Raw genomic sequence first — 72,089 nt, forward strand, 5'->3', positions numbered from 1 at the left:
AAGTTTCTGCACCATCCTTCCAGCTGTCTTCCTGATCAAACGCCTACCTTTCTGCAAGACACACATCATTCCTCACACATACTGTGAACACATAGGTGTTGCAAGGCTCGCTTGTGCTGATATCTCCATCAACATATGGTATGGCTTTTGTGTTCTTATCATGGCAGTTTTCTCAGATGTGGTTCTAATTGCTGTCTCTTATACTCTCATTCTCTGTGCTGTTTTTCGCCTCCCCTCCCGAGATGCCCGCCAAAAGGCCCTTGGCACCTGTGGTTCCCATGTTTGTGTGATCCTCATGTTTTACACACCTGCCTTTTTCTCCATCCTTGCCCATCGTTTTGGACACAATGTCTCACGCACTTTCCACATCATGTTTGCCAACCTTTACATTGTTATTCCTCCTGCACTCAACCCCATTGTCTATGGAGTGAAGACCAAGCAGATCAGAGATAAGGTCTTACTTTTGTTTTCTCTGAAGGGCAGAGAATAATACTGTTTGTTCATAAAAAAGCTAGAATTAATTCATAATGTTCATATATATGGCAGTAATTTTAAAAGTAAGAACTAGTTAAATTAATTTTTATATACATACTTGTGCATCAGATTATGTTAAAATCTACACAAATACAATTTTGTGTATGAAAAATTTATACACTTTAAAAAGATAACTTTTCCTGTGAATTGTATAGTCAGTGTCACTGTCACTGTCCTCCTTTCATTCACTGATTTTTCTCGAGCGGACCCAGTAACATTGTGAGACTTGTTACTGTGTTTGGCATATTGAATACGTCACGGGTAGCTTTCCAGGCTTTGCCGTGCAGGCGAGATACTCTCGGTAGCTGGCCAGGTTCTGCAAGAGGGATGGAGGAATCCAACCCAGCTCTGCCTGGCCAGCTGCATGCAAAACAAACACCCTACTAGCCGTGCTATCGCTCCAGCCCAATGTATAGTCATGATCAGAAAAAAGAAAGTGAAAACAGGGAACTATGTTAATTTAAGTAGAAAAAAATGATGCAAACTTGAGCACATAGTTGTATTTATAGAGGAATATATATATATATATGTATATATAGCTGAGCCAGAGAATGAGAAAGGGCTAAACATGAAAGTGTGCGTGGGAAATTTCTTAGAGGAATTAATAGATGAATTCAAGACATTCACAATAATTTCTTATTTTATAATTTGTCCAAGCTGTTATATTCCTATGAAATATACCTTCGTCTCCTAAAAAAGAGAATCACACAGCTTTTAGCACAATTCTGCTTTAGCATTACATTCTATCAGCAGTGCTATAATGGAAATAGAGAGTATTCATCAGTTCAAGGGGTGTCAGCAATGGTGCTGGGAAAGAAGAGTAACTTCTACTCTCGAAAACAAATTGAGAAAGTGAGTTGTAGAGATTGTTCCTAGAAGAATATAATAACTCCTGAAAGTGGTTGAAATTTTGAGAAAAGAGCATAACTTTCACAATATATAGATTAATATTCAAATAAATTCATTTAGATGCCAAATTAATAATTTGTACATTGCCTCAGGACTTACAGAGTCTCTTCCTTGATTGCATGACAGAATCAAGTCTCATTTCTGCTGGGAGGAGAGGTGCTGAAGAAGGCACAGCACCTGAAAAATAAACAAACACGTGATATGTATCCATATTCATTAGAATTGAGAAAATGGTGTACATTTTGATCATAGTGCTTTTACTAATTCCTAGAAATAAATGTTATCTATTGTTACAGAACTGAGTTGAGAACAGAATCCAGCTGTGGATGTAGTAGAGTAAAGAGGTTGGAGGATATGTGGGCCAGGTCATATGGGACTGAGTCATCAAAACTTCTTGGAAATGAAAACTGAAGCTCATTGACAAAATATGATTTTTCAAGGCACACAGAATGTAAATGTAAATGTAAATATGGCGCTATGGAAAAGAAATTCTCATCTCATGTTAGCGATGTAGTCTTTCAACAGTTTCTAATGGAAACAGAGTAGAGTTGATGAGTGAAGTAATCTGCATGATAAGTCTTTGAAAATGACTATTGTAACTTGATTTGATCTAAATTAGATGACATCTAAGTAAAAGGTAAAGGTAAAGGTAAAGGCCCTCCCGTTGATCGTTGATTTGCTCGAGCGGGCCCAGTACCGTCTCCATTGGAGCCTTTTTTGTTACTGTGTCTGGCATATCCAATACTCTCGGTAGCTTGCCGGGCTCTCCGAGAGGGGCGGAGGAATCGAACTCGGGTCAGCCATGTTGGCCGCTTGTAAGGCGAACGCCCTACCCGCTGTGCTATCGCTCCAGCAGACATCTAAGTAAGAATTCATTTTACATGACAGAGAAAATATGTTCATATATATCAAAACTATTTTATTTCTTTCAATTTTTTTGGGTTTAACTTTGTTGGGAACATACATTGACCAAAAACTATATATTTTTATATATATATGTTTTAATTGAATCACGGTGAGATATAGTTACAAGCTTTTATGTCAACCTTATATATCTATATATCTAACTTAGGAGGATGCGTTAAAAATGAATCAGGAATGACAAAATAATTACACAAAAGGAAGTAATTGAATTATGAATGTGAATAAATAATTTTACAGACATAATTAAAAAAATTTAGCTCTACTCAAATTATCAGTGAGAAAGAGCCACTAATTAATTTTTTTTAATTTAGTTCTTTTAAAATTTTAATTCTTTTAGTTTATAATGTTGTCAATATAATGGCATACCTAACCACTACCAAGTGTCAAAGATCTTCTACCAACTAATTGATTGTGTATTTTTAATATCCAAAAATCTGAGCTGGAGAGGTAGTAAAGCATGTAGGGTTCTTACCTTGCATGTAGCCAACCAGAGTTTGATTCCTAGCACTCCATATGGTTCACTAAGCCCTCCAGGAGTGATCCTGAGCATAGGATGAGGAGTAAGCAATGAGCACCACTGGGTGTGACCCCCCCAATATAATTATTAATGCTTTTGTAAAATCCAGCCATTAATTAGTAGGAAAATAAAACTTTAGCTAGAATATACAAATATTATTCTTTATTATATTAAAATGCATAAGACACAGTTCACAAAATATATAAGTAGAATGAACATGAAAATGAAAGTTTACAGTGCTTGTCAATGTTGTGAATTTATGAAGATAGGGGATTAACATAGAAACTTGAATTTATGACATTTTATCTTTCAGCAGTTACAATTTCAAAGTGCTATGAATGAGATTGTCAATAAATCCAGTAAAAAGCTAATATGTATTTTAAGGGTTTTATGTAATAATTAAAAATGTGAGCACCTCAGGTGAGTGCATTGTATTTATCTATATGTATCACACTCCACTGCTCACATACTTTTTAGCTTAAAGAGATATTTAATGGAATAAACACACGCCTTGAGAGCAGAAGGCCTGGGTTTAATTTCCAGCACTGGATGTTTCCCTGAGCACTGTTGGGAGTGATGAACTTTCACAGAGCCTGGAGTAGCCCTGGAGCACCTCAGGTTGTGACTACCAAAAAACACACAAAATACATTCTTTTATATCAAACTTATAAGCTACATTTTTGACATTGCTTTCTATGCCAGCAAACTGTTAAAAGAATGATTATTTCTTCACTGCAATAAAATATAATATATTAAATATAACCATACTAAATAACACAGCATAAAATTAATAATCATCATGCTAATATTATATGTGCATTCATAAAGTTGCCATGTAAAACACTTTGACAGTTAAAGCTCCTGAGAAGTAGTACTGCTGATATGGTGCTTGCCTTGTAGGCAGCCAACCTGAGTTCATGACCAGCAGCCCATATTGTCCCCTGAGTCCCATTGGGAATAATCTGTAGAGTGCAGAGCCAGAGTTAAATCCTGAGCACCTCCAGATGGGACCCCAAAACAAAAACAAAAAAACTGACAGTTTTATTTGCTCTGTAAGCTGAATTTTTATTTCACTAACTCCTTAGACAGGCAAAACTGTGTTGTTATTGTATATATGGAGTAAACTGAAGGTACATATTCCCAAAAGAAGGAGTGCAGCTTTACACCCTCATGCAAAACTCCCAAGAATAAATAATGTTTGCACAGAGATGCTGTTAATTATTTCAACTGCTTCCATACAGTCTACATTATTATGTCCAGGGACTAATCAATACACTCAAAATTCCAGAAGGAAAGATCCTGGTATGAGAGAGGATTATTAGACTATGCTAAAAAACAAAACATGACTAGAGTTGTTTTTTTTCTGATTAAATGGGATTTTTTCTGTTTCAATGTAAACATAAAAAGATTTTTAAACTAGGGACTGAAAACATATGAAATCCTGGAAATATATGTGAAATATCTTCATTATCATATTCTATTCTGTAATTCTAATAGGAAGAAATGTATTTTGCAGGAGGGGTAGTATTATGATACTAATAAAGTCAACTATAGGTCCAATAGCTACCTCCTGTGATTGCAGTGCATGTGATTCCATGAGCTTTACCTTATGTTGAATTATTCCAAGTCTTGCAACTGAGCTGTAGCAATTATCCTAAGAAATGTGTGCAACTTCTGTTTTGTGCATGTTAGTCAAAGCAGCATACTACTTTTTGGGGAAATACACAAAAATCATCATTATACAAATGAAAAAAATATACAATAAAAAAATTTGGATTTGCTCAAGACTATACTGTAGTACATCCTTAGTCTCATCCGGGGCTCTTTTCACTCAGATTTGTCTTTTCAAATGGATAAGAGACACCATTAATACACAATCACTTGATCACTTGACATCCCGTTACTCATCTATTTGCTTGAGTGGGAGCCAGTAATGTCTCCATTTGTCCCTGTCGAGTGCTAGTGTAGCCCAACCGTGTCTGCTCGCTCCAGGAAAACGAAGAGACTCAATCTGTTCATTCAGAATCTTGACAAAGAGGTCTAACCATCTCATAGGTGGGTGGCCACGTGATCTTTTGAAACTGACTATTTAATTAAAACAAAGCATAGCGAAGGTCCTTGGCGGGTGTTGATGCAATGTGATTTCTGAATGTCAAAGTGAAGAAACTCAAAGAAGTGGGTAAACGGCGGGAGTAACTATGACTCTCTTAAGGTAACCAAATGCCTTGCCATCTAATTAGTGACATGCATGAATGGATGAACGAGATTCCCACTGTCCCTACCTACTAATACACAATAGAAGTCTAAAAAAGTAATCTGACCTTATACATGAAGAAACAATGAAAAGATGGAATACACAGAACTAGTGTTAATCAGAAGGAAACAAATAAAAAAATTTAGAGTAGAAATAAATCAAATAGGATCAGAGCTAAGGAGCTTTCCTTGAATATGATTAACCCTGGTTTAAATCCCTTGTACAACATAAATTTGCTCAAGCACTGAGTACTGCTATGGTCCCTCTGGAACACAAAGCTAGTAGGATATCTGCTGAACTGGAGAGATAGTACAGTGGGTAGGGAATTTGCCTTGCATGTGGATAACTTGGATTTGATCCACAGCATATCATATGATCCGCTGAGCACTGTCCAGAGTAGTTTCTGAGTGCAGAGCCAGGAGTAATGCATGAGCATGACCAGTGTGGCCCAAAAGCCAAACAAAAAGAGCTAGGATGTCCCCTCAGCACTGCTGAATGTGGCACAGCCCTTCCCCCTAAGAAACATGATTTTAAAATATTGATAAAGTCAAGAACTTGGTCATTAAAAAATCAGTAATATTTATTTAAAAATAATTGAAGAACTATTCACAATAGCCAAATCTGCAAAGAACCTGAGTACTTGAAAACAGATGACTGGATAATGAAACAATGGTACATCTACACAATGGAATGCTACTAAGCCACCTAGCAAAGGTCACTTGATCACTTGATCACTTGACATTCCGTTACTCATCAATTTGCTCTAGCGGGCACCAGTAATGTCTCCATTCATCTCTATCGCGTGCTAGTGTAGCCCAATGGTGTCTGCTCACTCCAGGAACACAAAGAGCTTCAAGTCGATCATTCAGTGTCTTGACGAAGAAGTCTAACCATCTCGTAGGTGGGCTGCCAAGTGATCTTTTGACATCCTGTGGAATCTAGTTCGTAACAGCTCTAGTTCAGCAGTCGTCTCCAAATCGCATTACATGTCCAGTCCATCTGACTTTCGATGCCTTGGCAAACAAAACAGTGTCCCTGATTCTTGATCATTAACGGAGGTCAGAACTTCGGATTCTTTCTCTCACTTGAGTGAAGTGTGATACTGCAAGTAGAGCTCTTTTGATTCCACTTTGGGATACCCAAAGAGCGTTCTCATCCTGTTTTCATAGGGCGCAGGTCTCCGAGGCGTATGTTAATGCAGGAAGAACAGTGGAATCAAAGAGATGTGCCCGGAGCTGGAAGTTCTTTGTCCTCTTAGCTATTTCTTTGAGGCTGTTAAAGGTGTTCCAAGCCGCTCTCTTCCTCCTGTGCAACTCAGGTGCCAGGTCATTCGTCATGTTGACTTCTCGACCTAGCTATACATAACTATTGCATTCGGAGATGTTCATCGCATTGAGAGCAAATGGAACGTCAGGAATGAGATAATTTCTCATAAACATTGTCTAAAAAAATGGCTGGAGCGATAGCACAGCGGGTAGGGCGTCTGCCTTGCACGCAGCCAACATGGCCAACCCGAGTTCGATTCCTCCGCCCCTCTCGGAGAGCCCGGCAAGCTACCGAGAGTATTTGATATGCCAGACACAGTAACAACAAAGTCTCCAATGGAGACGTTACTGGGCCCGCTCGAGCAAATCGATGATCAACGGGAGGGCCTTTACTTTACTTACTTACTCCTCTGACAAATGGAGTATTAGAGGAAGATGTCCCCAGTTCACAAAAAATCCTGCTCTCCCAGCGGATACAGCCTTGCCTGCCTGCCTTTGCTTGTATCTGACGTTCCCTGGAGAGGATTGGAGCAGTAGGGCTTTTCCTCCCTCGGGCCTCTGCTGTGATGCCCTGTTACCTGGAAATTGTCTTTGTGAGATTCAGCTGGAGTCCGACCTTTCCACACTAATGGTTGAAGTCCGCCAGCATTTGTGCCTCTAGGCTAATGTTTGGTGTTATTAGAACGATGTCATTAGCAAAGCAGAGGTGCAGTAGTTGCCAATCATCTATCTTCACTTCATTCCTTCCCATTTCAGTCGTTGCATGATGTTCTTGAGGGTGGCACTGAAGAGTTTTGGAGAAATGGTATCACCCTGCCGAACCCCTCTCTTGATATCGATGATCACTTCCTTGTAGAATGGTAAGATCCTGGTAGTGAATCTGTTATACAGCTCATGGAGAATCCTGATATTTCAGTTTGAACTGCCTGTTTGGCTAGGGTTTCGATGACCACTTCCGTCTCAACAGAATCAAAGACCTTCTTTAAATCAATGCATGTTAGACAGAGCGGCATCTTGAACTCCCAAGAAACCTCAGTGAGCTTGGTTACAGTGTGGATATGGTCAATCGTGTTGAATCCTTTACAGAACCTGGCTAGTTCGCATATTTGTCCTTCATCTAGTGTTCTGCCAATCTTATTCAGGATGATTTGAGTGAACAGCTTGTAGACAACAGATAACAGGCAGATCAGGCAATAGTTGCCAAAGTCGTGGATGTCTCCCTTCTTGTACAGTAGTATAGTCCTGCTGGTTTTACATTGGTATGGAACCTTGCATTCAGATAGGTAGTATGTGAAGAGCCGAGCCAGTGAGTACTGACAGCAGGTTCTTTAGGTGTTCAGTTCTGACCTTGTCTGGGCCGGGTGCTGTTTGCTTCTTTACTGACGAAATGGCATTTCGGATTTCGAAAGTGAGATCGTTGGGAGCAACATATCCATCCTGCGGAATTTGGTATGTGGGCAGGTGGATGTGGCTATCAAAAAGATCCGAGTAGAAGTCATGGATAATTCTCTCCATTGTCCTTCTGGAAGATGTGAGATCCATCAGGACATCAGAGGGCAGTCATCTTGGTCTTGTAGTTGGCGAAGGACAGGTGGACATTGCTACTCTTCTCTCTTTGAGGTCTTCCTTTATCGTTTCTCTACACCGCTTTGAGAGTTCGGACATTCGCTTGCCATTGGATGAGGCTTGCGCCAAGCCACGTTGGTGAATGAGTTGGAGAATTTTCCAAAACAGGCATCTTTTTGTGGCTATCTCTCCCTTGGCGTGCATTTCACAATCATGGACATGCTGAACCAGTCGATCACATTCTTCGTCAATATTGTCAACAACGGCATCTTCCCATGTTGCCGCAATAGTGCCAAGAGTACCCAGTTGGGTTGGTGGTCGTTCTGGGAGTTCTCTTCTTAAACTTTGCAGCCCTTTCTCCCCAATTCATGAAGTAGAATTTTGCATGAAGGAGATAGTGGTCCTATTCCGTTTGGAATTTTGGAACAACAGCGGCATTGGTCAGGCAAAACCATTGATTGAATATGATGTGGTCAGTTCATTGTGGAATTTTCCACTGATAGACTCCCATTTCCAATGTTTAGATTCGGCCTTTTGGAACTGTGAGTTACCATGGATGGTCTTGGTTGACATGATGAACACAGATAATCTCTCACTCTATTTGTTCCATTCTAGGCCATGGGTCCTGATGTGGAGTTCTTCGGCTGATCTTCTAGATCCTATCTTGGCATTAAAATCACTGACAATGATCTTGTAGAAGGTGTGGTCTTCTTTATAGAACTTCTCCAGCTCCATGTAGAACTTCTCAATTTCTTCTTCATCATAATTGGATGTTGGTGTGTAAACAACAAAGATAGAAACTGCCGGCAGTGAGCCACATATATTCAAGTGTAATCGTCCAAATCTGATTGTTAGGTATTCAAATGAATCAATGTTCATGGCCAAGTTCATATTGACAAGGACACTGACACCACCGAAGTCTCTTTTGTCACATGTTCCAAGGAACAGTTCTCCAATGTCGAAAATGGCACGATGTGGTTGATGCCTTCTCATCTTGGTCAGACCAATGATGTCATACTTGATCTTCTGCACTGGTATCATCACGTCCTCGATGGATGCTTCTGATGCCAGCGTACATGCATTGAAAGTACAGACAATCATTTTAGATCTTCTTTGTTTTGGCAGCCTAGTTAGGGCCTGAGATTTTATCAGCCTCTCCTTGGTTGTCCTTCTTATCGCTGCCATATTGGGGACTCTTTCAGGGTCATAGGAATGAGGACCATTATTTTTGTATACCAAATACGTGATGGGTAGTTTTCCAGACTCTGCTGTGTGGACGGAATACTCTTGGTAGCTTGCCAGGCTCTCTGCGAGGGATGGAGGCTTTTAGGGCAGTCTCCAATCACCCTTATAGGTGCTCCTAGTCTACCGAATGCAAGCGTTTGGTTGACTGGCATGTTTTAACGATCTGCAGCTCCTGTTGGTTCACTCTTTGCCAGTTGGCACCCTTGCAACCCCCCTCCACGATGAGGTGGTGAATCATATGGTTTGCACCATATTTGAAACCCATCGAGTACGGTGTGGTTAAGAAATGTCTTATGATGTGTTGCGCAGCTGCACATAAGTGGCTGCACAGTCTAGAAAGCAGACTGGAGAGAGGCGGCTTGGGGTAGTGGAGGTCGACCAATCAGGAGATTATCTGGTGCTGGCAGGGAGTGTCTTAAGGGTGTGAGCCCTGGGTCGCTGGAGAATGGGGGAGGCAAGAAAGGATGGGTACTGGATCATTGTATAACTGAAACCCAAGCACAAAAATTTGTAAGTCTACAATTGTACCTTATGGTGTTTCACTAATAATAAATAAAAAAAAGAAAAGAAAGGATCTCTGGTCCTAGTCCAGTTGAGCCCAGAGTCCAAGATCATAAAGTTCCACATTACCTGGGCTCCCTGGTACTTCACTCATGCATGAGGCTTGGAGTGTTGGGAAAGCAGCCTAGAGTGAGGCGGCTATTGGGTAGTGGAGGTACGCTGATGAGGAGATTATCTTGCAGAACTTTGTGACCTTGGACTCTGGGCTCAATGGGACCTGGGATCAGGGATCCTTTGCCTGCCTCCCCCATTCTCCAGTGACCCAGGGCTCACACCTGTAAGACAGAAAGATAACTTTTGGAAATTGAGTTATTTGAAAACAGTGTCCAACCAGAATGAAAGATGCCTATTGATAAGATAAAGCCATACATATAAACAACTTTGAAGCCAAACATTTATGATTAATTGTTGAAATATTTGAATTTATATAGATGAAGACTGGATTTTTAAAAATCAGGAAACTTACCTATCTGTTAGAAGTAACATGTAAGAGCTTCTTAGTTTTTTTTTTTTTTTTTTGCTTTTTTGGGTCACACCCGGTGATGCACAGGGGTTACTCCTGGCTCTGCACTCAGGAATTACTCCTGGCGGTACTCAGGGGACCATATGGGATAATGGGAATCGAACCTGGGTCGGCCGCGTGCAAAGCAAACGCCTACCGCTGTGCTATCTCTCCAGCCCCAAAGCTTCTTAGTTTTAAGTTAAGGTTTATGTATCAAGAACTCTCGACATTTTTTAACAGACATGTAAAAGCTTTCCCACAGGTAGAGAAGGGGCAATTATGACAATGATGGTTGAAAGGGATAGCTCTGGAAGAGATATGTGTGCAGAAAGTGGATAAAGGACCAAACATGATAGCCTCTCAGTATCTGTATTACAAACCATAATGCCCACAAGTAGAGCAGGAGAGACAAAGAAAAGTGCCTGCCATAGAGGCAGGTGGGGGTGGGGGTTGAGGGTGGGGGGTGTACACAGGTAGAGGGATAGGTGTTGGAGCACTGTATAACTGAAATCCTATTGCAAAAACTTTGTAACTGTATCTCACAGTGATTCATTAAAAATTAAGGAAAAAAGTTTTCCCAACAAGATATGTTTTATTAAAATATATTTTATAGCAAAGTATATAAAATAATGTCTCATGTTACATTGATCCTAAATAATGAAAATGTGACAACTACATAAAGATGTAGATAAAGATTTAAAAATAAAAAAACTAGAGAAAATGGCATCTACCCAGACACTGAGATGAAACAAAATGAAATTGAAGCTAAAAAATGTTACAATCAGATTTTTCACATGTGCACTGTGAATCTACCACTGTACTAAATATGTTCACAAGAAGTTTCATAAGACATAGAGAGCAGTCCAGTTCAGTGTGGATGTGCACTGAGCAAAACACAAATGGAAAATATGATATGCTAAGATTCTACTTAAATAATTTTAGTATTTAGGAAAAGATGCTGGATATGAACAAGAGAAACAAAAGAGAACAGAAATGAAGTTTCTTTAATGGGGGAACAAAAATGCATTTGCTGAACTTAAGAACAATGAAGGGATTTTTAAGATTAATTCATGCACTTTAGTTCATAATACCTTAGAAGTTAACAGAGAATTTTTAGCTACTCCAAAGAGGCTATAATTAAGTGCCCAACTTGATTATCTCTTGTAGTCTTGAGGAAGGACTATTGCTCTGCTGACCCAAGAAAGGAAATTTTCTACCTTCTAGTTTTTTTTTTCCTTTGGCCACACTGGTAGTGTCCAGGGACAACTCCAAACTCTTCATTATTGGGCAATTCTGGGGTTCTCTGAGGGCCATGTGGAGCTGAGGATTGAGCCTGGGATTTAGGCATGCAAATCAAGCACACCAGCCCTTTGCACTATCTACTTGGCCTTATGATTTATAACTTTCTTTTTTTCTTTTTTTTTTGGTTGAGATCCAGTATGACTGGTGCTACAGTGGGAAAAAGAAATAGTAAATTGTCTACTCTGAAAGCTAATATTAGAATAGCTTGAAGTTGGCCATATAAGCATTTTCATATGTGCCCTATGAATCTACCACTGTATTAAACAAGTTCATAGGCAGTTTCATAAAACATCTGTTTGACTTGTTAATTTGTAGATAAAAGGAGAAGAAAGTACTATATTTTCAACTTTTACAGCTATTAAGTATCTAATAGGCTGAACACAGGAGCTGAAAAAACCAAATGATCAGATAGGCTTCCTCAGACAGTCCAAACTTACAGGACCATCAAATCTCATGCAACTGCAAATGAAACACACCTTTAGGGAGAGTTGACACAAACCTCCTGTTCACTTCCCTTGGGAATGAAACAATACTGTGTCTGGGTCCCTCAGGCCCTAACCAACTCTCTCTTTTATATACTAAACCTCTTCAGAAAAAAATAAATAAATGAGCAGGGAATCAGTCTATCAGTACTGACATCTCTCCCCTGACTATTTTTAAGAGGGTTTGGTATGTCTGTGTCTCACTGCAATCTTGCGGATTTTCTGTGTCTTTGTCAGCACAGTCTCTCTTCTGTTTGTTTGATGCTGCATCAAGATTAGGTGAGTGTGACTGTTTGAAGGGGATCATTTGGGACTAGGATTTGGAGACAAGAAAAAAAAGAGAAGGAAAACTTTTGAGCTCCATTTTTCTGAGCCAGGGTCTGGGTACAATAATTTTTTTTTGTTGAACAATTCTTATTTACAAGCTGACATCAGGGGTCTCAGTACTTGAACATAGCTTTCACAAATGGGTGTCAAAAGATTAAAATCGATAAATAATTGCAGAGTTGGGTTAAGATTAACCATAGAAATTATTCCTTACTCAATTTTTTATCATACACATAACAAAAACCCACAGGTCTTACTTAAGTCATGTTGAAGTAGGAGGATATATATTAATAGGTACTTTTTGTTAGCTTTTGTGCCTCTTCCATTTTCTTCACATTGTTACCAAATTGCCATTGCTGATCTAATTAACTTTATAGCATACTCATTTTTGCCAAATATATTTTAGGGGAAATTCTTACTTTGTCTTAAAAGAGCTATAAAATTATACTTAAAAATGCAAAACCAAGAATTAAAATTTGAGGCAGTTTCACAAAACAGGTAAATTTTGAAATAGGGCTGAATGTTCCTAGCTTTCTAGATCCAGAACATAAGCTCTAAGCCAATATCTGTACTTGTCAAGAAAGGAAGATAGCGGAGAAGCAGAACTTTATGTTTGGCTTGATTATTTATGGATATAAATATAATGGAAAAATGTGAAAGGAATATACGCCTGAGTAATAAGACAATGAGTAGGGTGTTTGCCTTGCACAAGGCCAACTTGGGTTCAATCCTTGGCATCCCCTAAGAGCCCCTGAGCACTGGCAAAAGTAATTCCTGATTGCAGAGGCAGGAGTAACCCCTGAGCATTGCTGGTTGTGACTAAAAATTTAAAAAAAAATGTGTAAGGAATGCAATGTAAGTCAATATAAATCAGAGAATGTTTAAGGTCGTATGATTTTAAAAAATGTTAAAATCCAACCACCAGGCTAGCTCAGTTGGTACTGCATGAGACTCTTAAAAAATGTTAAAATTCAAATGCTTATAAAATCAGTAAGCAAAGTCACAGGAGAAAACATGATTAAATAATGAGCAATTCATTTTAAGTAATCAAAAAACATATGAAAAGCTCAAAAACAAGTAGTAAAATATAATTGTCTGTGTCTTATCTGTGGGACTATGTGTCCCAGACTCTGTACCAACATAATAGAATGTGTTCACAGAGAAACAATCCTTCTTTTAGATAGAAATTGTTGCTATCAAAGTTTTAGAATATTGCATAGTTAGCAGTGTACATGATATTTCAAACTTTTTTTTCTTTTATAGAAAAATTAGCTATGGGAAAAATTCCATTCAAATTAAGTCACACATATTAACATAATTTAGAACTCAAATGCAGGAATTGAGCTAGTGTTTGTGGAGTTGAATCTGATTTTTTACTGATTTTTTAATTAGCAAAAAAAAGGTATTGAGCTCAAAAATGTAATTGCCATTGCCATGAGGTAACCTTGATAAGAGCAAATAATTGACCTGCATAGAGGATGATATTCAGCACAGCGGGTAGGGCGTCTGCCTTGCACGCAGCCAACATGGCCGACCCGAGTTCGATTCCTCCACCCCTCTCGGGGAGCCCGGCATGCTACCGAGAGTATTCGATATGCTAGACACAGTAACAACAAAGTCTCCGATGGAGACGTTACTGGGCCCGCTCAAGCAAATCGATTCCACAATGAAATATAGAAATATACAAAAAATAATGTATAAGCTATAAACCATAAAAACTATCAACTATGAACCATATGCAAACTATAAAACATATAGCTTATAAAAACTATATGTTTAGCTCATAGAAACTATAAACCAATCCATGGAAAATTATATCTAGTATTTTAGTAATCTACATAAGTGGTATAGTGTATAAAAATGAGTAATTATAAGCAATCTATAAAAGTACTAGAAAAGAATGTGTAAATGAAAAAATGTGCTTTGAAAGAAGATAATCTCTACAGACTGGCTATACATTCCAAATATTTGAGAAATTCTGATTTACACTAAAAACTTGCCAACATTATCATGCCAGAGTTCTTTCACTTCAAAAGTTTTTTACTTTGGAATATAAATGGCATGGAATTTTTGTCTTTAGGAGTCAATAATGATGTATGATTAGAAGTGAGAAAAAAGAAATGAAAGTGACTGAAATGGCTCCAAATTTTGTTTATCACCATTTGTCCTCAGGATCTCAGATTCGTGCAATTGTAATCTGCCATGGCCATTTTCAACCAGAGCAGTTACAACCCAGGAACCTTCATTTTGGTGGGGATCCCAGGTCTGGAGCAATTCCACGTGTGGATTGGGATTCCTTTCTTCATCATCTATATTGTGGCTGTGGTGGGAAACTGCATCCTTCTCTACCTCATTGCCATGGAGCGAAGTCTTCACCAACCCATGTTTTTCTTTCTCTCTATGCTAGCCATGACGGACCTCATCTTATCCACTGTTGGCGTCCCTAAAACACTTAGTATCTTTTGGCTTGAGGATCGAAAAATCTCGTTCGAAGGGTGCCTTACACAAGTATTCTGCCTGCATTTTGGCTTTGTCTTAGATTCAGCTATCCTCATGGCCATGGCCTTTGATCGCTATGTGGCCATCTGTTCTCCCTTGCGGTACACCACTATCTTGACCCCCAAGACCATCATCAAGATTGCTGTGGGTATCTCTTTTAGAAGTTTCTGCACCATCTTTCCAGTTGTCTTCTTGCTGAAACGCCTACCTTTCTGCAGGACACGCATTATTCCTCACACATACTGTGAACACATAGGTGTTGCACGGCTCGCTTGTGCTGATATCTCCATCAACATATGGTATGGTTTTTGTGTTCCTCTCATGGCAGTTTTCTCAGATGTGGTTCTAATTGCTGTCTCTTACACTCTCATTCTCTGTGCTGTTTTTCGCCTCCCCTCCCGAGATGCCCGCCAAAAGGCCCTTGGCACCTGTGGTTCCCATGTTTGTGTGATCCTCATGTTTTATACACCTGCCTTTTTCTCCATCCTTGCCCATCGTTTTGGACACAATGTCTCACGCACTTTCCACATCATGTTTGCCAACCTTTACATTGTTATTCCTCCTGCACTCAACCCCATTGTCTATGGAGTGAAGACCAAGCAGATCAGAGATAAGGTCTTACTTTTGTTTTCTCTGAAGGGCAGAGAATAATACTTGTTGTTCATAAAAAAGCTAGTATAAATTTATAGTGTGCATATATTGCAGTAATTTTAAAAGTAAGTGCAATTTAAATTAATTTTTATAGGTCCTTGTGCATCAGATTATGTTAAAATCTACATAGACACGTTTCTGTTTATTAAAATTTTGTACACTTTTTATTTTTTGCTTTTTGGGTCACACCTGGCGATGCACAAGGGTTACTACTCCTGGCTCTGCACTCAGGAGTTACTTCTGGCGTTGCTCAGGGGACCATATGGGATGCTGGGAATCAAACCTGGGTCAGCTGCGTGCAAGGCAAACACCCTACCTGCTGTGCTATCTCTCCAGCCCCCAGAAAAGTTTTTACACTTTTTATAAAGAAATTTTCCTGTGAAATATACAGTCATTATAAGAAAAAAGAAAGTGAAAACAGGGAAATATGTACATTTATGATAAATTGATGCAAACAAGCACAGAGTTGTAGTTACAGAGGAAAAATATGGTCAGCCGGAGAATGAGAAAGGGCTAAACATGAAAGTGTGCATGTGAAATTTCTTAGAGGAATTAATAGATGGATTCAAGGCATTGACAATAATTTTTTTTATAGTTTGTCCAAGCTGTTACCTTCTCCTCCTAAAAAAAGAGAATCACACAGCTTTAAGCACCTTTCAGCTTCAGGCATTGCTTTCTATAATGGAAATACAGAGAATTCATCAGTTCAAAGGGTGTCAGCAATGGTGCTGGCTAAGAAGAGTAGCTTCTACTCTCTAAAACAAATTGAGAAACAAGTTGTAGAGATTGTTCCTAGAAGAATATAAAAACTCCTAAGTGGTCAGAGCTTTGAGAAAAGAGCATAGCTTTCACAATATTTAGATTAATTTTCAAAGAAATTCATTTGGATGCCAAATGAATAATTTACACTTTGCCTCAGGACTTACGGAGCTCTGATCTAGAGAGTTTTTTCCTTGATTGCATGACAGAATCAAGTCTCATTTCTGCTGGGAGGAGAGGTGCTGAAGAAGGCACAGCACCTGAAAAATAAACAAACACGTGATATGTATCCATATTCATTAGAATTGAGAAAATGGTGTACATTTTGATCATAGTGCTTTTACTAATTCCTAGAAATAAATGTTATCTATTGTTACAGAACTGAGTTGAGGACAGAATCCAGCTGTGGATGTAGTAGAGTAAAGAGGTTGGAGGATATGTGGACCAGGTTCTATGGGACTAGAGTCATCAAAACTTTTTCCTGGAAATGAAAACTGAAGCTCATTGACAAAGTATGATTTTTCAAGGCAAGAGAATGTAAATGTAAATGTAAATATGGAGCTAGGGAAAAGAAATTCTCATCCCAGTTTAGCGATATAGTCTTTAAACAGTTTCTAATGGAAACAGAGTAGAGTTGATGCATGAAGTAATCTGAAAGATAAGGTTTTGAAAGTGTGTATTGTAACTTGATTTAAGTTAGACTACATCTAAGTAAGAATTCATTTTATATGACAGCTTAAATAAGTTCATATCTATCAAAACATATCTATCAAAACAATATGCACAAGTTATGCATATTGGACCGGAGCGATAGCACAGCAGGTAGGGCTTTTGCCTTGCTCACGTCCAACCTGGGTTCAATTCCTCCGTCCTTCTCGGAGAGCCCAGCAAGCTACCGAGAGTATTCCATCCATATGGCAGAGCCTGGCAAGCTCCCCGTGGCTTATAGAATATGCTAAAAACAGGAACAAGTCTCAAAATGGAGACGTTACTGGTGCTTGCTCAAGCAATTCGATGAACAATGGGAGATCAGTGCTATAGATAGGACACTGCTATTGAATCACCTTGAGATACAGTTAAAAGATTTCATGTCAACTTTATATATCTAACTTAGGAGGATGCATTCAAAACTGAATCAGGAATGACAAAAGAATCACAGAAAAGGAAATAATTGAATTATGAATGTGGATAAATAATTTTGCAGACATAAGTAAAGAAAATTTAGCTCTACTCAAACTATCAGTGAGAAAGAGCCACTAATTAAATTTTTAAATTTACTTCTTTTAAAATTTTAATTCTTAGAGATTAGCTTACTTGTTTATAAAAATGTCAATATTATGGCTTGATGAATGCAGTTACTATACCTAACCACGACCAAGTGTCGAAGACTAATTGATTGTGCATTTTTAACTATCAACTGATTGATTGTGCATTTTTAATATCCAAAAATCTGAGCTGGAGAGATAGTAAAGCATGTAGGGTGCTTACCCTGCATGTAGCCAACCAGAGTTTGATTCCTGGCACTCCATATGGTCCCCCATGCCCTTCAGAAGTGATCCTGAGTGGAGGGTGAGAAGTAAGACATGAGCACCACTGGGTGTGACCCCCAATATGATTTGTAAAGCTTTTGCAAAATCCAGCCATTAAGTAGTAGGAAAATAAAACTTAAGCTAGAATATACAAATATTATTCTTTATTATATTAAAATGCATAGGACACACTTTACAAATGAACATGAAAATGAAAGTTTACAGTGCTTGTCAATTTTGTGAATTTATGAAGCTAGGGGATTAACATAGAAACTTGAATTCCTGATATTTTAACTTTCAGAATTTACAATTTCAAAATGTTATGAATGGGATTGTTAATAAATCCAGTAAAAAGCCTATATGCATTTGAAGGGTTTATGTAAATATTAAAAATGTGAGCACCTCAGGTGAGTGCATTGTATTTTCTATATGTATCACTGTCCATTGGACACATACTTTTTAGATTAGAGAGATATTCAATGGAATAAATACATGCTTTGAGTGTAGAAGGCCTGGGTTTAATTTCCAGCACTGGATGTTTCCCTGAGCGCTACTGGAAATGACGAGCTTTTGGAGATCCTGGAGTAGCCCTGGAGCACCTCAGGTTGTGAATACCAAAAAAACACAAAATACATACTTTTATATCAACCTTAAAGCTAAACTACATTTTTGACAATGCTTTCTATATAATTTACTTTGCCAGCAAAACTGTTAAAAGAATAATTATTTCTTCATTGAAATAAAATATAATATATTAAATATAACCATACTAAATAACACAGCTTAAAAATAATCATCATGCTAAAATTATAAATGCATTCATAAAGTTGCCATGTAAAACACTTTTACAGTTTTATTGCCAGAGAAATAGTACTGCTGATATGGTGCTTGCCTTGTAGGCGGCCAATCTGAGTTCATGACCAGCAGCCCATATTGTCCCCTGAGCCCTACCGGGAGTAATCTGCAGAGTGAAGAGCCAGAGTTAAACCCTGAGCACCTCCAGATGGGGTCCCAAAACAAAAACAAAAACAAAAAACTGACAGTTTTATTTGATCCATAAGTTGAATTTTCATTTCACTAACTCCTTAGGCAAAGCGATGTTGTTATTGGAGAAAATGGAGTAAACTAAAGGTAGAGATTCCCAAAAGAAAGAGTGTAGCTTTATACCCTCATGCAAAACTCCCAGGAATAAATCATGTTTGCACAGAGATGCTCTTATTTATCTCAGCTTTTTCCATGCAGTCTGTTATTATGTCCATGGACTAATCAATACACTCAAAATTCCAAAAAGAAAGAACCTAGTATGAAAGCGGAGTATTAGACTATGCTAAAAAACAAAACATGATTCTATATATATTTTTTCTGATTTAACAGGATTTTTTCTCTTTCAAAATAAATACCAAAAAGATTTTTAAACTAGGGACTGAAAACATATGCAATCCTGGAAATATAAGTGAAATATCTTCATTATCACATTCTATCCTGTACTTCTAAATGGAAGAAGTGTATTTTGCAGGATGGGTAATATTATGATACTAATAAACCCAACTATAGGTCTATAGGAGTAAACTTACCTCCTGTGATTCCAATGCATGTGATTCCATGAGCTTTACCTTATGTTGAATTATTCCAAGTCTTGCAACTGTGCTGTATTAATTATCCGAAGCCAACGTGTGCAGCTTCTGTTTTGTGCTTGTTAGTCAAAGCAGCGTACTACTTTTTGGGGAAATACACAAAAATCATCATTATACAAATGAAAAAAATATATAGTAAGAGAAATTTGGATTTGTTCAAGACTACACAGTAGTATACCTTTAGTCTCATACAGGGCTCTTTCCACTCAGCTTTGTCTTTTCAAATGGATAGGAGATTCCATTAATACACAATAGAAGTCTAAAAAATAATCTAACTTATACATGAAGCTACAATGAAAAGATGGAATACACAGAACTAGTGTTAATCAGAAGGAAACAAATAATAAAATTTAGAGTGCACAGCGGGTAGGGCGTTCGCCTTACACGCGGCCAACATGGCCGACCCGAGTTCGATTCCTCCGCCCCTCTCGGAGAGCCCAGCAAGCTACCGGGAGTATTCGATATGCCAGACACAGTAACAACAAAGTCTCCAATGGAGACGTTACTGGGCCTGCTCGAGCAAATCGACGATCAACGGGAGGGCCTTTACCTTACCTTTAGAGTAGAAATAAATAGGATCAGAGCTAAGGAGCTTTACTTGAATATGGTCAACCCTGGTTTAAATCTCTTGTACAACTTAAAGTTGCTCAAGCACCGAGTACTGCTATGGTCCCTCTGGAGCACAAAGCTAGTAGGATATCTCCTGAACTGGAAAGATATTACAGCGGGTAGGGAATTTGCCTTCCAAAGCTAGTAGGATATCTCCTGAACTGGAGAGATAGTACAGTGGGTAGGGAATTTGCCTTGCAAGCAGCCAAGCTGGATTTTATCTGCAGCATCCCATATGATCCCCTGAGCACTGTCAGGAGTAGTTCTGAGCGTAGAGCCAGGAGTAATCCATGAGCATGGCCAGTGTGGCCCAAAAATCAAAACAATAACCTAGGATGTCCCCTAGTACTCTGGATGTGGCACAACTCTTCCCCCTAAGAAACATGATTTAAAAATATTGATAAAGTCAAGAATTTGTTCATTAAAAAGATCAGTATGATTGATTAAAAATAAGCCAAGAACTATTCACAATAGCCAGAATCTGCAAAGAACCTGAGTACTTGAAATCAGATGACTGCATAATAAAACAATGGTACATCTGCACAATGGAATGCTATGCAGCCACTGATAAAATGAAGTCATTAAATTTCTTTATAAATGGATGGGCATGGAGACTATCATGCTGAGCGAAGTGAGTCAGAAGGAAAGGGACAAACATAGAATTACTACACATATATGTGGGATATTAAAGATAGTAGGAGATTCATACCTAGTAAAAACAAGGACTAGAAGAACTGGCTTATGGTTGGAAGTTTGCTACAAGTGGTGGAGGGAGAGAGGGCAATTAGGATAGAGAAGTTCACTATGACAGTAATAGCTGGAAATGTTCACTCTGAATAATAAAGAACTGAGTGCTGAAATTAGTTAGAGGGAGAAACATGATAACCTTTCAATACTCGCACTCACTGTCACTGTCCTCCTATTGTTCATCAATTTGCTCGAGCGGGCCTAAGCAAGCTACTGAGAGTATCTCGACCTCACAGCAAAGCCTGGCAAGCTCCCCGTGAGGTATTCGATATGCCAAACACAGTAACCAATCAATACCTGTATTGCAAACCATAATGCTCAAACGGGATAGACAGAGAGAGAGAGAGAGAGAGAGAGAGAGAGAGAGAGAGAGAGAGAGAGAGAGAGAGAGAGATTGGGGTAGAATAGATTTCAGTGGTCAATGTTGATTTTCCATGAATATATACCCTAACTCTCCATAAATGGGCAGCTTTTTTGTTTTTTGTTTTTTAAATAAGACACCTTAGACCTTTATTAGCCTGGCTATGTAATAGCTCTGTATACATGGGGACCACTAAAAGTGGCAGCGGTCTAAAGACACAAAACCCAGTACTCCCCTCACAGCTAAATCAGAGATCGAATTTTGTTTTGTTTTCTTTTGCTTTGTTTTATTTTTTATTTATTTATTTTTTAAATTTTTATTAGTGAAACACTATGAGGTACAGTTGTAGACTTACAAATTTTTGTGCGAGAGAGAGAACAAAAGGGAATACCTTGCCACAGAGGCAGGGTGGGATGGAGGGATGGGGGGTGGGAAGGATACTGGGACCCGTGGCGGTGGAAAATGGGCACTGATGGAGGGATGGGTGTTTGATCATTGTACAATTGAAATCCAAGCACAAAAATTTGTAAATCTACAACTGTACCTCATGGTGTTTCACTAACAGAGATAGAAAATTTTATGGCCCAGTGAAGCACATCATCGGGATAAAATCATAATCCTAAACTGCATGGAGGAAAGAAGAGTTAAAGGAAATTATCTCCAACAAATTTCACAGAGTCTTTTTGGGCAGTTCGTTTTGACTAATTCCTTTAACTGCCTGAGGTAAAGATAGACATGTCTAATTAGAAATGAACCAATGACTAGAGAGATGCTTAAGTGACAAAGCCCATACAAGTAAGTCCTGGTCTCTATCTTTGGCGCCACATAGGAGCAGAGTAGGACTCTTCAAAATCAAAAGTTAATTCAGTGGCAAATGTTTTAAAAAATGACATTAAAAAAGCTTTATATGACTGAAATAATTTTCATATGAGAACTCATAAGTTGATAGAGACCGAAGCACACATGTAAAAAAAAACAAAACAGGCATAAATAAATTCCTATTCTAATATTTAATTATTTGATCGCTTGATAATCTAATATACTAAAATAATTTCAAATTTAACACATATTATATTCATGATCATTGTTGAATTGTGGCAATTTCTATTTTAAAGATTAATTTCACTTCTCTGGCGAAATTAGATAACAGGGCCAGAAGTGTGTTGAAGCATTGCTCCTATGCCATGCCAGTAGAACTACTTCTTATGAGAAAAGAATAGTTGATTTGTTCCTGTTATTTAAGTGGAAATGAAGCATCAGGAGGTATAATACAAATTTTTATAGTGTGACCCTATAGAGAAGTTAAAGCATCCGAATATGTGCCTATTATATTACAGAAGATATCATTGATTGGCTCAGCAGACTCTCTCTTGTTTACCCTAGGTTACAGTAGCAGTAAGCCCAATATTATACACAATTTGTTTGGACCAGTTACTATTATCAAACTCATTCAAGTTATCTATGTCCATATTTTTCTCCACACAATTATCAGTCAAAAAATCTGTATCTTTAGGGAGAGACAGTCAGAGGTAAAAATGGAAAATTTCTAAAATTTAATTCTTAACATTCCTATGGGAATTGTGGCAAATTAAAACTCCACTTAGTACACTAAAAGTGACATTCATTTGAGAGATCTATTTTCAAAACATTATCAGCTTGCAATGTAGAATACAGAAAGATAGCCTTTGGAAATTGAATTATTTGTAAACTGTGGCCAACCAGAATGAAACATGCCCATTGTTGAGATAAAGCCATACATATAAACAATTTTGAAGTCAAACATTTATGGTTAGTAGTTGAAATTCTTTGAATTTCTACAGATAAAGATTAGATTTTTAAAATACAGGGAACTTACCTGTCTCTTAGAGGTGACCTTTAAGAGTTACTTAGTTGTAAGTTAAGGTTTAGGTATCAAGAACTCTCGACAGTTTTTAACAGACATGTAAAAGTTTACAGGTAGAGAAGGGACCATTATGACAATGATGGTTGAAGGGATAGCTCTGGATGGGAGATGTGTGCAGAAATTGGGTTAAAACTAGATAGCCCCTCAGTATCTGTATTACAAGCCATAATGCCCACAGGTGGAGTGGGAGAGACAAAGAAGAAAAGTGCTTGGTGAGGAAGAAAAAAGGAAGGTGAGGGTGGGGGTTGGGGTGGCAGGAGGGATTAGGGTATATTGGTGGTGGGAAATGTACACAGGTAGAGGGATATGTGTTGGAGCATTGTATAACTGAAATCCTATTGCAAAAGCTTTTTAACTGTATCTCATGGTGACTCAATAAAAATGTTTAAAAATTATATAATTAAGGAAAAAAGTTTTCCCACAAAGATATGTTTTATTAAAGTATATTTTATCAGCAAAATATATAAAATAATGTCTCATGTTACATTGATCCTAAATAATGAAAATGTGACAACTACATAAAGATGTAGATAAAGATTAAAAAAAAATTAGACAAAATGGCATCCACCCAAACTCTGAGATGAAGACAAAATGAAATTGAAGCTAAAAAATGTCACAGATGTTTCACATGTGCACTGTGAATCTACCACTATACTAAATATGTTCACAAGAAGTTTCATAAGACATAGAGAGCAGTCCAGTACAGTGTGGAAATGTATTAAGCAAAATGCCAATGGAAATATCATATGCTAGGCTTCTATTTAAATAATTTTAGTATTTCGTGGCTGCCATCCTCCAGAGGCCATTGGACAGTCAGGCGTGGGCCCGCAGTGATGAGACATGTTGGTCCTCATGGGATGGGGGTGGAGCCGGTCCTTTTCTCCTCACCCCAAAAAGACCCCCAAGTCATCACCCACGAACGGCCTCTCTGGTTTCTTGATCAAGCTGCTTAACGGCCATGATCCAAGAGACTTAGGAACAAATCTCGGAACCCAGCAGGGTTTGGCAGAAATCCCTCCAGCTTTAAGTGTTAAAATTTCGGAATTTCAAAATCGCGCAGCCACTACTGCAGGCATGTGACATCATATGTTATTCATAACCAGCAATAGAAAACAAATTGTCTACTGTTGCCTTTTCAGCAGATCTGAGTGTTGGGGTAAAATCTCAATAATGGAGAGTCTGGTGTCAAAATATTGAATGTGATCAAAGTAGAGATAGAGAGAGTAATTTGGAAATCATCTGTCCCACAGGTAGGGGGATGGTTTGGGATGGGGTTATACTGGGGTTGTTGGGGGTGGAGACTGGGCACTGGTGAAGGGACGGGTGTTTCATTGTATGACGGACACTTAGACCCGAAAGCTTTGTAACTGCTCTCACGGTGATTCAATAAATAAAATTATAAAAAATGAAAAAAAAAGTAAGGTGGAGCTCATGCTCAATTCAATCAGCTAATCAGTGGCTGATTTAATAGCAGTATTTCTACATTAAAAAAAAAGATGAATATGAGGAAATGGGAGTGCTTCAGGAGCATTCTGAGACGTGTTGCTTAGTAAACCTAAGCTCCTTGCAGCAGAAGAGAAAGGACGAACCAATGTTAAACCTAAAATGTTTAGGACTCTGATTGAACAGAGAACAATCATAGATCATTGCAGTGCAATAAAGAAATGTATTGTTCAAAAATAAATAAATAATTTTAGTATTTAGGAAAAGATGATGGAGTCTGAACAAGAAAAACAAAAGAGAATAGATATAGAGTATATTTATGGGGAACAGAAACGCATTTACTGAACTTAAGAACACTGAAGGGTTTTCAAAGAGTAGTTTATGCACTTTAATTCATAATACCTTAGAAGTCAACAGAGAATTTTTAGCTAAAGATACTCCAAAGAGACTGTTATTAAGTGCTCAACTTGATCTTCTAACGTAGTAGGTCTGAGGAAGGACTGTGGCTAGGCTGACCCAAGAAAGGAACGTTTCTACCTTCTAGTTTTTTTTTTTTCTTTTTCTTAGTTTTTGCCACACCTGGTAGTGTCCAGGGACAACTTCAAGCTCTCCATTATTGGGCAATTCTGGGATTCTCTGAGGGCGAGGTGGAGTTCAGGATATAGTCTGTGATTTAGGCTCGCAAATCACGCATACCAGCCCTGCATTTGCACTTTCTGCTTGGCCTTAGGCTTTATAACTTTTTTTTTTGGCTGAGATCCTGTATGACTGGTGCTACAGTGGGAAAAAGAAGAAATATCAGTTATGAAATTTAGTAAATCTTCTACTCTGAAAGCTAATATTAGAATAGCTTGTAATTGGCCATATAAGCATTTTCACATGTGCACTGTGAATCTATCACTGTCTTAAACATGTTCACAAGCAACTTCTTAAAACATCTGTTTGACTTGTTAATTTATGCGTAAAAGAAGAAGGAAGTACTATAATTTCAACTTTTACAGCTATTAATTGAATAATACGCTGAAGGCAGGAGCTGAAAAAAAAAAAAACCCAAATAATCAGATAGGCTTCCTCTTATAGCCCAAACTCACAGGACCATTAAGTCTCAAGCAATTGCAAATGAAACACACCTTTGGGCAGAGTTAACACAAACCTCCTGAGGTTCTCTTCCCTTGGGACTGAGACAACACTGTGTCAGGGTCCCTCAGGCCCTAAACATCTCCCTCTTTCCTACACTAAACCTCTCCCAGAAAAAAAAAAAAAATGAATGAGCTGGGAATCAGTCTATCAGTACTGTCATCTTTCCCCTGACTATTTTTAAATGGTTTGGTGTGTCTGTGTCTCACTGCAATCTTGTGGATTTTCTGTGTGCTTGTGAGCACAGTCTCTCTTCTGTCTGTTTGATGCTGCATCAAGATCAAGTGAGTTCTGACTGTTTGTAGCGGTTCATTTGGTACTAGGATTTGGAGACAAAGTAAAGAAGGGAAACTATTGAGCTTCATTTTAAGGAGCCAAGGTTTCGGTACAGTAATTTTCTTTGTTGAACAATTCTTATTTATAAGGTGACATCAAGGGCCTTAGTATTTGAATATATGCTACTACAACGGGTGTCAGAAGATTAAAATAGATAAATAATTACACAGTTTTGTTAAGAATAGCCATAGTAATTTACTTTACTCAATTTCTTATTATACACATAACAAGAACTCACAGGTCTTAAGTTGTGTTGAAGCATGAGGATATATGTTTATAGGTACTTTTTGTTAGCTTTTATGCCTCTTCTATTTTCTTCACTTTGTGACCAAATTGCTATTGCTGATCTAATAAACTTTGTAGCATACTCATTTGTGTCAAATACATTTTGGGGGAGTTTCTTACTTTGTCTTAAAGGAGCTATACAATTATACTTAAAATGCAAAATCAAGAATTAAAATTTGAGGCAGGTTCACAAAACAGGTAAATTATGGAATAGGGCAGGATGTTCTTAGCATTCTAGGTTCAGAACATATGCTCTATGTGAATATTCTGTATGTGAGCAAGAAAGGAAGATAGGGAAGAAGCAGAACTTTTGTTTGGCTTCATTTTATATGGATACAAATATTGTGCAAAAGTGTGTAAGGAATACACGCCTGAGTGATAGGACAATGGGTAGGGTGTTTGCCTCGTACAAGGCAAACTGGGTTCAATCCCTGACATCCCCTATGGATCCCCCCGAGCACTGGCAGAAGTAATTCCTGAATGCATAGCCAGGAGTAAACCCTGAGCATTATAGGGTGTGACCGAAAGAGTAAAAAAAAATGTGTAAGGAATGCAATGTAAGGCAATATAAATCACAGAATTTTAAAGAAAAAAAAAGTGTTAACATAGAATCACCAGGTTAGCTCAGTAGTTAGAGCATGAGACTTAAAAAATGTTAAAACTCAAATGCTTAAAAAATCAGTAAGCAAAACCCCAGGAGAAAACATTATTAATAAGCAATTCATTTTAAGATCAATAAACATATGAAAAGTTCAAAAACTTAGTCAGATAAAAATAGTAAGATATAACTGTCTGTGTCTTATCTGTGGGACTATGTGTCCCAGACTCTGTATCTACATAATAGAATATGTTACAAAGAAACAAACCTTCTTTTAGATACAAATTTTGACTCTCAAAATTTTAGAGTATTTTTAGTTGTGTAGTGTATATGATATTCCAAACCATTTTTTCCTTTAAAAAATTAGATATAGGAAAATTTTCATTCAAATTAAGTAACACTTACCAACAAATTTTAAAACTTGAGTGCAAGAATTCAGCTAGTGTTTGTGGAGTTGAATTTGATTTTTTAATTGGCAATAAATGGGTGTTGAGCTCAAAAATGTAATTGTCATTGCCATGAGGTAATCATAAACTGCATGGCATTTTTATCTTTAGGAGTCAATAATGATGTGATTGGGAGTGAGAAAAAAAGAAATGAAAGTGACTGAAATGGCTCCAAATTTTGTTTATCACCATCTGTCCTCAGGATCTCAGATTCGTGCAGCTGCAATCTGCCATGGTCATTATCAATCAGAGCAGTTACAACCCAGGAACCTTCATTTTGGTGGGGATCCCAGGTCTGGAGCAATTCCACGTGTGGATTGGGATTCCTTTCTTCATCATCTATATTGTGGCTGTGGTGGGAAACTGCATCCTTCTCTACCTCATTGCAGTGGAGCGGAGTCTTCACCAACCCATGTTTTTCTTTCTCTCCATGCTAGCCATGACGGACCTCAACTTGTCCACTGTTGGTGTCCCTAAAACACTTAGTATCTTTTGGTTTGAGGATCGAAAAATCACATTCGAAGGGTGCCTTACACAAGTATTCTGCCTGCACTTTAGCTTTGTCTTAGATTCAGCTATCCTCATGGCCATGGCCTTTGATCGCTATGTGGCCATCTGTTCTCCCTTGCGGTACACCACTATCTTGACCCCCAAGACCATCATCAAGATTGCTGTGGGTATCTCTTTTAGAAGTTTCTGCATCATCCTGCCGGTTGTCTTCTTGCTGAAACGCCTACCTTTCTGCAGGACACGCATCATTCCGCACACATACTGTGAACACATAGGTGTTGCAAGGCTCGCTTGTGCCGATATCTCCATCAACATCTGGTATGGCTTTTGTGTTCCTATCATGACAGTTATCTCAGATGTGGTTCTTATTGCCGTCTCTTACACTCTCATTCTCTGTGCTGTTTTTCGCCTCCCCTCCCGAGATGCCCGCCAAAAGGCCCTTGGCACCTGTGGTTCCCATGTTTGTGTGATCCTCATGTTTTACACACCTGCCTTTTTCTCCATCCTTGCCCATCGTTTTGGACACAATGTCTCACGCACTTTCCACATCATGTTTGCCAACCTTTACGTTGTTATTCCTCCTGCACTCAACCCCATTGTCTATGGAGTGAAGACCAAGCAGATCAGAGATAAGGTCTTACTTTTGTTTTCTATGAAGGGCACAGAATAATACTCATTGTTCATAATAAAGCTAGAATAAGTTTATAGTTTGCATATATATTGCAGTAATTTTAAAAATAAGTATTATTTAAATTAATTTTATGTAAGTACTTGTGCATCAGATCATGTTAAAATATACATAAACACATTTCTGTTAATGAAAAATTTGTACACTTTTTAAAAAGATAAAGTTCCTGTGAAATATACAGTCAGATCAGAAAAAAAGAAAATGAGAACAGGGAAATATGTACATTTAAGATAAATTGATGCAAACTTGAGCACAGAGTTGTAGTTATAGAGGAAAAATACGGGGAGCCAGAGAATGAGAAAGGGCTAAACATGGAAGTGTGCATGGAAATTTCATAGAGGACTTAATTGATGGGTTTAAGACATTCACAACAATTTTTTTATTTTGTAGTTTGTCCAAGCTTTTACCTTCTCCTCCTAAAAAAAGAGAATCACACAGCTTTAAGCACAATTCTGCTTCAAGCATTGCATTCTATCAGCAATGCTATAATGGAAATAGAGAGTATTCATCAGTTCAAGGGGTTTCAGCAACGGTGCCGGCTAAGAAGCGTAGCTTCTTCTCTCTATAACAAATTGAGAAAATGAGTTGCAGAGATTGTTCCTAGAAGAATATAATAACTCTTGAAAGTGGTCAGAGCTTTGAGAAAAGAGCATAACTTTCACAATATTTAGATTAATTTTCAAATAAATTCATTTGGATGCCAAATTAAGAATTTGCACATTGCCTCAGGACTTAAAGAGCTGTGACCTAGACACTCTTTTCCTTGATTGCACCACAGAATCAAGTCTCATTTCTGCTGAGAGGAGAGGTGCTGAGGAAGGCACAGCACCTGAAAAATAAACAAACATGTGATATGCATCCATATTCATAGAATTCAGAAAATGGTGTACATTGTGATCATAGTGCTTTTACTAAGTCCTAGAAATAAATATTATCTATTGTTACAGAACTGAGTTGAGGACAGATTCCAGCTGTGGATGTAGTAGAGTAAAGAGGTCGGAGGATATGTGGGCCAGATCGTATGGGACTGAGTCATCAAAACTTCTTGGAAATGAAAACTGAAGCTCATTGACAAAGTATGATTTTTCAAGGCACAGAGAATGTAAATGCAAATGTAGATATGGAGCTAGGGAAAAGAAATTCTCATCCCAGGTTAGTGATACAGTCTTTAAACAGTTTCTAATGGAAACAGAGTAGAGTTGAAGAGGGAAGTAATCTTCAAGACAAGACTTTTAAAATGACTATTGTAACTTGAGTTGATTTATATTAGACTAAATCTAAGTAGGAATTAATTTTACATGACAGCTTAAATATGTTTATATATATCAAAACTTTAATTTTTTTTCTTTTAGCTTCTTTGGGTTTTTACCTTCTTGGGAACATACATTGACCAAAACCTTATGTATCTTTATTTTTTGTTTGTTTTTTTGTTTTATTGAATCACCGGGCTGGAGCAATAGCACAGCTGGTAAGGCTTTTGCCTTGTTGTTGGCCGACCTGTGTTCGATTTCTCCCTCCCTCTCGGAGAGCCTGGCAAGCTATAGAGAGTATTTCACCTGCATGGTATAAGCCTGGCAAGCTCTCTGTGGCATATTTGATATGCCAAAAAAGTACAACAAGTCTCACAAAGGAGATGCTCCTGGTGCCCGCTCTTGCAAAGCTATGAACAAAGGGAGGACTGTACTACAGACAGGACACTGCTATTGAATCACTGTGAGATACAGTTACAAGCTTTCATGCCAATCTTACATATCTCACTTAGGAAAATGCATTCAAAAATGAATCAGGAATGACAAAAGAATCGCATAAAAGGAAATAATTGAATTATGAATGTGAATAAATAATTTTACAGACATAAGTAAAGATGACATGCCACTGGCCAAGCAAGTGAAAACAGAGGTAGACAAATGGGACTATCTTAAACTAAGAATCTTCTGCACCTTAAAAGAAACAGTGATCCAAATACAAAAACAGTCTACAGAGTCGGAACAGATATTCACCCAATACACATCTCACAAGGGTTTGATATCAAGGATATACAAAGTACTGGTTGAGCTCCACAAGAAGAAAATATCCAACCCCATCCAAAAATGGGGCAATGAAATAAACAGAAACTTTCTCAAAGAAGAAATCCGAATGGCTAAAAGGCACATGTGAAAATGCTCTACATCATTAATCATCCAGGAGATGCAGATCAAAACCACAATGAGATATCATTTCACACCACAGAGATTGGCCCACATCCAAAAGAACAAAAGCAACCAGTGTTGGTGCGGATGTGGCGAGGAAGGAATCCTCCTTCATTGCTGGTGGGAATGATGAATGGTTCAGCCCTTTTGGAAAACAATACGGACGATTCTCAAAAAGTTAGAAATTGAGCTCCCATTTGACCCAGCAATACCACTCCTGGGAATATATCCCAGGGAGGCAAAAAAGTATAGTCGAAGTGACAGCTGCACTTGTTTGTTCATTGCAGCACTGTTTACAATAGCTAGAATATGGAAAAAACCTGAGTTCCCAAGAACAGATGACTGGTTAGAGAAACTTTGGTACATCTACACAATAGAGTACTATGTAGCTATTAGAAAAGATGAAATCATGAAATTTACATACAAGTGGTACTACATGGAAAGTATCATAGTAAGTGAAATGAGTCAGAAAGCAAGGGACTGACGTAGAATGATTAATTCATCTGGGTAACATAAAGTAACAAAATAAGAGACTAATACCCAAGAATAGCCCAGATAGGTACCAGGAGGTTTACTCCATGGCTTGGAGGCTATCCCAACACGCTAGGGGAAAAGGGAGCTCAAATAGAGAAGGGAGCACCAAATAAATTGTGTTGGGAGGATCCTCTCAGGATGGGAGATGTATGCTGAAAGTAGACTATAGACTGAATATGATTGCCACTCAATACCTCTTTTGCAAACCAGATCACCCAAAAGGAGAGAGAGAGGGAATGCCCTGCCACAGAGGCAGGGTGGGATGGGGGGATGGGGATGGGAGGGATACTGGGAGCAGTGGTGGTTGAGAATGGGCACTTGATCACTGTATAACTGAAACCCAAACACAACAATTTGTAAATCTGCAACTGTATCTCATGTTGTTTCACAAACAAAAATTAAAAAAAACTTAGTTCTACTCAAATTATCAGTGAGTAAGAGCCACCAATTAAGTTTTAAAATTTACTTCTTTTAAAATTTTAATTCTTATAGTTTAGCTCACTTGTTTATAATAATGTGAATATTATGGCATGATATATGCAGTTACTATACCTAACCACAACCAACTGTTGAAGACCCTCTATCAACTAATTGATTGTGTATTTTTAATATCTAAAAATCTGAGCTGGAGAGGTAGTAAAGCACGTAGGGTGCTTAGCTTTCATGTAGCCAACCAGAGTTTGATTCCTGGCACTCCATATGGTCCCCCCGGCCCTTCAGGAGTGATTCTGAGCAGAGAGTGTGGAGTAAGCCATGAGCACCATGGGTGTGACTCTCTCCCAATATAATTATTAATGCTGTTGTAAAATCCAGCCATTTAATTTGTAGGAAATAAAGGTAAGCTAAAATTATACAAATATTAATTTTTATTATATTACAATGCATAGGACACACTTCACAAAACGTACAACTAGAATGAACATGAAAATGAAAGTTTACAGTACTTATCAATGTGGGTTTATGAATCTAGGGGATTAATGTGGAAACTTGAATTCATGATATTTTATCTTTCAGCGTTACAATTTCAAAATGTTGTGAAAGAAATTGTGAATAAATCAAGTTAAAAGCCTATATACACTTGCAAGATTTTATGGAATTATTAAAAATGTGAGCACCTCAGGTGAATGCATTGTATTTTTCTATATGTATCACTGTCCATTGGACACATACTTTTTAGCCTAGAGAGATATTCAATGGAATAAATACACGCATTGAGTGTAGAAGGCCTGAGTTTAATTTCTAGCACTGGAAGGTTCCCTGAGATGACCACTGCTGGGAGTGACTACCTTTCACAGAGCCAGGAGTGGCCCTGGAGCTCCTCAGGTTGTGACTACCAAACAAATACAAAATGCATACTTTTATATCAAAATTAAAGCTAAGCTACATTTTTGACAATGCTTTCTATAGAATTCACTTTGCCAACAAAACTGTTGAAAGAATAATTATTTTTTCACTGAAATAAAATAAAATATAATATATATAACCATACAAAAACACAACATAAAAATAATCATTATGCTAGCATTATATGTGCATTCATAAAGTTGTCATGTAAAATACTTTGCTAGTGCCAGAGAGATACTACTGGTGATATGGTGTTTGCCTTGTAGGCAACCAAACTGAGTTCATGCCCACCACCCCATATTGTTCCCTGAACCCTAAGGGAGTGATCTCTAAATGCATAGTCGGAGTTAAACCCTGAGCACCTCCAGATGGGGCCCCAAAACAAAAATACAACTGACAGTATCATGTGCTTTAAGTTGAATTTTCATTTCACTAACTCCTTAGACAGGCAAAACTGTTGTCATTGGAAATTATGGAGTCAACTGAAGGTAAAAATTCCACAAAGAAGGAGTGCAGCTTTACACCCTCATGCAAAACTCCCAGGAATAAATAATGTTTTCAGGGGTATGGTGCCGCCAGAAGGTCAATCTGTACCTGTGAGGTGAGTGCACAACTTGATGGTGCCTTCAGACTTCCTGATACCCCCAAATTGCTGCTGTGCCTTTGGTCAGACCCCAAAAACTTGGGGCAAACTTTACCAAGAAAGTAAGTGGTCAAAAGTTAGGTATGTTGGAGACACACCCACAAATCACCTCTGGTTCAGCTATATAATTGGATAATCTGGTTCCTGATAGAACTGATAAATGATCATGATCCAAAGAGACTCAGAAATAAATCTCGAAACCCAATGGCTTTTGGCAGAAATGCGTCCAGTCCCTGCAATAGGTTACCAGTGCCGGGCCACCCCAGGTGGGAACAGGTTTCATGCCTTGGCCTGTTCCTCCAGGTGGCCTGGTGGCTGACATCCTCCAGAGGCCACAGGACAGTCAGATTTGGGCCCACAGTGATGAGACACGTGGGGCCTCATGGAATGGGGGTGGAGCCAGCACTTACCTCTTCATCCCAAGGAGACCCCAAGTCGCCGCCCACAAATGACCTCTCTGGATCCTGATCAAGCTCTATAACAGCAATGATCCCAGAGACTCAGAAACAAATCTCGAAACCCAGTGGCTTTTGGCAGAAATACGTCTGGACCCTGTAGTAGGTTACTGTCGCCGGGCTGCCCCAGGGGGGAAAGGGTGCTGTCCCTCCGCCTGCTCCTCCTAGGTGGCTCAGTGGCCGCCATCCACCAAAGGCCATTGGACAGTCAGTTTTTGGCTTGCAGTGATGAGACATGTGGGGCCTCACGGGATCTGTGTGGAGCCAGCCCTTTCCTCCCCGTTCCAACGAGACCCCGAGTCGCCGCCCACAAAGGGCCTCTCTGGCTCCTGATCAAGCTGCTAAACAGTCATGATCCCAGAGACTCAGAAACAAATCTTGGAACCCAGCAGGTTTTGGCAGAAATCCCTCCAAATTTAAGTGTTAAAATTTTGGAATTCCAAAATCGTGTGGTCACTGCTGCAGCTGCGTGACAACATATGTTATTCATCACCAGCAGTTGAAAACAGATTGTCTACTGTTGCCTTTTTGGCATATCCAAGTGTTGGGGTAAAATCCCAAATAATAATGGAGGGCCAGGTGTCAAAATATTGAATGTAATCAAAGTAGAGAGAGAGTAATGTGGAAATCATCTGCCCCACAGGTAGGGGAAAGGTGTGGAATGAGGGTATACGGGGGTTTTGGGTGATGGCGAATGGGCACTCGTGAAGGTATGAATGTTTCATTGTATGACCAGGACTTAAACCTGAAAGCTTTGTAGCTACTCTCACAGTGATTCAATAAATAAAATTATAAAACATTTTTTAAAAAAGTAAGGTGGAGTTCATACCCAATTCAATCAGCCTAATCAGTAGCTGAATTAATAGCAGTACTTCAACATTAATTAATAAAAAAGATAATGTTTGCACACAGATGCTGTTATTTATCTCAGCTGCTTCCATTCAGTCTGTTATTATGCCCATACACAAATCAATACACTCAAAATTCCAGAAAGAAAAAAACCTTTTATGAGAAACGACTATTAAAATATGCTAAAATACAAAACATTATTACAGTTGTTTTTTTTTTTCTGATTAATTGGGATTTTTTTTGTCAAAGTAAACACAAAAAGCTTATTTAAACTAGAGACTGAAAACATGCAATCCTGGAAACATATGTGAAATATCTTCATTATCATATTCTATCCTGTACTTCTAAATGGAAGAAATGTATTTTGCACGAATTGTGGTATTAGTAAAGTCTACAGGTTCAACACCTACCTCATGTGATTCCAATGCATGTGATTCCATGAACTTTACCTTATGTTAACTTATTCCAAGTCATGCAACTAAGCTGTATTAATTATTTGAAGCCAATTGTGGAATTTACGTTTTGTGCATGTTACTCAAAACAGCATACCACCTTTTGGGGAAATAAACAAAAATCATCATTACACAAATGAAAAAAATATATAGTAAGAGAGAAATTAGGATTTTCTCAAGACTACAAAGTTGTACAGTGTTGTCTCATCCAGGGCCCTTTTCACTCAGCTTTGTCTTTTCAAATGGATAATTAATACACACTAATACACAATAAAAGTCTAAAAAATAATCTAACCTTATACATGAAGGAACAATGAAAAGATGAAATACACAGAACTAGTGCTAATCAGAAGAAAGCAAATAATAAAATTTAGAGTAGAAGTAAATGAAATAGGATCAGAGCTAAGGAACTTTCCTTGAATACTATCAACCCTGGTTTAAATCCCTTGTACAATATTTGTTGCCCAAGCATCAAGCACTGCTATGGTCCCTCTGGAGCACAAAGCTAGGGTAGCTCCTGAACCAGAGAGAGCAGAGTGGGTAGGGAATTTGCCTTGCATGTGGACAACTTGGATTTGATCCACAGCATCCCATATGAGCACTGTCAGGAGTAGTTTCTGAGTGCAGAGCCAGGAATAATCCATGAGCATGGCCAATGTGGCCCAAAAACCAAAACAAAAAAAACTAGGATGTCCCCCGAGCACTACTGGATGTGGCACAACCCTTCCCCCTAAGAAACTGCATGGCACTGTAGCACTGTCATTCCATTGTTCATCAATTTCCTTGTGCGGGCACCAGTAACATTCTATTTTGAGACTTGTTACTGGTTTTGGCATATCTAATATGCCATGGGGAGCTTGCCAGGCTCTGCCATGCAGGTGGGATACTCTCAGTAGCTTGCCAGGCTCTCCAAGAGGGAGGGAGGAATCGAACCCGGGATCTCTGAGAAAGAGGGAGGAATAGAACCTGGGTTGACTGCGTGCAAGGCAAACGCCCTATCCGCTGTGCTGATAAAATCAAGAAGTTGGTCATGAAAAAGATCAGTAAGATTGGTTAAAAATAAGCCATAAACTCTTCACAATAGCCAGATTCCTCAAACAACCCTAGTAGCTGAGAACACATGACTGCATAATGAAACAACATTACATCTACACAATGGAATGCTATGCAGCCACCTGAGAAAATGAAGTCACGAAATTTGTTTATAAATGGATGGCATGGAGAGTATCATGCTGAGTGAAGTGAGTCAGAAGGAACGGGACAAACATAGAATGACTGCACTAATATGTGACATATTAAATATAGTAGTAGATTAATACCCACTAGAAACAAGGACTAGGAGGACTGGCCTACACTTCGAAGTTTGGTACAGGTGGTGGAGGGAGAGGGGGCAGTTAGGATAGAGAAGTCCACTGTGACAGTAGTAGCTGGAAATGATCACTCTGAATAATGAAGACCTGAGTGCTGAAAGGCTGGAGTAATAGCACAGCGGGTAGGGCATTTGTCTTGCATCCAGCCAACCCAAAAGACCCAGGTTCGGTTCCTCCATCCCTCTCCGAGAGCCCGGCAAGCTATCAAGAGTATCTCACTCCCACAGCAGAGCCTGGCAAGCTATCTGTGACATAATCAATATGCCAAACGCAATAACTAGTGTCATAATGAAGACTTTACTGGGCCTGCTTGAGCAAAATCGATGAATAATGGGAGGACAGTGACAGTGTGAGAGGTGAAAGTAGATAAAGGGCTAAACATGATAACCTTTCATTACCTGTATTGCAAACCTTAATGCTCAAAAGGAGAGAGAAATAGAGAGAGACAAAGAAAAAGAGAAAGAAAGAGAGAGAGAGAGAGAGAGAGAGAGAGAGAGAGAGAGAGATTGGGGTAGAACAGATGTCATCAAGATGTCATCAGTTAATGTATATTGTCCTTTCATACATACCTTAAAACTCCATAAATGGACAGCTTTTACTTTTTTTAAAAAGAAACCTAAGACATTTATTAGCCTGGCTATACAATAGGTCTGTATACAAGGGAACCAGTAAAAGTGGCAGTGGTCTAATGACAGAAAAACCCTTGTACTCCCCTCAAAGCTAAATCGGAGATAGAATTTTTGAATGGCCCAATGCAGCATGTCCTCCGGATAAAAACCATAATCCTAAACTGCACGGAGGAAAGAATAGTTAAAGGAAAATTTTTTTTTTTTATGTAGGAGTACTGCTATTTATTCAGCCAATTTTTAGCTGATTAAATTGGGCATGAACTCCACCTTACTTTTCTCCATCACCAAAATCCCCCAGTATACCCCCATCCCACACCCTCCCCTTACCTGTGGGGCAGATGATTTCCACATTACTCTCTCTCTACTTTGATTACATTCAATATTTTGACACCTGACCCACCATTATTATTTGGGACTTTACCCCAACACCCAGATCTGCTGAAAAGGCAACCATAGACAATTTGTTTTCTATTGCTGGTTATGAATAACTTATGATATCGTGTGGCTGCAGTAGTGGCCATGCGATTTTGAAATTCCAAAATTTTAACACTTAAATCTGGAGGGATTTCTGCCAAAACCTGCTGGGTTCTGAGATTTGTTCCTGAGTCTCTTGGTTCATGGCTGTTAAGCAGCTTGATCAGGAGCCAGAAAGGCCGTTAATGGGCAGTGACTCCAGGTCTCCTTGGGACGGGGAGGAAAGTGCTGGCTCCACCCCAGCCCATGAGGCCCCGCATGTCTCATCACTGAGGGCACAAACCTGACTGTCCAATGGCCTCTGGAAGATGGCGGCTACCGAGTCACCTAGGGGGAGCAGACAGAGGGACAGCATCCTTTCCCCCCTGGGGTGGCCCGGCGACAGTAACCTCCTGTGGGTCTGGACGCATTTCTGCCAAAAGCCAATGGTTTTCGAGATTTGTTTCTGACTCGGATCATGGCCTTTAAGCAGATTGATCAGGAGCTAGAGAGGCCATTTGTGGGCTGCGACTTGGGGTCTCATTGGGGTGGAGAGGAAAGGGCCAGCTCCACCCCCATCCCATGAGGCCCTTAGTGTCTTGTCACTGCGGGCCCAAACCTGACTGTCCAGTGGCCTCTGGAGGATGGTGGTTACTGGGCGGTCAGGGGGAACAGAACAAGGCACGAAACCTATTCCCACCTGGAGTGTCCCAGCACCAGTAACTTACTACAGGAACAGGATGCATTTCTGCCAAAAACCGTTGGGTTCCGAGATTCGATTCTGAATCTCTGGGATCATGGCCATTAAGCAGTTCGATCAGAAACCAGAGAGGCCATGCCTCCAATTATATAGCTGAGCCGGAGGTAGTTTGTGGGTGTGTCTCCCACATATATAACCTTTGGCTTTTTAGTTTCCTGCTAAACTTTGCCCCAAGTTTTTGGGTCCGGCCAAAGGCACAGGAGCAATTTTGGGGTATCTGAAAATCTGAATGAAGGGCGCCATCAGGCTGCAGATGCACTCGCCTCACAGGTACAGATTGACCTGCTGGTGGCACCATATCCCCGAGTTAAAGGAAATTATCTCCAATAAATTTCAGAGTCTTTTTGGGAAGTTTGTTTTGACTAATTCCTTTAACTGCCTGAGGTAAAGACAGACTTGTCTAATTAGAAATGAACCAATGACTGGAGAGATGCTTACGTGACAGAGCCCATACCAAGGAAGTCCTGGTCTCTATTTCTGGCAACACATAGGAGAAGAGTGAGGACCCTTAAAAATCAAAAACTAATTCAGTGGATAATGTTTTAAAAATGATATTAAAACAGCTGTATATGACTGAAATAATTTTCAAATGAGAACTCATAAGTTGATACAGATCAAAGTTCACATGTAAAAAATACCAAAATAGGCATAAAGAAATTCCTATTCTAATATTTAATTATTTGATTATTTAAAAATCTAATATACTAATATAATTTCAAATTTAACATGTATTATATTCATGATCATTGTTGAATTGTGTCAATATCTATTTTAAAAGATTAATTTCACTTCTCTGGGGACAGAATTGTCTTGAGGCATTGCTCCTACACTATGCTAATGGAACTACTTCTTGTGAGGAAAAGAATAGTCTTTTTGTTTCTGTTATTTAAGTGAAAGTGAAGCATTGGGAAGTATAATACAAATTTTTATAGTGTGACCCTATAGAGAATTAAAAGCACCAGAATATGTTTCTATTATATTACAGAGGATATTATTAAGTGGCTCAGCAGAAATTCTCCTGATTACCTAGGTTACAGCAGCAGTAAGCCCAATATTATACAAAATTTGTATGGACCAGGTACTATTATAAAACTCATGCAAATTATCTATGTCTATGTTTCTCTCCACACATTTATCAGTCAAAAAATATATGTCTTTAGGGGGAGAGAGTCAAAGATAAGAATGGGAAATTTTCAAGATTTAATTCTACATATTCCCATGTAAATATTGCAAATTAAAACTCCACTTAGTACATTATAATTGATGTTCATTTGATAGATCTATGTTCAAAACATTATCAACTTGCAATGTAGGATATAGAAAGATAACCTTTGGAAATTGAATTATTTGTAAACTGTATCCAACTATAATGAAAGATGCCCATGTTAAGATAAAGCCATACGTATAAACAATTTTGAAGCACTGTTAATCTACCACTGTATTAAATATGTTATCAAGCAGTTTCATAAGATATAGAGAACAGTCCAGTTCAGTGTGGAAATGCACTGAGCAAAAGGCAAATGGAAAATATGATATGCTAGGTTTCTATTTAAATAATTTTAGTATTCAAGAAAAGGTGTTGGAGTCTGAAGAAGAGAAACAAAAGAGAATAGATATAAAGTATCTTTTTTGGGGAACAGCAATGCATTTACTGAAATTAGGAACACAGAAGGGTTTTTTTAAGAGTAGTTTATGTACTTTGGTTCATAATACCTTAGAAGTTAACAGAGAATTTTTAGCTAAAGTTACTCCGAAGAGGCTGTTATTATGCACCGAACTTGATCTTCTCATGAGGTGTGTCTAAGGATGGACTACTGCTCTGCAGACCCAAGAAAGGAACTTTTCTATCTTCTAGTTCTTTTTTTTTCTTTTCCTTTTTTCTTTATTTATTTTTGGCCACACCTGGTAGTGCCCTGGTACAACTCCAAGCTCTCCATTATTGGGCAATTCTGGGGTTCTCTGAGGACCATGTGAAGTTCAGGATTGAGTCTGGGATTTAAGTATGCAAATCAAACACACCAGCCCTTTGCACTATCCCCTTGGCTTTATGCTTGATCAATTATTTATTTATTTATTTTTGGCTGAGATCTGTATGACTGGTGCTACAGGGGGAAAAAGAAGAAATATCAATTATGAAATTTAGAAAATCTTCTACACTGAAAGGTAATATTAGAATAGCTTGAAATTGGCCATACAAGCATTTTCACATGTGCACTGTGAATCTACCACTGTCTTAAATATGTTCACAAGGAGCTTCATAAAACATCTGTTTGACTTGTTAATTTGTACATAAAAGGAGAAGGAAGTACTATAGTTTCAACTTTTACAGCTATTAATTGAATAATATGCTGAGGGCAGGAGCTGAAAAAAAAAAAACCTAAATAATCAGATAGGCTTCCTCACACAGCCCAAACTCACAGAAACATTAAGTCTCATGCACTTGCAAATGAAACACACCTTTGGGCAGAGTTAACACAAACCTCTTGAGGTTCACTTCCCTTGGGAATGAGACAATAGTGTGTCAGGGTCCCTAAGGCCCTAACCATCACCTTCTTTCCTACACTAAACCTCTCCCAGAAAAAAAAAAGAGCTGGGAATCAGTCTATCAGTACTATCTCTCCCCTGACTATTTTTAAGTGTTTTGGTGTGTCTGTGTCTCACTGCAATCTTGTGGATTTTCTGTGTGCTTGTGAGCACAGTCTCTCTTCTGTCTGTTTGATGCTGCATCAAGATCAAGTGAGTACTGACTGTTTGTAGCGGTTCATTTGATACTAGGATTTGGAGACAAAGAGAAAAAAGAAGGGAAACTTTTGAGCTTCATTTCTATGAGCCAAGGTTTGGGTACAGTAATTTTCTTTGTTGAACAATTCTTATTTATAAGCTGATATCGGGGCCTCAGTACTTGAATATATGCTACTAAAAATGGGTGTCAAAAGATTAAAATAGATAAAGAATAACACCGTTGTGTTAAGAAAAGCCATAGAAATTATTCTTTACTCAATTTCTTAGCATACACATAACAAGAACCCACAGGTCTTAAGTTGTGTTGAAGTATGAGGATATGTGTTTATAGGTACTTTTTGTTAGCTTTTATGCCTCTTCTATTTTCTTCACATTGTGACCAAATTGACATCGCTGATATAATGAACTTTATAGCATAATCATTTGTGCCAAATACATTTGGGGGGAGTTTCTTACTTTGTCTCAAAAGAGCTAAATGATTATACTTAAAAATGCAAAACCAAGAATTAAAATTTGAGGCAGGTTCACAAAACAGGTAAATTTTGAAATAGGTCTGGATGTTCCTAGCTTTCTTGATATAGAACATAAGCTCTATGCCAAAATTCTGTACTTGTCAAGAAAGGAAGATAGTGAAGAAGTAGAACTTTGTGTTTGGCTTTATTTTATATGCATAAAAATATAATCCAAAAGTGTGAAAGGAATACACGCCTGAGTAATAGGACAATGGGTAGGGTGTTTGCCTTGCACAAGGCCAACTTGGGTTCAATCCCTGCATTCCATACGGACCCCTGAGCACTGCTAGAAGTAATTCCTGAGTGCAGAGCCAGGAGTAACCCCTGAGCATTGCTGGGTGTGACCCAAAAGTGAAAACAAAATGTGTAAGGAATGCAATTGTAAGTCAATATAAATCAGAGAATGCTTAAGGTTGAATGATTTTAAAAATGTTAAAATCCAATCACCAGGCTAGCTAATTTGGTACTGAATGAGACTCTTAAAAAATGTTAAAATTCAAATGCTTAAAAAATAAGTGAGCAAAACCCCAGGAGAAAAGATTATTAAGAAGCAATTCATTTTTAAGTAATCGATAAACATATGAAAAGCCCAAAAACAAATAGTAAGATGTAACTGGCTGTATCTTGTCTGTGGGAGTATTCTGTATCTATATAATACGATGTGTTCACAGAGAAACAATCTTTCTTTTAGATAGAAATTGTGACTATCAAAGTTTTAGAATATTTTATTGCTGTGTAGTATATATGATATTTCAAGCCACTTTTTCCTTTATAGAAAAATTATCTATTGGAAAAATTTCATTCAAATTAAGTAACACATCACTGTCACTGTCACTTTCCTCCCGTTGTTCATAGATTTGCTTGAGCAGGCCCTGCAACGTCTTCATTGTGAGACTTGTTGTTACTGTATTTGGCATATCGAATACATCACGGGTAGCTTGCCAGGCTTTGTCATGGGCGTGATACTCTCGGTAGCTTGCCAGGCTCTCCAAGACGGGTGGAGGAATCAAACTCAGGTCGGCCATGTTGGCTGTGTGCAAGGCAAACGCCCTACCTGTTGTGCTATCGCTCCAGCCCAAGTAACACATACCAATGTATTTTAAAACTCAACTGCAGGAATTCAACTAGTGCTTGTGAAGTTGAATTTGATTATTTAATTGGCAATAAAAAGGTATTGAGCAAATTAGAAATTGAGCTCCCATTTGACCCAGCAATACTACTCCTGGGAATATACCCCGGAGAGGCCAAAAAGTATAGTCGAAGTGACATCTGCACTTGTTTGTTCATTGCAGCACTGTTTACAATAGCTAGAATATGGAAAAAACCTGAGTGCCCGAGAACAGATGACTGGTTAAAGAAACTTTGGTACATCTACACAATGGAGTACTATGTAGTAGTTAGAAAAAATGAAGTCATGAAATTTACATACAAGTGGTACTACATGGAAAATATTATGCTAAGCGAAATGAGTCAGAAAGAGAGGGACAGACATAGAAAGATTGCATTCATCTGGGTAACATAAAGTAACAAAATAAGAGACTAACACCCGAGAACAGCTGTGATAAATACCAGGTTGTTCACTCCATGGTTTAGAGGCCAGCCGCACACTCTAGGGGTAAAGGCAGCTCAGATAGAAAAGGGAGCACCAAATAAAGGGTGGTGGGAAGATCAGCCCAGGATGGAAGATGCATGCTGAAAGTAATCTATGGACCGAACGTGATTGCCACCCAATGTCTCTTCTACAGACTACAGCACTCAAAAGGAGAGATAGAACAAAAGGGAGTGCCCTGCCACAGAGGCAAGGTGGGATGGGAAATGGGGGGGTGGGAGGGATACTGGGATTGGTTGGGGTGGAGAATGGGCACCGGTGGTGGGATGGGTACTAGATCATTACATAACTGAAACCCAAGCACAACAACTTGTTAGCCTACAACTGTACCTCATGGTGTTTCACTAATAAAAAAAATAAAAAAAATAAAAAAATGCGTTTAAAAATTCAAAGTATATGACATATGAAAGAAAACAAGCTATATTAGTACATAGGACACTATAGAAATTTACTTTTAAAATAATAAGAAACCTAATTTTCAACTAGATTATAAAAAATAAAGGTCTAATTCAATGGCATAAGGTTAAAAAAATGTAATTGCCATTGCCATGAGATACATTGAAAAGAGCCAATAATTATCCTGCATAGAGGCTGCATTCCACAATGAAAAACAAGAATACACAAAAAACAATGTATAAGCTATAAACCATGCCAACTATAAACTATGAGCTATATATAAACTATAAGCTATATAGCTGTTGTAAACTATATATTGTAGCTCATATACACTATAAACCAATTTATGGAAAAGTATATCTAGTATTTTGGTAATCTACATCAGTGCTATAGTGTATAAAAACAGTAACTGCAAATAATCTGGATAATTACTAGAAACGAATCTGTAAATGAAAGGAGGTGCTTTGAAAGAAGATAACCTCAGTATTGACTGGCTATATATTCCAAATATTTGAGAAATTTTGATTTACACTAAAATCTTGTCATCATTATAATGCCAGCCTTCTTTCACTTCAAAAGTTTTCACTTTGCAATATAAACTTCATGGCATTTTTGTCTTTAGGAGTCAATAATGATTTGTGATTGGGAGTGAGATTCACAGAAATGAAAGTGAGTTAAATGGCTCTCAATTTTATTTATCACCATCTGTCCTCAGGATCTCAGGTTCATGCAACTGCAATCTGCCATGGTCATTTTCAACCAGAGCGCTTACAACCCAGGAACCTTCATTTTGGTGGGGATCCCAGGTCTGGAGCAATTCCACGTGTGGATTGGGATTCCTTTCTTCATCATCTATATTGTGGCTGTGGTGGGAAACTGCATCCTTCTCTACCTCATTGCAGTGGAGCGGAGCCTTCATGAACCCATGTTTTTCTTTCTCTCTATGCTAGCTATGACGGACCTCATCTTATCCACTGCTGGTGTTCCTAAAACACTTAGTATCTTTTGGCTTGAGGATCGAAAAATCACATTTGCAGGGTGCCTTACACAAATGTTCTTCCTGCACTATAGCTTTGTCTTAGATTCAGCTATCCTCATGGCCATGGCCTTTGATCGCTATGTGGCCATCTGTTCTCCCTTGCGGTATACCACTATCTTGACTCCCAAGACCATCATCAAGATTGCCGTGGGTATTTCTTTTCGAAGTTTCTGCATCATCCTGCCAGATGTCTTCTTGCTCACACGCCTACCTTTCTGCAAGACACGCATCATTCCTCACACATACTGTGAACACATAGGTGTTGCAAGGCTTGCTTGTGCCGATATCTCCATCAACATATGGTATGGCTTTTGTGTTCCTATCATGACAGTTATCTCAGATGTGGTTCTAATTGCTGTCTCTTACACTCTCATTCTCTGTGCTGTTTTTCGCCTCCCCTCCCGAGATGCCCGCCAAAAGGCACTTGGCACCTGTGGTTCCCATGTTTGTGTGATCCTCATGTTTTACACACCTGCCTTTTTCTCCATCCTTGCCCATCGTTTTGGACACAATGTCTCACGCACCTTCCACATCATGTTTGCCAACCTTTACATTGTTATTCCTCCTGCACTCAACCCCATTGTCTATGGAGTAAAGACCAAGCAGATCAGAGATAAGGTCTTACTTTTGTTTTCTATGAAGGGCACAGAATAATACTCATTGTTCATAAAAAGCTAGTATAAATTTATAGTGTGCATATATTTTGCAGTAACTTATAAATATTATTTAAAGTAGTTTTTATATAGATACTTGTATATCAAATTATGTTAAAATCTACATAAACACATTTCTGTGTATGATAAAATTGTACTCTTTTAAACGTTAACTTTCCGTGAAATATATGGTCATGATCGGAAAAAAGCAAGTGGAAACAGGGAACTATGTTAATTTAAGTAGAAAAATGATGCAAACTTGAGCACAGATTTGTAGTTATGGAGGAAAAATATGGTGAACCAGAGAATGAGAAAGGACTAAACATAAAAATGTGCATGGGGAATTTCTTAGAGGAATTAATAGATGAATTTAAGACATTCACAATAATTTTTTATTTTATAATTTGTCCAAGCTGTTATATTCCTGTGAAATGTACCTTATCTTCCTAAAAAAGAGAATCACACAGCTTTAAGCACAATTTTGCTTTAAGCATTGCCTTCTATCAGCAGTGGTATAATGGAAATTCAGAATATTTATCAGTTCAAGGTGTGTCGACAATGGTATTGGGAAAGAAGAGTAGTTTCTAATCTCTAAAACAAATTGAGAAATGAGTTGTAGAGATTTTTCCTAGAAGAATATAATAACTCCTGTAAGTGGTTGGAGCTTTGAGAAAAGAGCTTAACTTTCACAATCATTGTTTCACTGTCATCTGTTGTTCATCAATTTGCTTGAGCTGGTGCAAGTAACATATCCATTCATCCATGTCGAATGCTAATGTAGCCCAATGGCATATTGGGCATATTGGGCACTCTTTCAGGGTTATGGGACAACAAAAACCATTGTTACTGTTTTCACAATATTTAGATTAATTTTCAAATAAATTCATTTGGATACCAAAGTAATAATTTGCATGTTGCTTCAGGACTTACAGAGCTCTTATCTAGAGAGTCTTTTTTCTTGACTGTATGACAGAATCTAGTCTCATTTCTGCTGGGAGGAGAGGTGTTGAGGAAGGCATACTACCTGAAAGTAAACAAACATGTGGTATGTATTCATATTCATTAAATTGAGAAAATAGTGAAAATTGTGATCATAGTGCCTTTACTAAGTCCTAGAAATGAATATCTATTATTATAGAAATGAATTTTGGACAGAATCCAGGTGTGATTGTAGTAGAGTAAAGAGGATGGAGGATATGTGGGCCAGGTACTATGGGACTGGAATCATCAAAACTTCTTGGAAATGGAAACTGAAGCTTATGGATAGAGTATGATTTTTCTTTTTTTTTTTTGGCTTTTTTTTGGGGGGGGTCACACCCAGCAATGTACAGGAGTTACTCCTGGTTCATACACTTAGGAATCACTCCTGGCAGTGCTTGGGGGACCACCTGGGATGCTGGGAATCGAACCTGGGTCGGCTGTGTGCAAGGCAAATGCCCTACCCGCTGTGCTATTACTCCAGCCCCATAGAGTATGATTTTTCAAGGCACACAGAATGTAAATGTAAATATGAATCTATGAAAAGAAATTCTCATCCCATTTTAGTGATATTGTCTTTAAACAGTTTTTTTAGTACAGCGGGTAGGGTGTTTGCCTTGCACGCAGCCAACATGGCCGACCTAGTTTGATTCCTCTGCCCCTCTGGGAGAGAACAGCAAGCTACCGACAGTATCTCACCCACATGGGAAAGCCTGGCAAGCTACCCGTGACGATTTTAATATGCCAAAACACAGTAACAACAAAGTCTCACAATGGAGACATTACTGGGCCCACTCGAGAAAATTGATGAGCAACGGGAGGACAGTGACAGTGACAGTGACATTTAATCACCATAAAATAGTTACAAGTTTTCAGGTTTGGGTTACAATCACACAATGATCAAACACCCATCCCTCCACCAGTGCACATTCCCCACTTCCAATGTCCTTGGTATACTCCCCCTCTTCCACTCTTCCCTGCCTCCATGACAGACAATATTTCCCATTCTCTATACTTTTGGGCATTATGGCTTGCAATAGACATACTGAGAAGTTATCATATTTGGTCCATTATCTACTTTCAGCACACATTTCCCATTATTTTCTTAGTTATCCCTTCTCTATTCCAGCTGCCTTCTCCCCTCTGCTCAGGAAGCAGGCTTCCACCTATGGACCAATCTCCTGGCCCTTTAAATAGTTTTTAATGGAAATAAAGTAGAGTTGGAGAGGGAAGTAATCTGCATGATGAGGCCTTAAAATGATTTTTTGTAACTTGAGTTAATTTAAATTCGACTACATCTAAGTCACAAATCACAAATCATCCTGTTATTCGTCAATTGCCTCGAGCAGGCCCCAGTAACGTCTCTTTCATCCTAGCCCTGAGATTATATTCAAGGCTCTTTAGGAGAATGAGACCCATCATTGTTACTGGTATTTGGCATATTGGGTACGCCACGGGGAGTTTGCCATACTCTGCCGTGTGACATCTAAGTAAGAACTCATTTTATGTGACAGCTTAAATATATTCATACATATCAAAACTTTTACTTTATTTCTTTTATTTTCTTTGTGTTTTTACCTTGTTCAGAATATACATTGACCAAAACCTTATATCTAATTTAGGAGGACCAATTCAAGAATGAATCAGGAACGACAAAATAATCACACAAAAGGAAATACTTGAATTACAAATGTGGACAAATAATTTTATAGACATAAGTAGAAAAAATTTAACTCTACTCAAATTATCAGTGAGAAAGAGCCACTGATTAATTTTTTAAATTTACTTATTTTAAAATTTTGATTCTTATAGTTTAGCTCTCTTGTTTATAACAATGTCAATATTATGGTTTGACATATGCAGTTACCATATCTAGCCACGACCAAGTGTCGAAGACCCTCTACCAACTAATTGATTGTGTATTTCAAATATCCAAAAATCTGGGCCCGTGAGATAGTAAAGCATGTAGGGTACTTACTTTTCATGAAGTCGACCATAATTTGATTTCTGGCACTCCATATGGTCCCCTAAGCCCTCCAGGAGTGATCCCTGAGCAGTAAGGTGAGGAGTAAGTCATGAGCACCACTGGATGTGACACCCCAATATGATTATTAATGCTGTTGTAAAATACAACCATTAATTTGTAGGAAAATAAAAAAAGCTAAAAATATACAAATATTATTGTTTCTTATATTAAAATGCATATACATTTTACACCCACCAACTGCCGTGTAACCCCATCAATGGCCAGGATCCAGAGACTATAACACCAAGCTCCCCGAAGAGAACAAAACAGAGTCGCCTGCCCCTGTGCCCGACTGTCCTCACCAGGGCCCGACAGCTGAAGACCTCCGGGACCCAGCCAAAGCCATGCTGAGACCACTCTCCACATGCTTGAATGAGCCTCATGCATAAAGGAACTGGCAGAGGAACCCAGGTGTGCAGGACCTGGGGCTGAGATATCCAAGCCTGCACGGTTTGGGACTGGGCCTTCCAGTAGCTAGACAGTTACACCACAAACTGCCGTGTAACCCCATCAACGGCCAGGATCCAGAGACTATCACACCAAGCTCCCGGAAGTACGCAGCCGCGATTTCTTATTCTCTAATTCTCGCTCTCAGAGAACCCGACAGACTACTGAGAGAATCATACCAGCAAATATGCCTGAATAGGAACACCTGTAAAGTTTATTTGTGTTTTCAGGCTACCAAGAATATCCCACCTACACGGCAGAGCCTGACAAGCTATCCGTGGTGTATTCAATATGCCAAATCCAGTAAATACAATGGATCTCATTCCCCTGAACCCTGAATATGGCAGCGTTGAGAAGGATGTGGAAGGGGAGGCTGATAAAATCTAAAGGCCAAACTAGGCTACCAAAACAAAGAAAGACAAAAATGACTGTCTGTACTTTCAATGCACGTATACTGGCATCTGATGCATCCATCAAGGACCTGATGGTACAAACACGAAAGATCAAGTACGACATCATTGATCTGACCGAGACGAGAAGGCATCAGTCACGCCATGCCATTTTCGAGACTGGAGAAGAACGGTTCCTCGGAACATGTGACAAAAGAGCCATCGGTGGTGTCAGTGTCCTTGTCAACACGAACTTAGCCATGAGCATTGATTCATTCAAATGCCTAACAACCCAAATCGGATGATTACACTTGAATAGATGTGACTCACTGCTGGCAGTTTCTATCTTCATTGTCTAAGCACCAACATCCACTTATGATGATGGAGAAATTGAGAAGTTCTACACACCTTCTACAAGATCAGTGATTTTAATGCCAAGATAGGACCTAGAAGATCAGCTGAAGAACTCCACATTGGACACATGGCCTAGAATGGAACGAACAGGGTGACAGATTGGCTGAGTTCCTCATGTTGACCAAGCCCGTCCACAGTAACTCACAGTTCCAGAAGGCCAAATCTAAAGGTTGGGCATGAGAGTCTCCCGGTGGACGGTTCCACAATGAAATTGACCACATCATATTCAATCGACGGTTTTGCCTGACCGATGTCACTGTTGTCCCAAAATTCCAATGGGATTGGACCACCGACTCCATCATGCAAAATTCTACTTCAAAGAGCAGGGAGAAAGGAATGCAAAGTTTAAAAAGAGAACTCCCAGAACGACCACCAACTGGGAGCTCTTTGGCTCTGTTGAGGCAACATGAGAAGATGCCGTCATTGACAGCATTGATGAGGAATACGATCGACTGGTTCAGCACCTCTGCGATTGTGCGAGGAACGCCAAGAGAGAGATAACCACAAAAAAAGCCTGTCTTCAAAAACTCTTGAACTTATTCGCCAATGTGGCTTGGCGTACACCTCAGACAACCACAAGTGAATGTCTGAACTCACAAAACAGTGCAGAGAAGCGCTCAAGGAAGACCTCAAAGAGAGAAGAGCAGCAGTCTTGGTAGATGTGGCAGAAGCCAGGAAAAGCATTCGTAAAGCCCGCCTGTCCTTCACCAACTACAAGACCAAGATGACTGCCCTCCGACATCCTGATGGATCTATCACATCTTCCAGAAGGGCAATGGAGAAGATTATTCATGACTTCTACTCAGATCTCTTTAATAGCCATGTCCACTTGCCCACATACCGAATTCTGCAGGATGGATGTCATTCCTAAAGTTTTCCCTTCCGAAATCCAACACGCCATCTCGTCAGTAAAGAAACAAAGGGCACCTGGCTCAGACAAGATCAGACCAGAACACCTCAAGAACCTACTGTCAGTACTCATCAATACACTGGCTCGGCTCTTCACACACTACCTGTCTGAATGCAAGGTTCCGTCCCAATGGAAAAACAGCAAGACTGTACTACTATACAAGAAGAGAGACATCCACGACATTGGCAACTATCGCCCCATCTGCCTGTTGTCATCTACAAGCTGTTCACTCGAGTGATCCTGAATAGGATTGGCAAAACACTAGATGAAGGACAGCCATGAGAGCAAGCCGGGTTACAAAAAGGATTCAGCAGCATCGACCATATCCACACGATAATCAAGCTCATTGAGGTTTCTTGAGAGTTCAAGTTGCCTCTCTGTCTAACATTCATTGATTTAAAGAAGGCCTTTGATTCTGTTGAGACAGAAGTGGTCATTGAAGCCCTAGCCAATCAGGGCGTTCACACTCAATACATCAGGATCCTCCGTGAGCTGTATTATAGACTCACTACCAGGATTTCACCATTCTACAAAGAAGTGATCATCTATGTGAAGAGAGGGGTTTGGCAAGGTGATACTATTTCACCGAAACTCTTCAGTGCCACCTGCGAGAATGTCATGCGATGACTGGAATGGGAAGGAATGGGAGTGAAGATAGATGGTCCGCAACTACACCACCTCCGCTTTGCTGATGACATTGTTCTAATAACACCAAACATCAGCCAAGCAGCACAAATGCTGACTGACTTCGACTGTGAGTGTGGAAAGGTCAGATTACAGCTGAATCTCATAAAGACAATGTTCATGAGAAACAATCTTGTTCCCGACGTTCTATTCACTCTCAATGGAAGAACCATCTCCGAATGCAACAGTTATGTGTGCCTAGGTCGAGAAGGCAACATGATGAGTGATCTGGCACTTGAGTTGCACAGGAGGAAGAGAGCGGCTTGGAACACCTTCAAGAGCGTCGAAGAAATAACTAAGAGGATGAAGAACCTTCAGCTCTGAGCACAGGTCTTCGATTCCACTCTTCTTCCTGCATTAACATACGCCTCAGAAGACCTGGGCCCTACGAAAACAGGATGAAAACGCTATTTGGGTCTCCCAAAGAGGAATCGAAAGAGCTATGCTTGGAGTATCATGCTTCACTCAGATGAGAGAAAGAATCCAGAGTTCCAACCTCTGTCAATGCTCAAGAGTCAGGTATGCTGTCTCGTTTGCCAAGGCATGGAAAATCAGATGGGCTGGACATGTAATGAGATTTAGAGACGACTGCTGGACTAGAGCCATTACTGAGGGGATTCCATGGGAAGTCAAAAGATTGCATGGCCGCCCACCTACGAGATGGTCAGACTTCTTCATCAAGACCCTGAACGAACGGTTTGAGGCTCTTCATGTTCCTAGAACGAGCAGATACCATTGCGCTACATAGGCATGTAACAGGGATGAATGGAGACATTATTTGCTCGAGCAAATCGATGAGTAACGGGATATCAAGTGATCAAGTAATCAAGTGATTAAAATGCATGGGATACACTTTACAAAATGTATAATCAAATGAACATGAAAATGAAAGTTTACAGTACTTGTCAGTGTGAATTTATGAATTTAGGGGATTAATGTGGAAACTTGAATTCATGATATTTTATCTTTCAGTAGTTACAATTTCGAAATGTTATGTTTGAAATTTTGAATAAATCAAGTTAAAAGCCTATACGCATTGAAGAGTTTTATGTAATTATTAAAAATGTGAGCACCTCATATGAGTGCATTGTATTCATCTATATCTATCACTGTGCATTGGACACATACTTTAGAGAGATATTCAATGGAATAAATACATGCTTTGAGTACAGAAGACCTGGGTTTAATTTCCAGCACTGGATGTTTCCCTGAGCACTTCTGGGAGTGACTACCTTTCACAGAGCCTGGAGTAGCACTGGAGCACCTCAAGTTGTGACGACCAACAAAAACAAAATACATACTTTTATATCAAACTTAAAGCTAAACTACATTTTTGACATTACTTTCTATATAATTCACTTTGCCAGAAAACTGTTAAAGAACAATTATTTCTTCACTGCAGTAAATTATAGTATATTAAATATAACCATACTAAATAACACTGTCACTGTCACTGTCACTGTCCTCCCATTGTTCATCGATTTGTTCGAGCGGGCCCAGTAACATGGGGCTGGAGCAATACCACTAAATAAAAGGCCCTCCCGTTGATCGTCGATTTGCTCGAGCGGGCCCAGTAATGTTTCCATTGGAGACTTTGTTGTTACTGTGTTTGGCATATGAATACTGTCGGTAGCTTGCCGGGCTCTCCAAGAGGGGCGGAGGAATCGAACTTGGGTCGGCCATGTTGGCCGCTTGTAAGGCCAACGCCCTACCGCTATGCTATCGCTCCAGCCCTTAACACAACATAAAAAATAATCATCATGCTTGTATTATATGTGCATTCATAAAATTGCCATGTAAAACACTTTGACAGTTTTAGTGTCAGAGAGATAGTACCTCTGATACAGTGCTTGCTTTGTAGGTGGCCAACCTGAGTTCATGCCCAGCATCCCATATTGTCCCCTAAACCCTGCCAGGAGTGACCTCTGAGTGCAGAGCCAGAGTTAAGCCCTGAGCACCTCCAGATAGGGTCCCAAAACAAAAACAAAAAAACTGACAGTTTTATGTGCTCTGTAAGTTGAATTTTCATTTTAGTAACTCCTTAGGCAAAACTGTGTTGTCAGTAGAGTATGTGGAGTCAACTGGAGGTAGAAATTTCCCAAAGAAGGAGTGTAGTTTTACACCCTCATGCAAAACTCCCAGCAATAAATTATGTTTTCACAGAGATGCTGTTATTTATCTCAACTGCTTCCATAAAGTCTGTTATTATTGTCATTCAATAATCAATACTCTCAAAATTCCAGAAGGAAAGAACCTGATATGAGAGAGGACAATTTGGCTATGCTAAAAAACAAACATGACTATAGTTGTTTTTTCCTTATTAAACAGATTATTTTTCTGTTTCAAAGTAAACACACACAAAAATGATTTTAAAACTAGAGACTGAAAAGATATGCAATACTGTAAATATATGAAATATCTTCATTATCATATTCTATCCTGTAATTCTAAATGGAAAAAATGTATTTTGCAGGTCGGGTAGTATTGTGATACTAGTAAAGTCAACTATAGGTCCAATTGCTACCTCTTGTGATTCAAATACATGTGACTCCATGAGCTTTACCTTATGTTGAATTATTCCAAGTTATGCAACTGAACTGTATTAATTATCCTAAGCCAATGTGTGCAGCTTTTATATTGTGCATGTTAGTCAAAGTAGATACTACTTTTTCAGGAAATATACAAAAATCATCATTATACAAATGGAAAAGATATATAATAAGAGAAATTTGGATTTGCTCATTACTACACAGTAGTACAGCCTTAGTCTCATCCAGGGCTCTTTCCACTCAGCTTTGTCTTTTCAAATGGGTAGGAGATACCATTAATACACAATAGAAGTCTGAAAAATAATCTAACCTTATACATGAAGGAACAATGAAAATGACCTGAGTGCTGAAAGTAGATAAAGGTATAAATGTGATAACCTTTCACTACCTGTATTGCAATACCTGTATTCAATACCTGTGTTGCATGCCTAAAGGGGAAGAGAGAAGAGAGAGGGAGAGAGAGAGAGAGAGAGAGAGAGAGAGAGAGAGAGAGAGAGAGAGAGAGAGAGAGAGAGAGAGAGAGAGAAAAGAAAAGTTCTTGTCACAAAGGTAGGCTGGGTGGTGAGATGTGGTGGAGGGAAATGGGACATCATCTTGGGGGGAAATGTACACAGGTGAAAGGAAGGTTTTTGTAACATTAAGTAAGTAAAAGTAAAGACCCTCCCGTTGATCATTGATTTGCTCGAGCGGGCCCAGTAACGTCTCCATTGGAGACTTTGTTGTTACTGTGTCTGGCATATCGAATGCTCTCGGTAGCTTGCCGGGCTCTCCGAGAGGGGCAGAGGAATCGAACTTGGCCATGTTGGCTGCGTGCAAGGCAAACGCCCTACCAGCTGTGCTATCGCTCCAGCCCTTTTGTAACATTGTATGACTAAAACCCAGTGGTATAACTTTGACAAGGAAAATCACAAGAATTTTAAAAGAATTAAATCTTAAAGACTCAAAGGTAACTTAATGGAAGAACTGATCCATATAACTGAGTTGGTAGTAGTGAAAGGGAGGGGCATAGAGCACTTTGGGAGGGAGGTGTGTACACTGTTGTTTGGTGTGGTGTTGGAATTATGTGCATGAGTCACCATTATCAACACTATTGCAAATCACGGAATCTCCTTCAATAAAAATAAATAAATAAAACCAGGACCAGGCTACATACTGTAAATAATAAGATATCATTTGCAGATATTATAAAAGAAATAGAAGACCCAAAGAAACAGAAAAATATCCCATGTTTATAAATGAAGAATAAAAAAAGAAGAATAAGAATTATTACAATTATTACAATAAGAATTATTACAATAGTATTATTACAATATCAAACCTAAGACAATGTACAAATTCAACAAAAACTGTAACACAATACCAATAGCATCTTTTAAGGAAGTTGAACAAAGCTCTAAATAGAAGAAACAAGGGGCCAGGACAGCCAAAGCAATTCTCAGAGATAAATGGAGATAGCTCTCTTCCCTCTGACTTCAAATTCTATTATGAAAGAAAAGAAAAGAATATGGTATTGGAAAAATCAAAAGGCACGCAGACAAATGGAATAATATACAGATGACAGAACTAAGCCTATGCTTATTTGGATATTGAATCTCTGATAAAGGAGTCAAAGCCATGCAATGGAGAAATCAAAGTCTCTTCAATAGATGGTGCTAGAAAATTGGACATTCAAATGCAAAACAGAGACTTTATTTATTTATTTTTATTATTTTATTTAACTAGTCTATTTATTTTGCTTTTTGAGTCACACCCAGCGATGTACAGGGTTTACTCCTGGCTATGCAATCAGGAATTACTCCTGGCAGTGTTAGGGGGACCAAATGGGATCCTGGGACTCGAACCTGGGTCAGCTGTGTGCAAGGAAAACTCCCTATCTGCTGTGCTATTGCTCCAGCCCCTAGAGACTTTTTTATAAAAGAAAAAACTTCATATCATCAAAAACTTCATACATAAAAACTAATTTAAAATGAATAAAGTACTTAAATATTAGACCCTACTGTTATGTCTGAGTTTGTTATAAATCAATGTGATAGCTGAGAAACAGAGAGGAGTAGAACAGAGTTTATTTCACTGCAATGGACTCCGGAATTGTGATGGGTCATTGGACACTTAACTTATTTGAAAAATGCTTCCAAATGACTGCATTTTTATTGTAAAAGTACACTCCAAAGTATCAATTAAAATCTTGCAAGATTAACTACAGTTTACATCCATACATCAAAAGGGAGAGCAAGATACTGTTCACAAGGAAACAAACAATCCTTTACATCGCTCAGGGTCAGAGCAAACTTCTTCAAACCATTCTCAACACAGAGAATGATGTTCAGGGTCAAGGCACAGTTTTTCTCCAACCCTTGTCAGTACAGCTATGGTTCATTATTCAGGACCCAACAGCGGATGGATGATGTTTTCTTAAACCTTTACCACAAGAATGTTGCTGTCCTTAATTAAGTGATATTTAAAGAAATGTAACAGTAAATTTAGCATTAAAATAATTTTGGTGCATAACACCAAAACAGAAAATATATTGTAGGAAACATAGGTGGTATGTTAGGACCTCAACATGAGGGATATATTTGGAGACTCAGCTATATTAACAAGGGAAATAAAACAAGAATAAACAAATGGAAAACTTCAAATTAAAAAACATTTTACTCGACAAAAGAAGCGAAAAACAAAATGGCAACATAGCAATTGGGGAAAATATTTATCTCCTTTTGAGGACAAAAGGATGGAACTTGAGTGACTGTGCCAAGTAAACTAAACAAGTAAACAAAAATCAGCTACTGGATTCTTTTACTCATTTGTGGAGTATAAATAACTGAGTTAACTAAACCGGCAAAACTACCTCTTCAACACAGTGAAATTACAGTGGCTAGGAGGGGGACAAAAGAATATTGGTGGGGGAACTGAGCCAAGGAGTCTTTTGGGTGATGGGACTTAACCAGAACTTTGGTAATGGATGTGGTAAGTCTCATACACATATAGATGTGTAAAGCTATAGTCCTGAAATTCTATAGTATCATTAATCAGTGATACATTGAGAAACAAACAAATAAAAAACCCAAAGTGCTAAGGGGACAAAGTAATACTATATAATAACACTAGATTTCAAGTGATTTGCTATTTGTAGAGAAAAGCATGTCTCCAAGGAGCATTTACTGCTACCCCATCTAGTAGTTTGCAGGAACCTCAACATTCCATTTTGATTCTCCCAGGTACTGGGAGTGCTTGAAATATAAAAGTTCAGCAGAAATAACTGCAGAGCTCTTTTAATTCCTCATTAACAGCTCATAGCTGGAACTAGGAGGACCTCAATCCTATTAGGGCTCAGGACCCATGTGCCCCTGGAGGGACTTAAAGATGAAGGACATAAATTCTTGTTGCCCACACCTGCTCTCTCATGAGTTTACCACAGCAGTGTCTTTGCCACCTCCTATCTGCACTTATTACTGAATGGTCACGCTGAAGCATCAGAGAATAAAGAAACATTGGTCAAATAGTGGCTGGATACCAATTTCACATCTTTAATCTCAACTCCACAATCACAGGTGAGAGGCTTTTGTCCCACTAGCAACAGAAATTCATCAGTCAAGATCAGGTATACTCCAATTGAAGCTTGGAAGCTCCCCAAAAGGTTTCTTCTCTATCTTCTATTTGGGTTTAAACTTATTGAGCCAGACACCACTAAAAGTTAATCCTTAAAGAGATGGTCTCGGAAGCCTCTTTAGCCTGATGAAAATGAATTGAATTGTTTAAAATTTTTTGTCTTTTTAAATCTGAGTACAAATGGAAGCATTTGGTGGCAGGTCACTGTGGCTGAAAAATTTAAGAACTGATGTTAAGGAATCCTAATTCCTTCATTTTTCAGCCATCTCTTGGTCAAAATGATATAAATAATGAAAGTTAGGAACCTAGAGTGAGATTGGAGATTTGTCAAACTCCCCATTTTATTTGAAAATCTTTCCCCCTTTTGTTTTGCCAATACTCAATGTCCTTTTGTTAGGTCTGTCTTCAAAGGAAGCTCTTTATTTGGTCTGATCAGATCTTAGTTATTTAGCTTGTCTTTGTTTGGTTTGTTTTGGGGCCACATCTGATAATGCTCTGGGCTTATTCCTGACTCGATTCTCAGAGATATTTTCTGGCAGGGCTGGGGAGAACACATGTAGTACAAAGGATCGAACCTATGTCAGCTGTATGCAAGTGTCTTACCTACTGTACTCTCTCAAGCCCTATTAAGTTTGTTGTTTATACAACTTCCAAAATTTGCTTTTCAAAGTCAGAACCATTCTGTTTTTAAATATCTTAGTTACCAATTCATCTCATTTTGTCAAAGAAAAGTTGGAAGACTGTTGGACAGATTATCAAATTGAAAACTAAGAATGTAGAGGAATGATATTAGGAAAATAATGAGTTCATGGGTAACAGTATTTTTAATATGCTTTGGATTTTCACTGTATTTCAGGCACTGTGAGCTCAATGTAACTGCTTTGCATGTATTTTTTTAAAAAATACATTTTCTAATTTTCCTGTATTGGGGCTGGAGCGATAGCACAGTGGTAGGGTGTTTGCCTTGAGCGCAGCCAGCCCAGCCAAGCCGGGTTTGATTCCTCCGCCCCTCTGGGAGAACCTGGCCAGCTACTGAGAGTATCTCGCCCACACGACAGAGCCTGGCAAGCTACCCATGACATATTCAATATGTCAAACACAGTAACAACAAGTCTCAAAATGGAGACGTTACTGGGCCTGCTCAAGCAAATCGATGAACAATGGGAGGACAGTGTTTGTTTGTTTTGTATTGGCACATCTATTACTATTTTTTCCAACTACAGGCAAGAAAATTGATTCATTGAGAAGATGATTTTATTGAACAAAGTCACAGGGGATTTACATATGACAGAACTAGAACTCAAATATAGATAATTTGCCTAAGAATATAGATAATTTGCCTAAGAATATGCCCTAGATTTCTACCTTGCTGCCCTAGAGTCAGCATTCTACCTTGTTTTTCTCTCAATGTGTCTTTGTTGCACTCTTTATCTTCAGAGGAAGCTGAGCAGTATGGGTTTTAGAGATGAGAAAAGGTAATGGGGCAGGCAAGGAGCATAGAGTGGGCAGGTCATGAGTACAGATGGATGCAGCTTTGCTTGAATATAGAGCAGAGCTGAGACTTGATGATGAGAGGAATATTTGGTATCATCTCCACTGGGAACCCTACCCCATCACTTCTTTGGACACAGTAGTATACGTGGGAACAGGGGGCAGGCCAGAGGGTAGCAGGACCAGGATCCTTCCCTCTGGCAGAACTGACCTGATAGAGACCACTGCTGGCCAGGTTACCTCACTGACAAGTCTATGGTGTTCTCATTGGCTGGATACATGCCCTGGGAAAAGGGCTTGAACTGTTAGCATTGACAGAGAAGAAAGCATGGTCACACTGGCAAGGGTGGGTGAACAGGAAAGGGGAAAAAATTTTGGCAAGACTGTTTTCAACCTCTGCAAGGCATCTAACAGGGTGAAGACTTTCCTTTCATGGATTTCTGTTTCTAAGTTCTCTCTCTGCTCAGTGGTAAGAGAGAAACAAAAAGTTCTAGTACCTGGCATTTATGCCTGACTCAACGCTGAAGGGTCACAAGTTAGAACAAGTTGAGTGCTTAGATCCTGGGTTATTATGTATTCAGCGCTCATCAGACCATGTAGAAACTCTGTTGAGCAGGGTGAGTGGCATGGGAACACAAAGCACAGGTGTGAGAGAACCTCTTCGGCTTCCTCCAGAACAGAGCCAGGCCACAGCCGGGACTGCCTCTATGCACAAACTGCCCTTGCAGATATAGGTTCATAAGCTTTTTTGTGATTAAAAAAAAAAAAGAACCCCACCTCCTACTCCCCCCCCCCCAACCCCCAAACAGTACCACTTCTCTAAGACAAATGTTAACATAGGGACTAAAGTCCCGGAAAAGTTCTACGGAACTAGCGAACCCTCACCCTGACCCAATTTTGCCTTCTTTCCCCCATCACATCTACCTTCCTTTAAATATTTTAGATTTGCAGAAGCATAGCTGATCAGAAATTTGCACTTAAAGGATAAATCCTAAAGATCGAGCTCAGTGCTTTACACCGAATAATGGCTCAAGGAATTTGACTTCAGCATAAGTTTTATGGGGCAGATTTGAATAACTTGCTCTTATGGCCCCAGCTGATGGTTGCTATAAACTATGGGCTAGAAATGAGACTGTATCAGAGTGTGAGCCCAGCATTTTTCTGGACCTTACTCACACTCTAAGCTCCAAAGGTTCAAAAGAGAAACTGATCACAATTAATCACTGAGTAGTTCCTCAGTGTCAACAATAAAATTTGTCTTAAAAAGAATTTTTTTTTGGTACAACAGAAATAAATGCTAAGGATAAAAATTCAACCTAATAGAGTGCAGTCTGGTTAAAAAACCTGAAAAAATGAAAATGTGTGGTGGGAAGTGTGGAAGGGTTGTACTATGTCCAAGTAGCCCTAATGATTCGTAAGAAACACTATTACACATCTTGGAACCAGACATATCACCTTCTCACAAGAAACGAGGCTTGGAGCATCTAGGGAAAATGAACGTGCACCACCTAATCTGCCCTACCTAGAAGGCAGGTCCCATTCCTGCTCCTAAGAAGAAGAGAAGAATGATGATAGCAGCTAAGAAACGGGCTTTTCTATGCCATAGCATTTTAAGCTCTGATTCTCACCCGTACCTGTTTAAAATTTCTGTAAAGTTGATGGTTGCCTCTCACCATCAATTTGACACCATTTGTGTCTTACAGGGTGAAGCCGGGTGGAACCAGAAGATGGAGCAAGATCCTGTACTGCCTATTCTCAACCAGACTGTACCCATCTCTGGACCTGGGCCATTTATCTTACTAGGGGTGCCAGGACTTGAAGCCCTGCATGCCTGGATTTCTGTGCCTATGTGCCTGCTGTTCATGGCAGCCCTGATAGGAAATGTCCTTCTACTGGGTTTGGTGATAACTGACAGGACTCTTCATGCACCCATGTACCAGCTCCTGGGGCTTCTGGCAATTGCGGACTTGGTCCTGGCCACATCCACCGTGCCCAAAGCTCTGGCAGTGCTCTGGGGCCTGTCACGTGAGATCTCCTTTGGGGCCTGCCTAGCCCAACTCTTTGTTGCCCACGTGGCCTTTATTGCTGAATCTTCAGTGCTGCTGGCCATGGCTGTGGACCGCTATGTGGCCATTTGCCAGCCTCTGCGTTATGGGGCATTGCTGACTCAACGTGTGATAGGTATAGTGGCCGCTGCTGCAATGACTCGTGGTGCCTGTGTCATGGCACCTCCTGTGGTTCTGCTGCAGAGGCTGCCTTACTGTGGACAGCGGGCACTGCCCCACACCTACTGTGAGCACATGGGAGTGGCTCGACTGGCATGTGGTGACACACGCCCCAATATCTGGTATGGACTGGCCACCACATTACTCTCGCCAGCACTGGACCTTGGGCTCATAGGTGCTTCCTATGCCCTCATTCTCCGTGCTGTCTGTCGCCTGCCATCCCAAGGTGCTCGACACAAGGCCCTGAGTACTTGTGCAGCCCATGCCTGTGTCATCACTCTCTTCTACACACCTGCCCTCTTCACATTTCTAGCTCACCGCTTTGGCCACCATACAGTTCCCAGACATATTCATATCCTATTGGCTAACCTCTATGTGGTGGTACCACCGGCGCTTAATCCAGTGGTCTATGGAGCACGTACCCAGCAGATAACTCAGAGACTCAGGCACTTGCTTCAGCTCTGCTCGGCAGGAATGTTGAGGGATGTGAGTCCTGAGAGGGTCACCAACAGAAATGAGTGAGCACCTTATTTTCTCTAACGTGTACCCTCAGATGCCCAAGTGGTACTGAACCTGACTGACCAAAGCTATTACTCAGGTATTGCCATTGTATGCAAAAAGGAGGTTTTATGTTCTGCTCAGCTCTAATCTCATCATGTAGTTAGAAGCACATTGAATGAAAACTCTCCCTTCCTGTGTCTACTGTGCTAAAACTGCTCCTTGCTTCTTTAAACTCTGCATTGATCTCTGTGGATGTATTATAGACACAAAGAAGAAGCTGAGCTCAGGACATGGCAGATAAAGAGGCCCAGGATCTGTTCAGTGGGAATGAGGATCACGTCTTTTTATGTCATTGTCTATCCCATAAAAGGATTAGTGAAAATTGGTTCTGAGTGAGGTTTCATGTGCAGGTGTGTGACGCAAACCAGACACTTCATGTTTGCTTAAGGGATGAAGACAGGAGCAGTTGAAGAAATGACTATTTGAATAAAACAGAACAAATTTCTGGAAATTTGCATGATTTCAGACCTGTTTAATAACTTCCTACATGCTAGAAGACCTGTGACTCTGAGTGAGAATGGGCTAGTTAATACTGTGGCTGCCTCTCTAAGCCTTTTCCCTACTTTGCTCATATATAGAGACAACATCTATTTTTCCAATGAGAATAGCTCAATTGCTTTGGTTGTCAAAATATAGCTAGATACCCCATGTGTCATGGTTTGTTATCCCACCCTTAACTTTGTCTCTACCTCTATAAAGTTCTAGTAACATTCACCTAGATGCAGAATAGGTTTCATGCTCCATGCATGAAAGTCAGGAAGTCAGAAGTAAAAGTTAGTAAACTGTTTTGTAAGTACACTATTTCATCAAAGATTTCCAACTAAGCCTGGGGCATCTTTCCAGGGATCATAAACTCAGACATTTTATGAAATAATATTAATAGATGCTCCATAACCTTTTTCAACTTGAAAGTAAGTTGTTTTAAAAATAAAAGATAAGTTGAATAAGCACAGGAATTTTATGATAATTGCCCATAACATCTAAATATATTGTGAGAAATAGGAAAATAAAATTTAGAAACAAGTTCTACAGAGAACAAATTTCTCAATAAAAAAAAAGTGAGGCTAACACACATTTTACAGAAAGGCTGACAAACATCTAGGCATTAGGGCTGGGTTTGAGGTTCCTCACTGCCTAACAAGCACTCATGAGACATCACAGAAGAGGAAGAAATTATTTAGGGTGGTCAACACAAGGGATTCTGAGTCTTTGTGTAGGCTCAGAAGTCAAACTCTTATTCCTCCATAAAAATGTCCTAGTGGAGAATCCAGAGGACTAAAGCTCAGAATCTCCTGTGATTGATTAGAAAATATTGGGAGGTGCCTCTCTTGAGATAAGCAGTGGAAGACTGGAGGAATGGTCCCTGGAGTTTGAATTTGGGGATACATTTTAATAGTAGACAAAAGGGCTTGGAATAGCTAGAATTATAAAGGGGATAATTTTAATTTTGAAATTTAAAGTACCATGATTTATAAAGTTATTGTTAGTTGAGTCTTAGGCATATATTATTCTAGCACCAATCCCACCACCAGTATCAATTTCCCTCCACCAGTGTTTTCATGTTTCCTCCCACCCCCACAGTTTGCCACCTTGATAGGCCCTTTATAAAGTTTGCTTCTTGTAGTTTGGGTCTTGGGCTGGAGTGATAGCACAGCAGGTAGGGCGTTTGCCTTGCATGCGGCCAACCTGGGTTCAATTCCTCTGCCCCTCTCGGAGAGCTTGGCAAGCTACCGAGAATATCCCGCCCACATGAGAGAGCCTGGCAAGTTCCCCGTGGTGTATTTGATATGCCCAAAACAGTAATAAGTCTCACAATGGAGACGGTACTGGTGCCTGCTTGAGCAAATCAATGAACAATGGGAGGACAGGCTACAGTGCAGTGTTACAGTTTGGGTCTTAAGTTTTTAGTGTTGTTGAGTCTGTGGTTTGGATAAATATAGCTATACTACTCCCCCATGTTACCAAGATCTCTGATGCCACTGACCCTTGTTCACTTGTTTAATTTTCCTTAAGTTTCCTTCTCTGTACTTCTTTATTAATCTACGGTCAAGGATGATCTAGACATCTACTCTTTAAAACATTGCATTCCTCCATCCAGTTATTCTTTGTACCACAGATAAGTGAGATCACCCTGTGTTTGTCCTTATTCTGAGTTACTTCACTCAATATGATATCTTTCAGTTCAATGCAGGTTGCAGAAAATTGTATGATTCTATTATTACTTGCAGTTGCATAGTATTCCATCGGATCTATGTAACGTCTTCATAATCCATTCATCTGTCCTTGGACATCTAGGTTGATTTAATATCTTAGCTGTTATACTAAGTGCTGCAATTAATAATGGTGTGCATAAACCATTAGAATGAATGTTTTTGTGTCCTAGGGTAGATAACCAAAGTAGAATTTCTGGGCTGTATGGCAACTCATTTATACATTTACTGAGGACTCTTCACATTGTTTTCTATAGATGTTGAACCAGACAACATTCCCACCAGCTGTGGATGAGAGGTGTTTTTTTTTTTTTTTTACTACTTCCGTGACAACACAGATTGTTCCCATATTTTTGCTATGTGAAATTCTCACCAGTGTGTGATGAATGGGAAAGATATATTTCTAGGTACAAGGCAGAGCACGTAACAGAGTAAGCTAATATGGTTTTATTGAAGAAATTACCCTCCAGATATAGAGCTTGGCCCTCATCCAAGGGCACAAGGTTAAGTAAATGGCTTCTGTCTGGCAGACGAAGCGGATAAGGTTGCATTTCCTTCTCTAATATTTTTTCTTCCCTCAATATTGAGATAAAGCACATAATCCCTTTTGAAATAAATTCATTCCAAGACATCCACTACCAGGGCCACCATGTCTCAGATTTGTCTTAATCTGTTTGGGCAGGAGGCCCCATTTGGGATATGAATGGGAAAGACTCTTCTTATAAACTTTTCTACTCCATATTTGGTGGATCAAATCTATTATAACCCCCACCCTCTGCTTCCAAATCCTCCCACACCCTTAATACTCAGTTTATTCAGATGTAAACGTATCTACTCCTCCTATTAAGATTATATTCTAGGACCAGAGATAAAAAGCCTGGGGGAACCCAAAGGTCTTATTCCACTCCTGAAGCTGATGAAAGATGCAACCTGCCTCAGCTCAACTGACTATTCTACTACTGTCCCTGGTATTCCCAGGGCAGTCTCAGGTACACATAAGGGGTTGGAGGGGATCAAGCATGGAGGGAAATTTCCTGTGTTTTAATCTGGCTTCTTTTATTACTCTGATCTTATACAAGATACCCCAAGATTTAGGGGAGAGTGAAGGTGGGAATACTTAGATATGGATGAAGAAGAATAATTTACCCAATCTTCTCTAATTAACCCTTTGCTCATGCAAGCAGAAAGTAAGAGAGGAAAAAAGATAAAGATAAGAGAACTAAAGGGAGGGGGACTCTGGGATACAACCAGTTCTTTCATAAAAGTTCCCCATAAGTAGTTCTCCCAACACTTCACTTTCATAAAAAAACTGGATGTAGCTCAATCTTTCATAAAATAACTGGATATAGCCATGTTTTCTTCAAATTTTCTGCCACTCTTGTTCTGTGCTATGGATGAGGAGCTAGGAAAGGTCAACCTGAACTACTGCAGGTAATGTGGCACCTGCTTCATTAACCCTCACGGTACAAATACTGAATGGAAATGTTCATTTGAAGTCATGGCCAGATTACCTTCTGGGTCCTGAAACTTTTGGTAGAACTATGCAGAGCTCGGTAGACACTGATCTTATTTCTTTGAGGTTCTGCAAGGAAATTCTGATGGTCTCACAGACCTAATAAATTCCTTGGAAAGTATTTTTTTTAATCTAATATTGTCTCACTGTGTTGGAGCGATAGCACAGTGGTAAGCCATTTGCCTTGCATGCAGCTGACCCGGGTTCAATTCCTCCACCCCTCTCGGAATGCTCAGAAAGCTACTGAGAGTATCCTGACCGCACATGAAAGCCTGGCAAGCTACCTGTGACATATTCAATATGCCAAAAACAGTAACAACAAGGCTCACAATGGAGACATTACTGGTGCCTGCTCGAGCAGATTGATGAACAATGGGAGGATAGTGCTACAATGCTATTGTCTCGTTTGGCTTCAAAATGGGAGTGGAAAGATTGACTTAGGGAATTATAAAAACTAATCAAAATGATTATTACCACAGTCTAATAAGATAATACATATAAACTATCTACATATGCCTACAATTATTTCTCAAAAAATAATTATGCTCATTTACATGCCAGACACATTGAAGAGTGAATGATTTACTCAGTGTCACAGAGGTGTTCTGGCTTTCAAACCACTGGATTTTATTTCAAGTGAAAATGCAAGTAGGTGATATGGGAGGGGGACTAGTATTTATCTTTATTCATATACTCCTTCCCTTCTTGCTCTATTTGACTGAGTTAGAGAAGGTTTCTCTTCTTTCTCCTTTTGGCCTGAGTTGTATACACTTATCAATATAACATGAAGTGCTGCAGTTCTCTGAGAGTAAAAACATGGAGTCAAGAACAATAATGAAATCTCTTTGCAGATAAGTTTGCAACTTTGTCACTTATTAATGGTGTGCCAGTAGAAAGAAGAAAAATACTCATGTATGTGTAAATTTTTATAACTTTAGGTATGCAACTATGAAATGTGCATTGCAATTAAAATCTTTATTTTCTTGCTAAATATCAGTTCGTACTTTATTGTACTATGGCATCATTTATGATTTTTTCTTTGATGTCTGGAACTTTTTATCTTATGGCAGAATCTAAAAAATTTTAGAATGAGATTATTGAGTAAAATGCCATAAGCAGTTCCTCCAACACTTCGCTCAGACAAACCTTTCCCTCTTCCACCAATCCTCAAGGAAACAACAACATCTAGTTAAGTGAACTGCAAGCAGATCAAGCCAGTGCATGGAGGAGAGGGTGCCCTTGTAAGAAAATTGTAATTTCCATACAAAAACTATGACTTAAGAAAGCCCAGATAGTTAATGGCTACATACTCTGCAGAGAAAGTTCTTCTAAGATATTCCAGAACTAATCAATCTATTTTCTCACTTTATACTATCCGAGTGTATTGTGCCCCAGAAGATATAATTACGCTTAATGTATCTCTGGTGATGTTTCTGCAGCTAGTGAGGAGTATACCAGGCTCTGTGGATAAGGAGGGCATATGCCATTGTGTATTTCACCTGCCCAACAACACCATTCTCCTGCAGCAGATGGAACAACTACAAAGTAGAGTTCAGATGCTTACTGGCAAATATGAAGAGCAGCTGTCCAGGGTGAGTTCTGGAACTGCCCAGGCTGTGAGTTGTCTGGGGTTGGCATTGTGAAATTTACAAGCATAGTCTATCCTGAACCAAGTAACTGGATGAGACATGGCCTTCAACTCTGAGATGAGATTTTTAGAATAAAGGAGAAATTTGAGAGCTATGTTTGGGATGCTTATATATGGAGGGGTTCCGTAAATTAACAGGTAAAATTTGAAAGAGGGTATATGAAATAGAACAATAAATATAGAAATAGCACTGTAGCACTATCCTCCCATTGTTCATTGATTTGCTCGAGTGGGCCCAGTAATGTCTCCATTGTGAGACTTGTTATTACTGTGTTTGGCATATTGAATATGCCACGGGTAGCTTGCCAGGCTTTGCTGTGCAGGTGAGTTACTCTTGGTAACTTGCCAGGCTCTTCGAGAGGGGCAGAGGAATTGAACCTGGCTCAGCTGAGGTGGCTGTGCACAAGGCAAACACCCTACCACTGTGCTATTGCTCCTTGATACAAAATATAGAACAAGGCATGGAAGTAGAATAGCCAATACAAATGGAACATAAAGAGTTTTAAAGTTTGTGGGCCGGAGAGATAGGATATCAGGTAGTGTGCTTATCTTGTCTGTTAGGTAGGTTTCTTATCTTGCATGTGGCCAATCTGGTTTGTTTCCAGCACTACATGAGCTCACCAAGAGTGACTTGAGTAAGAGTAGGTCCTGAGTTCTTCCAGGTGTGGCCCAAACACAAACAAAAGGTTTACAAGTTCAAACAGCCAAAATTGCATCATCTTGTGGCTTGGTTGTAATGAATGAGTTACATATAGAGGAGCAGATAGGAATAATCTAGCAATAATGTGATACATGTAGTTGGCTTTTGTAATTATCACGTGTTGCTTTTGCAGCACAATAGTTGAGATGAAGTCAGACTAGAAAATGGGAGTATATCTATTCATTCATTTTGGTAAGTCATTTTTCAGAGTATGGTTCTAACCAGCAAATGGAAGAGAGAATATGGGTGGGAAAAAGATAGTTTATTGCAATAAAAAGATAGTGCTTTCAGCTGTGAAATGGGTACTAAAACTTAACTATATCTCAAGTAATGGCAAATTGGATGCAAAAAGGTGGTTTAGATGAATGTAGTTTGCTGTAACACTGAAGGGATTCTAACATGAGAAGAACTGTGTTGAGTACTGGAGAACTTCCTGTCTATTCTCCTACACTCAGGTCAATGGATATAGATGCACCACAGAAGATCAGGATAATGTGGTGCTAGAAATGAGCTATGCCATGGAGTCCAGAAATCCTGCTGCTCCTGTTCCATCTCTTGAGGCACCAGCTTTAAACCTCCTACACCTAGAGTTGGAAGGAGTGCAGGAGTTGATTACCCAGCTTCAGTCTAGGAAAGTACTCAGTGGAACTGGAAACCTCATCCATCAACTCCACAGCAAGGTGTGTGTATGGATCAAAGATTAATTTCCTTTCTTTATATTTTGGTCTGATCTAGTCTCAGATCTGGCACTTGATTCTGAGAAATAACTTGAGCTAAAAATTATGGATGACTGACTTTTAGTTCTTTATTTGCCACCCATCATGGCATCTCATTTACACAGGTGGCTAATGCCAGCTTAACACTCAAACTTCTGGCTGACTCTGACCAGCACAACATCCATGCCCTTCGACAGGAAGTGGATGTGCTTGAGAACCGATTAAGTGAATGTGAGAGGAAGAAAGAGCAGGAGGAAACTTCCCTGAAACCTGGTCCACCCTTGCATTCTGGTGAGATCTCAAACTACATTTACCAATATCCATATTCCCCAAGACAGAGAGTTAGACATCCAGGATTTGTCAATTTGAGGGGTGATTAAAAAACATCTTGATGTAGAATAAATCTTTTTTTTAAGAGCATGTGAAATATATTTTATTGTTCTTTAAAAGGGTTTGGAGTTTGGTTTTAAACCAGGATGCACACTTTTCATCAGTCTGACATCTCTCACCATGACTGGCTTCAGCTAGCAATACTTCATTATATCCAAAAGAAAAAGAACTTTTAATTTTGAGGAAAAATTCCAGTTCTAATAATTATTAACATTAGTCTTCAATTTAAAACAAAATGAGGGATAATGGTTCATGTTGCTTTATACAACCTTCTCATACAGAACCAGGAATGTAATTTTCCTAACTCAGGCAGGCACCAATATTGGTGGATGTGCAGATTACATAGTTCTCTTATTTGTCCTGTTGTATTGAGTATGCAGAGCCATCACTGTCACTGACACTGTCCTCCCGTTGTTCATCGATTTGCTCGAGCAGGCCCAGTAACATTGTGATGAGACTTGTTATTGTGTTTGGCATATTGAATACATCATGGGTAGCTTGCCAGCTTTGCCGTGCGGGTGAGATACTCTCGATAGCTTGCTAGGCTCTCCGAGAAGGGCAGAGGAATTGAACTCAGGTTGACCATGTTGGCTGCATGCAAGGCAAACACCCTGCCACTGTGCTATCGCTCCAGCCCTTGCAGAGCCATAAACTTTCCATTTTGTTAGGATCATATAGGCTAGTAAGAATTGGACCAGGACCTTGTCTCACACTGATGATACTTCAGGCATTGGATGGCTTTGTGAACTGCCTATTTCCTATGCTGGAGTAGTTTATTTAACTAAATAATACCTATAGATTCTCTCCTTCCTCATCCCAGAAGACAAAATAATGTTTTTTGAAATTGTTTCTAGGTTTTAAAGTAAAAAATGATGGTACTATCCAAAGTTCTTTATTTTAGAACACGATAACAGTTTCCATTAACATAGGCACAAAGATCAAAACAGCTTATCTTTTAAGATCAGTTAGACTGTTGACTCCAAGGGTTAGATCAGTTCCATAACAAACTTTTCCTTGACAAATTCTGATTATTATTGTTCGCTGGGAGGGAATGAGAGTGTTTGCATGTGTTTGTGTCTAGAATAAATCATTTATTTCCTTATTCAGTATGTCACTAAGGATTATAGATGGCAATTGGTACAGGCACATCCATATACATAGGTATATTAACAAACTTTTAGTCAGATGTAATACTATCCTCTATTTATTCAAAATCACGTCTGCTTATATACTTATATATGTACTTGATTAGGAATATATACTGATGTTCATGTAGTCATTATGCTTTTTTGCTGGTACCTGTGGGTTGTATGTTCATATCTAGTTACCTTACCTCGCCTGTTCTCTTTTCTAGATTCCTGTACTCATGGAGGCCTCCAGAAAGTCAGCAGACCCCTTGTGGTTGAGCTCAACTGGAGAGGCTTTTCATACAAGTCAGGTGCTTGGGGCCGAGACTCAGCACCCAATCCAACATCTTCTCTCTACTGGGTAGCTCCTCTGAGCGCAAATGGCAGGTAAATATAGGACAATTTCTTTTCTGAAACCAGATTTATTGCAAATGGTTCAATCCCATTATAGGAGATTTCAATTTAGCTTTATTTTTCTATTTCAAGTGTGTTTCTGGGAGAGTATACCCTAGGTTTGACAGATTGCTTTTATAGCACAGCGGGTAGGGCGTTCGCCTTATAAGCGGCCAACATGGCCGAACCGAGTTTGATTCCTCCGCCCCTCTCGGAGAGCCCCGCAAGCTACCGAGAGTATTCGATATGCCAGACACAGTAACAACAAAGTCTCCAATGGAGATGTTACTGGGCCCGCTCGAGCAAATCGACTATCAACGGGAGGGCCTTTACCTTTACCTTTACCTTAGATAAAAGCACTGTAGCACTGTTGCACTGTCCTCCTGTTGTTCATCAACTTGCTCAAGTGGGCCCAGTAATGTCTCCATTGTGAGACTTGTTGTTACTGTTTTTGGCATATCAAATACATCACGGGTAGCTTGCCAGGTTCTACAGCATGGGCGGATACTCTTGGTAGCTTGCCAGGCTCTCAGAGGGGTGGAGGAATTTAATCCAGGTTGACTGCATGCAAGGCAAATGCCCTACCCGCTGTGCTTTTTCTCATAGACTCTTTAAAAAGTGAAATTTGTAGTCCTGTCATAATCCCAAATTGATTTTGTTCCCAGCTTGTTGTTATCAATTAAAAAAATTTTTTTACACCTAAGTCTCAGAATCCTCAGAATCCTAATTTCTCTGGAAGTTAAGAGAATGGACATGACCAATCTGGAGACTGGAGTCAAACACACCCAAATTTAAATCTCACTGCTGCCACTTAAACTAGGAGATCTTGGAGAAGTAAAGCAACATCTCTGACTTAGTTTTAACCATCTGTAAAACAGACAATTAAATAGAAGGAATAGGTCATGAGACTACCTGAAAAGTTATGGACACTGTAGTAGATACTGATTACTATTTTTTAGATGAAAGAATAGACAAATGAGAGTGAGCCCTTAAATAAATGGAAACCTGTTTAGGGAGGTAGGTCTTTTCAACTCAGTGACAAGTTAAAATCAGCACACAGTTTGTAAGAAGTAAGGAGAGAAGAATTAAGAAAACTCTAAGTGAAAATCAGAATCAAGTTGTATGTTTGTAAGATTTATCTATTTCTGTTAATTTAAGAATTCATTAACACAGCATTTGTACTAATATTTTTGAAATGCATAAAATGATCCTACCAAAAGGGAAGGATCCAGTTTTTGAAGAACAATTTAACTTACTGACTTGTTGATTTGTACTTTTGTGAAATTTTAGGAATTTAGTTTAAACATCTTTGAGTGTGTAAGTATGTGACTACCTATACAACAAATTTTAAAACATTGTAATATGTATGGTATAAGAAAATACAGTAAGGGAATAACAAATGGCCAAAGTAATCAGGATATTTTATCATTTGAACTAAGATTATATGGTGGTAGGTTAGGGGGCAGCTTGGAGGGGAACACCTTGGGACACCATTGAGGGAAGATGGCTCTCTGGTGATGGATGTGGTGTTAGAAAGATATATCTATGAAAAATATAATTGTTAACCATATTGTAAATTCTGCTACCTCAATAAAAATGATAAAACAAAGAAATATAGAAAGTTAGTACACATAGGTGTGTAATTGAGACCCAGAGACCCAATTGAATCAAGGAAAGAAGGCAGGGAAGTAGGCTTTACCAGACATTGTAGAACCCCAGTAGAAACTCTATTTTAGAAATATTAACATTACTGATGATGTTTTTCAATTCCTTTAGATACTTTGTAGCATATGAAGTACAGTTACTTCATCTGCTTTGCTTCTTCAATTTTCTCAAAATCTCTGTGGGTAGGGTAGGACTGGCTGCCAGTGTTAAATGATAACCATATTTATTAGTAATAGATAATTAAGAGACTTCTCAATGTGATTACATAAACATAAATTTCCCTGAATCTTCT

General features: G+C 39.1%; 4 protein-coding genes across 4 annotated transcripts in view; all 4 read left to right on the plus strand.

Annotated features, from left to right (window-relative positions):
- Positions 1-490, plus strand: part of LOC130025201 (olfactory receptor 52H1-like) — a 960-nt gene extending 470 nt beyond the window's left edge. Inside the window, exon 1 of the mRNA XM_056116147.1 lies at positions 1-490. This exon is cut by the window's left edge and continues 470 nt beyond it. Coding sequence (XP_055972122.1) covers positions 1-490 — 490 coding nt within the window.
- A 14,088-nt stretch (positions 491-14,578) lies between these two features.
- LOC130025203 (olfactory receptor 52H1-like) lies at positions 14,579-15,538 on the plus strand. The gene has a single exon (XM_056116149.1). The coding sequence runs from the start codon at positions 14,591-14,593 to the stop codon at positions 15,536-15,538; it is 948 nt and encodes a 315-aa protein (XP_055972124.1). The 5' UTR covers positions 14,579-14,590.
- A 12,007-nt stretch (positions 15,539-27,545) lies between these two features.
- LOC130025196 (olfactory receptor 52H1-like) lies at positions 27,546-28,505 on the plus strand. Its single transcript, XM_056116143.1, has one exon. It carries the CDS (start codon positions 27,558-27,560, stop codon positions 28,503-28,505), a length of 948 nt encoding a protein of 315 aa, XP_055972118.1. The 5' UTR covers positions 27,546-27,557.
- A 15,682-nt stretch (positions 28,506-44,187) lies between these two features.
- On the plus strand, positions 44,188-45,153 carry LOC130025200 (olfactory receptor 52H1). Its single transcript, XM_056116146.1, has one exon. It carries the CDS (start codon positions 44,188-44,190, stop codon positions 45,151-45,153), a length of 966 nt encoding a protein of 321 aa, XP_055972121.1.
- The last annotated feature ends 26,936 nt before the right edge of the window (positions 45,154-72,089 follow it).

The sequence above is a fragment of the Sorex fumeus genome, unplaced genomic scaffold, assembly GCF_029834395.1.
Source record: "Sorex fumeus unplaced genomic scaffold, SorFum_2.1 ptg000030l, whole genome shotgun sequence".
NCBI lineage: Eukaryota > Metazoa > Chordata > Mammalia > Eulipotyphla > Soricidae > Sorex > Sorex fumeus.

What these genes read in the sequence shown, in the direction of transcription:
- LOC130025203 (XM_056116149.1), top strand. Translation starts at nt 14,591, where the DNA reads ATGGCCATTTTCAACCAGAGCAGTTACAACCCAGGAACCTTCATTTTG.
- LOC130025196 (XM_056116143.1), top strand. Translation starts at nt 27,558, where the DNA reads ATGGTCATTATCAATCAGAGCAGTTACAACCCAGGAACCTTCATTTTG.
- LOC130025200 (XM_056116146.1), top strand. Translation starts at nt 44,188, where the DNA reads ATGCAACTGCAATCTGCCATGGTCATTTTCAACCAGAGCGCTTACAAC.